The sequence below is a fragment of the Phodopus roborovskii genome, unplaced genomic scaffold, assembly GCF_943737965.1.
Source record: "Phodopus roborovskii unplaced genomic scaffold, PHOROB, whole genome shotgun sequence".
NCBI lineage: Eukaryota > Metazoa > Chordata > Mammalia > Rodentia > Cricetidae > Phodopus > Phodopus roborovskii.
The window spans coordinates 26,336,243-26,408,331 of NW_026126480.1; the positions used below are offsets into that span (position 1 = coordinate 26,336,243).

The window sequence follows — 72,089 nt, forward strand, 5'->3', positions numbered from 1 at the left end:
TTTCATAAACTCTACTTTGTCTACCATTTTGTCTTTTCATGCTCCTGTATTAGGGATGTAGCCAGGAAAGGTCATTTAGTGGGTTGTCATGAAGCTTTTGCTGTATGCATTCCTTCAAACAAAAGTCATAGAGACTTCCTGAGTACATACACTTCCTTTACTCCTTTACTTTATGCAATGATACTTCTCACATACCCTCAGTATGTGACCATGATGGTGAAGCTTTATTGTCAGCCTCACTTCATTTGCAGTCAACTAAAGCTGGGCACTCTTATGAGACATTTTCCTGAAGAGATGATTTGAAAGGGGAGACAAACCCTACATGTGAGTAGCAACTGTTGATGGCAACTCCATTAAAGGATGTAGAAGAGGGAATCTCAGCCTTCTGTCTGCTTGCCTTTATTCTTGCTGGTGACTTTGTCTATCCTGTGACTGTTGTTTCCCTTTGACAACATTAGAACCAGCTTCCTTGGGCTTCCAACATAGACCGAAGAAGCAGTTCTATGGGAATCTGTGGGCTTTGAGTGTCAGATTAGAACTACTGAGGCCTTTGTCCTTGTGGCCTGAGCATCTACTGGATTCTTTGTCTCTCCAGTATGTGACAGCCATTGTTGAACTATACCATGTATGCTATAATAAATTTCCTTTTAACACACACACACACACATACACACACACACACACACACACACACACGCAAACACACACACGCATGTGCACACGCACACACATTGAATTCTGTTCTTTAGGGAACCCTGGCAATAATCTAAGCCAGAAAATTAACTTTAAAATAATATATGATCCAGAATTATCCCCAGGGCTCCTGTCTAATGCCCTTGTTCTCTTCTGTTCTGATCAGTTCTCCCTCTTTAAGATGCCTGAAGATCAAGTATGAGCTAGGGTTTTAATCAGCATAGTCAGCTGACAGGCAGAAAAAAGGAAAGGAAAAAATCATGAGAGGCAAGACTCTCGTTCCAATAAGCTCCCACCAAAGAATAAGCCCTGAATCCTATCACTACACTTATGTCTTGATCAGGGTTAGTCAACATAAACACATCTCACTACAAAAGCCTGAATGTGGCCTACATCTGTGTTCATTGCATCTGTGAATTCAGTGAGGGCTCTATGGCCACAGTAGATGGAGAGGATAGAGACTTGGGAGGCAGTGTACACACTGCCAAGGCTTTAGGAATTTCTGTTTTGGAACAAGGCACACTCCTGAAAAGACCAGTTGCAACCAGGACCCTTGGAAGTTGTGTGTTCCATAGAGCACCATTGACCATTCCCTGTGAATACTATAGGGGGGAAGGGCCACCCAAAGAAACACTCTCTGTGAAGAGTCAAAGAAACACATTTTGTCCCTACAACCAGAACCAAAGAAATGCACCCTGACCCTGAAACGTGTGCCAAAGAAACACACTTTGTCCTTGTAATCAGAGCTGGTGAAAGAAATACAGCCTGGCCCTAAAATTAGAGTCAAAAGGCTAAAAAGGACCAGTTAAAGAAACACACTTTGGCCCTGAAACCAGAGCCAAATCTGATCCTAAAGCTGTACAGAAAACCTACTAATCCCTGAGCAGGAGATCTAGCCAGTCTGACCTCTGGTTCTGAAATCTGACCAATCCCCACCTTGGAAATCTCCCTGTAAAATCTACGAACCCTAAGAATCCCTATATAAACCCTGTACCTGTTCAGTTTGTGGCTGTAAGGCTGCCTCCTTCCACCCCGGCAGAGGCAGCCACTCTCCTGGATTTTTCCCTCCGGATAAATCTCTTGAATGAGGTTTGGGTGAAGACCTTTTTTCACTGGAGCAGAGATGATCCTGGGTGGATCAGAGCAGGAGCAGAGCAGTGCTGTAACATTTTCACCAGGGGAAACTTTCCTCTAGCAAAGCAGAGTTGTTAACACTCCACACTTGGGGAACCAGAGCTGAACTATAACAACTTCGCTGGGCAAACAATCTCCTGCTGGAGCAGAGCTGATATACTGGGAAAGCTATAATAGGGCTATAAGGCTGCTATGCTTAGTGTGACCTGTGGCATTCTGTGGTTCCTGTCCACCTGAATACCTTTTCATCTGAGCGGTAACACTTACTATTCTTTGGCTCCCGAATGCCAGAATCCCTGTCTATTCTGTCATGACACCCACAAATACTTCAAATTCTCTCTCTCTCTCTCTCTCTCTCTCTCTCTCTCTCTCTCTGCTAGATTTTGAAGCTGAAATGACTCAAATTCAGTATTTTCCACACGCCTTGGTTGAATACCTGCAACAGGGCATTGCAAAAACACTTGTGAGCTGAATATGTGCCCATAAAAGTGTTCACTTTGGGCTTGGAACATGGATACTTTCTGGAGGAAGTATAGGCATCTATTTCTAAGGACAGGACTGAGCTGAGACTTCGGGTTCTTTTGACAAGTCAGGAGCAAGGGTGAGACAAGTATTCAGAGAGAAGGAACTAAAACACTAGAGAAGGTATATGTTTGAGGAAATGAAAAGCTCATCAAATCTTCAAAGTAGGGTCTGGAGACGGCATCTGTACCATGCAGAACCTTGTTTCATAAGTGAGAAGTCTTTAGCTGCTTTCACAGCACAGAACCAGTGTCTTAGGGTTGCTATTGCGATGAAACACCATGACCAAGGCAACTTGAAGAGGAAAGGGTTTATTAGCTTATACATTAGAATTCATCGTCAAAGGAATTCAGGACACAATCTCAAGTAGGTCAGGGTCCTAGAGTCTGAAGCTGATACAGAGGCCATGCAGGGGTGCTGCTTACTGGCTTGCTCCTCATTCTTTTCTGTCTGCCTTCTTATAGAATCCAGGACCACCAGCTCAGGGATGGCATCACTGATAATGGGTTGAACCCTCCCCCATCAATCACTGAATAAGAAAATGCCCTACAGGCTTGCTTACAGTAGGCTCTTATGGAGGTATTTTCTCAATTGATACTCCCTCCTCTCTGATATCTTGAGCTTCTGACAAGTTGACATAAAACTTGCCAGTACAGGCAAGGAGTTGTTTTTCATGAATACCACTCCACACTAGGCCAAAGCAACAGCATTAATGGCTGTAGTTTGGATAGCTCTCCTATCTTTTGGAATGGATGCAGCTTATGCAGATGTGTGTATATGAATCACAGAAAGGTAATAAATGGCTGTTCTACCATGAGCTTTGATATTAAATGTACACTGTCAATGTGACATATCTTATTATTTATTTGATGTCCTTTTATAGTAAGAGGAAATATTTCATAGTTCCTTATTTAAAGATTTCATATATATTTTGTTTAAATTAATGCTAAATTATGAAATTATTTTGATGCTGAGTAAAAATTTTTATTTCATTTTAATATTGTCAATATATAAAACTGCTAATGATGCTTTTGGTCACAGTTGTGCCTCTTGAAATCATGCTAACCCATTTTACTGGTTTTAGCAATGGCTTAGAGCTTGCTTGGTATTATCCATATAATCATTTCATACAGCAAATAGAAGCACTATTACTTCTAACATTGAATTTTCTGCTTTTTATTTTATTTCCCTTCCTTGACTTACTAAAATGCCTAGATCTTCTAGCATAATGCCAAAGACAAGCTCTGGGAAGAGTTCCCCAACTCCTTTACTGGAAATGTGCTCTTTCTTTTACAATTACATGTGACCTTTAGCTGTAACCATTCCAGAGCCATCTTATATCATGCTTATTATACTTTTCATAATCCCAAGTCAGTGTGGGTTTTTATCATGAGTGCATGTTGACTTTTATCAGTAGTTTCCTTTGTATCTATTAAAATAGTTGTAAGGTTTTTGTTCTATTAATATAGTCAATTACATTGGTTGATTTTCCCCTTGATGTTACTAATAAACTTCTTGGTAATAATATATTTTAATTTTTGATTGAGTGTACTAAGATATCATTAAATAGTTTTGTTCAATTATACATTCCAAGAGGATAAAATGCTGTAATTTTAAAAACATCTCTATCAAGTGTTGCTATGAAGTTTTCTCTCTTCACAAAACTTTAAAGTTGAAAGTATTCTACCAGAAATTTTCTCACAAATTGCTATGAGATGTTTGCTATTCTCCTCATAAATTTTTAATAGCATTCTTGGTGTCATCCGTGCAAGAGTACTGGCCTAGCCTACGATGTACAAGGCCTTTTGTTACACCCTAGCACCAAAAGGAGGAGAAGAAGAAGAAAAGAAGAAGAGAAGCAAGGAAGGAAAGAAGGGGGTGGGGAGAGAGAGAATTTATAGGAGTCAGAAATGACTGGGAGATTTTTGTTTTGTTTTTATTGGCTTTTGTTTGTTTTAAGATCTTTTAGAAAAACAAATCAGAGATGGACACTGGTGGCACACACTTTTAAACCCAGCACTTAAAAGTTCAAAATCAACCTGAACTTCAAAAGGAGTGTTAGGGCTTCATAGTGAGACCTTGCAAGTAAAATAAAAAAAAAAAAAAAAAAAAAAAGGAAAAGACAGAAAGAAAGATACCCAGCTCTACTTTTTGTCCACTATCAAACTAAAAGGAATTCTTGCTTCATCGTATGTCAATTTTGGTGCTTCTCCAGCTCACCTGAGTGGTTGATTTTGTTGGGTGTGGCCATTGTTCTAAAGTTCTCTGATATTTGCAGGTTCTCATTTGGCTTCATTTGTATAGTTAGATGTTCCATTTGCTTTTTTTTTAAAGAGTCAATTCCTATGTGTAGTATCACTTCTCTCATGTTCGATTTACCTTGCATATTGATTTTTGTAGTTATGGAATTACTAAGTACTTTAAAAACTTCTGCCAGCTTTATATTTCCTCAGCTTGGTGTCTTCATTCATCACATGATCCAGACCCATGTCATCACTAAAAGTTGCTCCTGTTGTATATCAGCTATCACTTTTCTCACACACAGGCATATGGACTCATTCCTTCTCCTTTGAGGCTACTTAGGAGGTCTTACATCTAGTCATGTTGATAGCAAGGAGATTTGCAGGAGGGCAGCTACTGACCAAGCCATAGTTTTACTTCCCATCTAATACTTTCCCTGGCTTTAACTACCAACTTGAAATTCCAGTCCCCCAAAACTTTACATAGTTCTAGATTTCTGTTCAGAAAATGAAGCTGTCTAAACATCGCTTGTTATAAAATGAACAATGGTTGGACATACTAGGTCATCATGTACAATGTAATCCTTCCCATGCAAGCTCTTCAGCTTAAAATCAAAGGATATTTGACATACCTCATGTGTTGTAACAAACCTAATGGCTCTGGGCCAAGTAGATATGGACAATGTCTTATTCTGAGCATTCCTGCTTCCAGTGGCATTCATCCTCCAGAAATGTTACACCACCAAACCCTTCCCAAACAATGCCACCAGTTGGGGACCAAGTATTCAAATACCCCAAATAATGAGAGCTGTCTCAGTCAAAACACCCCATCATGCAATAATCAGAAGTCATGCCCTCATTTGTAACTTGCAAGTATTCCTAGAGTCTGGCATCTGCCTATCTCAATATATATTCATGATCCCTTGTGATTTCCACAGCAGACCACAATAATCTTCCAAGATGCAAACCTGGCCATGTTACATTCAAAACGTTCCAGCAAATTCTAACTGCCCTTACAATAAGGTCTATACCTGGGTGCAGAGCAGGGGGGTCTTCCTTCACTTGACAGCTGTTGTTACAGTCTCCCCTCATTGAGCATAGGAGAACCCATGCTGCAGTACTGTGGATCAAGCTTGGGACTCCATGCATGCCAAGTAAGTAAACTACCACTGAGCTACACTGTACCCCACTCCCATGCTGCTTCATCCCCACCCCTAACCCCTTTTTCTTGTAATGATCTTTAATCCTTTCTTGTCATTTGGTTATCTGCTGTCCAAGTTATAAAATATTTCTCTGATCCATTTTCCAATAATATAGCATACAATGGTGTTATCTCCAGGCCTACATTCTTTCTTCCTAGGCTTCTTATCTGACCATATTTCCCAAACTCTTTTGCCATTAGATATTGTCATAGAACTCACTCATGAAATATGGTCAGTACAAATAGTAGCATTGAGTGCCACTTTGAAGTGTGGCCTACTACACTTCTCTCCCTTTCCCAAGAAAATCAATGCCCCACCTTTCTCTATAAAGCAGAAGCAAAAACTAGTAAGGCTTTAGGGATGATAGAGTCACAAGATGCAAGGAGCTTGGTTTATTGAATGACAGATTGAATCAGATACTTTCTATCATCATTAACAATGCCTTCATGAAAAAGAAGACAAATAAAGCACACACATGCACACAGGTATACATACACACACTTCTGCTCCTTGATAACCACATTGTTGGGGAGACTTTACTTGTTATAGCAATGTCTGAGTTTGCTGACTATTGCTGTGATGAAATATTCACAAAACAACCTGGGAGAAGAAAGGGGTTTATTCCAATTTAAAGGTTATAGCTCATTGTTAATAAAAGTCAGGCCAGGAACTCCTGCAGAAACCATGGAAGATTTCTGGTCACTGGATTGTTCTCGGCGTTTCTTTCAGCTATCTTTCTTATACAGCCCAGGCCCACCTGCCCAGAGATGGTACTGCCTATGGTAGACTGGGCTCCCCTGTATCAATTAAAGATCAAGAGAATGAATCCCGAGATATGCCACAGGCCAATCAGCTGGCGATAATTTTTTGGCTGAGGTTCTATCGCGGTAAATAAGGATCAGGATAAACAAATAGGCTGAATAGATGTTTATTCAGGGAGAAATAACTTACAACCTAGACAGATGAACACCAGGAAATTCAACCCGATCCTCTCCTGTCCGAGTCACGCCAGAAAGAGAGCGCCTTTCCTCGCCCCCTCCGACCTCCTTCCACAGGTCACTTCCGCCCATGGCTCCACCCCCCAATGGGTGTGGTCAGTGCCACAGAAGGACTATCTCACTACAATTTCCCTTTTAGTGTAAAGAAAAGATTTAGGCTTAATACAAAACTATATACAAAACAGTGAATAACAAGTGTGCTCTAAGAAAAGGAAAATCGAGAACAAAATGACCTACATATCTAGTCCTAGGGTGAGGGCCTAATGGAGTTTACAATAGAGTTGTCCTAAGCTGGAAAACGTAAGTCTAGTACCTAATATATCTAACTAGGAAGAGAGAATAATAGTTGTGATAGTTTAATCTTCAACCTCATTAAGATCTGAGAAGGAAATTAACAATACTAGAGTAGACAGGAAATGCGGATGGACAACTTCCAAAAGGTGCAGCAAGGACAGAAACAGCAAGCCACCTGAACAGTCACCCTAGGTCTCACAGCAACGTTGGTACACCCAGATTTGGCTAAGGCCAAGAGAACTTGACAGACCACAACAACAGCAGGGAGGTAGAATGGCTGTCTTACCCTGACTTGGCAAGGTCAAGTAGTCTTTTATATTTGTCTCCTGCAAGCACATAGGACTGCATGTCCAAATCAGTGGTCAAGGTGGGGGCAATTCTATGCCCAACAGGCCATTAGCTGAGGCAAGATTGAACTCCAGCAGGAGCAACAACAGTGTCCAACATATTTTTGGGAAAGTGCACGGTGCTGTCAGGAGCAACAGTGTCTCATGTCAATGGAGTACTAATATTAAAACACTTAAATGCCATGTTCTGTATGTCTATGAAGTGATTGAAGATTAAGCATCTGTATCTGACTAATCTCATAGGTACAGGAAATGTGAGTGAAGATAATCTGTAATACTCGGGAACTTAGCTAAAAAGACTGATTAAAACTTTCCTGAGTAAAGTAGGAACAAATACTTAAACAATATAACTATTTACATATACATACATGTAAATCCCTAAAATAGAGGTAGAGTATAAGTGTCAAGACAAGAGGTAGAATTATAAAGGGCAGCAAGATAAATATCCCAAATTGTATCAATATACAAAATGTCTTGAATACAAGAAAAGTATACATACATAGAATATGGTAAAAAAAATAATGTGTATAAAACATTGTAAGTGGAAATATTTAACACAATATAACAAAATATAAACTTAATTTTACATAGCTTACCACATAAGAATACACAACAATGTAAGCTGTAAAATACTATCTCATTCTTACTCAAATTCTCAAGAAAATAGGCTAATCTACCTATATCCCATCTAAACCATACCTTTCCCAACCATTCCCTATTCCTGTCTAAAAGATAAACCCGAGTGTAAGCATCACCCAATCCCAAATAACTAAAACCGACCCAAAGACGATGACTATTATCCCAAAATTCCAAGGGTAGGGAAAGGGGGCGTCGTTATCTTAAGATTACTTCCTATTGAAATGGGACGATGATTGTTCCAATGGATCCTGTAGGAAGAAAATTTTTAGCAACCAAATTTCTCAACAGAACTGGCTGTGACATACGTAGCTAGTCACTGTGTGGCAGAAAATTCTTGACTGTAGTTCTATTTGAAACTCTGGCCAGGGTGTAATAAAAAGGTGCACCATTACAGCTAGCTAGTCATGAGTTGTCTCGAGCAAAACAGTCTCAAACCGGTTTTAGGGTGATGTTTGTAGTTCAGATGCATCAGGTTGAGTCAAGTGGAAACGATGAAGGTGGGGGAGGGGGGGCGGCTTCTGCCGCCTGGGGGCGAAACCCAGGTAAATCCGCTTCTGACACCAGATATCGGGGTAAATAAGGATCAGGATAAACAAATAGGCCGAATAGATGTTTATTCAGGGAGAAATAACTTACAACCTAGACAGATGAACACCAGGAAATTCAACCTGATCCTCTCCTGTCCGAGTCACGCCAGAAAGAGAGCGCCTTTCCTCGCCCCCTCCGACCTCCTTCCACAGGTCACTTCCGCCCATGGCTCCACCCCCCAATGGGTGTGGTCAGTGCCACAGAAGGACTATCTCACTACAAGTTTCCCTCTTATATGTGTCAAGTTGACAACTAAAATTAACCTTCACAAACTGGCAACAGCCACTGGTTAGTATGCCACACTAGGCCTGATTGATTTTAAATTGTTTCAACTTAAAACTGATTATTGAGTATCTGTATGTTAGGCACTGGGCTAGGCAGAGCAGTGACTACAGAACCCCATGATGCTTTCTGTCCTGGAGGAGCTTCGGTTCCCAGGCCCTGATGCCTCACTCTTGGAGCCTTTGGCCATTCCATTCCATTTTGCATAACATAACTCTTACCTTGCATATTATTTAGTGTTTGCTTGTGACTATTATGAGAATGGGGGTTACTTAAGAGAGGGTTCTGTGTGTTTGTTGTATTTCTAGCACCATGAGCCTCAGACATAGGAGAAGCTGGTAAATATCTAATAAATGAATGAACTCCTGTTGAGCCTATCAGCTGAGGCCAGAGGAGAAGAACCCTTGCTTCGTGGATTCTCTCTGTGTGGGAGCGGGGATACAAGTGTGTGTAGAGACCAAGAAGTCAGCCTCAAATGTCTTCCTCTATTGATTTCCAGCTTATTTTTTGTGACAGGGTCTGTCACTGAACACAGAGTCACTGATTTGGCTAGACTGACTGAACAGTAAAGTCTCCCAGAGTATACATGTCTCTGCCCTGTGGTTACAGATATACATTACCACACACAACTTTCATGTGAGTTCCAGGGATCTGAACTCAGGCTCTCATGCTTACACATGGGCATTCTAATCTCTGAACCTCTCCTACCACCTCCCATTCCTTTCTAGTCAGTAGCTTATTGGCATATTGACTCTTTCCTGCACCATACTATGTTCTTCGTGCAAGTCAACCAGGCTCACCCGCCCTCAGGCAAATTGTGTGTTGGATTCAGTGACTCCTTCCCAGTGAGGAAATGAGATATTTGACCACTTTCTTCATCATCATCCTACTTTGCCCTGAATGTGGCTATAGTCTGCAGTCTTTCCTCTGCTCAGAAGTGATGGACAGCCTTTAAACTAACATAATGTTATTTGCAAATGAATTTACTGAAGAACCAAATTGTACAGGACCAAAGTGGGCCCTGGCAACAGCTTGGAAAACACACACACACACACACACGCACACACACACACACACACACACACACCATCCATTTTCAAGGTACCAAGCACAAGGAATTTATCCAATTTAATTTTCAGGTAGGTCTATAAAATTAATAAGTATTCTGACTGAAAAGCATAATTAAACCAGCAGTGAATGTAAATGAGGAAAGGAAGTGGCATGCTAGGACTGGAATATCGTTTTGCAACCAAATGGCCCATGCCACAAAAACAAATTATTAATGCAGTCTTATTTCTTTAGAATATTCTGAGAAACAAGAGTGCCTTGGCTGCTCTGCATAATCACCGGGAGTGTGTGAGCTATGAGTGAGCAGCGCAGGCACAGCTGGAGGAAGCAGTGGTTTCCACAGCCCAGGAGCCAAGAGAGGACTGCCACTTTCCACACACGGAGGAGGCTGTCTGAATAAAACCCAAATCCACCCTTGGCAGACATTATTAGTTGTCTTCTAAGCCAGCTCTCCTGTCTAACTGAATCTTGATTTTTGTTTAGGGGATAGTAGATACTGGAAGGTGTACACAGTCTTGCTTCTTTAAATTATGCATATGTATGCTTCAGCAGAGGGCTGTTTGTCCAGCTATCTTCCACAGATGATGTCTTATCTTTTTTGTATCTGTAGCACCTAGTGTAGGATCATGTGCTTCAGAAAAACTGCATAAATATTTATGAGATCAGTTCAAGCTTCTAAGCATGGGAGATACAGTGATGAATGAGACAGAAGAGTATCTGCCCTTGTGGTCCCTACATTCCAGCTGGGGAAACTTGGTAAACAAAATTCATAGATACGAGCTTAGAAAGTTGAGAAATGCTAGAAAAGATGGGCATAACACATGGGTCTAATTTAGATTACAGATGAGCTAGTTGGCAAGGTTCCTGTGAGGGAGACTCTGGTTTTAGTGTGTGTGTGTGTGTGTGTGTGTGTGTGTGAGAGAGAGAGAGAGAGAGAGAGAGAGAGAGAGAGAGAGAGAACAACTTAGGAGGCAGTTCTTTCCTTCTGTCTTGCTGAATATGAGGCAAGGACTCTCGCTCTCGTTATTTCTTCAGGTTATACGTTCCAGGCTGACTCACAAAGCTTCCGGGTGATTCTCCCATCACCCCATAGGAGTTCTGGGGTTATAGGTGAGCACCACCCCATCCATCTGAAGTTTTCAAGATTGCATAGCAAGCATGTTTACTTGCAGGACAGATGTGGTAGTGCGCATCTATAATCTTGCCAGCCCTGAAGACATTTTTGCTGAGATCTTTAAGAGAACAACATGGATGGAAGTATGTATTTCTTAAAAGCTTGAAGAAAATCACTGTGATGTAGCATAGTGGTGAGGAGGAAGATGGACAAAGGAAGGGAATGGCAGGGGCCAAAACAGAAGACCCTGAAAAGAACACTTTAAAATACACAGGGGTGTTTGCTAGTATTGCAATTGTTCAGGTGTTCCCCAATCTTCCAATACAATGTACCTCACATTATGATCTCATCACAGGAAGCTCTATTAATTCAGATGAAATGCTAGAATAAAGCAAGAGTGAGGGAGGGGGTCAGGTAGGAATCTACCACTCTGTTCAATGACAAGATGGTAGATGGGTGGGGCAATGCCCATGGTGCTGAGAGAAACAAGCAATGAGAACGAGAACGAGGCTGAGGAGTCGCCATGGGAAAGATTTGATGACCCCTAGAAACCAGATGGTGTGAGCAGGTTACTGGCTGTCTTTCAGGCAGGGCAGTCTCTCTACTTTCACCCTCTCACCTGGCTATCTTCTGTCTCCCAAGGGAGTCAAGGATCCTCTGCAAACAGCTGCCAGCCTCTTTGGCCTCAGGAAACCTGCCTATGGGAACAAGGTCAAAGGGCAGTCTTTCCTTCTAGAAAAATCAATAGAGCTCATAAACCCAAAGAAAGAATATTAACCCTGTATACCTTCCAAAATGTGCCTGTCCCTGCAAAGAGGTACATATGGCCTCTCCCAGTAATTAAATCCCATGCTGTGAGGAAATGGACCTTGGCTCACTCTCACTCAGCCTTTAATCTGGAAGGTGCCTTCAGAACCCAGCAGCATGTGGACTATGCAAACACACTCCACCTCTTGCTAAAGCTTGGAGCTCAGCTGCTGAGGTTTCCTTCACTCCAGAACCACCCCAGAACCAGTCAAGACTTCCTGTAAGGAAGACCCAAGCTTGGCACTCGAACATGTCTTGTTAAATAGCTGCTTCACATCCTTTGGGATTGAGGGGCATGGCTGCTCTTATTCTGTATGCTAAATGAATACACAATCAAAGACTCACAAGGACACCTAACCTTCCATGGTGTCACTCTTTAGTGTGTGTGAAGTGCCAACCAGCCCTAGCCAATATCTTACCTATGTGCAGTCTCAGCTCTAATTCGAGCTACTGACTCTGCTTACCTTCCTTCCCATTTCACTATTTCCTCTTTCTAGAACAAAGAATGAAACCTGTCACCATAAAACTGTCTTTGCTGGGTGACCTTGGGCAGGCCACTTGACCTCTCTGAGTCACCTCCCACCTTCACTGCTTCTCTAATTTGCAAACTATCTTTGTCTCTTCTGGTTGTTGGGCAAGTTGAACAATGCATTTTACAAACAACTCCAAACTTGGCATTTGATTAGCTTCTCAATAACTGTTGAGTGTTGTCATGATCATTGCTGGCTGACCATCTCACAGAACTGTTTCCAGGGGAGTACTGCAGTGTGTCAAGTAAGTGTTTGAATGACAACACCATCAACAGGGACAGTTTGCTACACTTGCTAGAGGTTCCATTCAGCTGAGTCTGTCTCTGTTGCTCCCTGACTCCTTCCATCCTCACAGTAACCTTGGACATTACCATAAATAATGTCCCCACTTTAATACGAGGAAGCTAGAACAACTCAATAAACTTATGATAGTAATTCCATCCATCCACAGTTGAGCACTTAACTAGCTTCGAGTATATGCTCATAGTATGAGGAAAGCGTGTTCAAATATTCAGTCAATAAGTAGATTTCCCTGTAGTAAAAAGAAGCAGATTAAACTTGTGTGAATATGACCTCAGACAAGTAAAAGGCAAATGGCATCACTGGCCACTAGGAACCTCCTTAGACACCTGCACAGGTAAAGAGGACTGGTAGGCTGTGACAGGAAGTGTGTCAGCTGGAGTATTACCATTGTCCCCTCAGAAGCTTCAGTAAAGGGTCTGCATATTGGTTCCTGCATGAGTGACTGTGAGGTGACCAAATGACTTCAGAGTGAGACCCTCAAGTTCTTCTCGAATGAGTCCTTTTGGTTCTCTTTCTCTACAGAACCCTGACTAACATAGTCATGAACTCAGAAGGGAATAGGGAAGGACCCTTCTGTCATCTGTTCTCACCAGCTTCTGCCTGAAATCTGATCTGTCTCTCATTAGGAATGAAGGAACAAGTCACAACAGTGACAGTTCCGCAATGACTGTGTTTCTGGTGGAAGTCACAGATAATTATCATGTTATAAGTGTAGATGTTTCAAAACATCACTTACCCATATCACCATTCAAAATTACGAAATCCTTAGAGTCACCGCTAGGTCTTTTATTTAACATGTTGATAATGGAACCATCTATTACCTTCTACATACATAGTTATAAATATTTTGATAGATATTTTCCAAATGCAATTAATTTCTTTGAAATGCAATGCATTTTTCCTTTAAAATCGCTAGATTCAGAAGCTATTTATAAGCTCTGTGTACCTGCCAAACAGGTCCTGGACATGCAGACACAGAGACAGACACACAGACAGCCACCAGGTTCACACCAATGATTTTAGAACTCCTTCTAAAGCTTGAAGGTTGAAGGAACAATAAGGAAGAAGATGCATAGATTAGCTGGGTCCCAGAGGGATTCCACAGATTTACCCTGCCCCCACCTTCCATCCCCAGAAGCCCAGCCCATCTCCTGGCTATAGGTTCCCCAAAATAGTTTCTATAGTGAAAGAACCAGAGCCTCTTCCCTCTAGACACCTGCAGGACAGGAAAGAAACAAATGTCCCCAAAGACGTTGTGTCCATCACAGATTCCATCTGAACTCTCCAAAGGGTCAATCAGTCAATACAGCTCCTGGTGTGGGTCCTAATCCCTCATCCTGTAACTGGGAGGTAAGTGGGCTTGGACAAAACACAAAATGTCATGAGGAGAAAGGAACCTACAACATATATTACAGGAAATAATCCAAACAAGTGAAGTGTATTTTCTTTCTTTGGTGTGGGGAGGGTGTTTTTGGTTTTGTCTGTTTGGTTTGGTTTGGTTTTTTGAGACAGGGTTTCTCTGTGAAACAGTCCTGGCTGCTAGACCAGGATGGCCTCAAACTCAGAGAGATCTGCCTGCCTCTGCCTCTGAGTGCTGGGATTAAAGGTGTGTGCCAGACAACCCCGCATGTGTTTCCTTTCACATGCAACATCTACACTGAAATTATTACAGAGGGCCAGGTATGGTTGCACATGTCTTTTGTCTCAGCACTTGGGAGGCAGAGGCAGGTGAATCTGTATGAGTTTGAGACCATTCTGTTTTATGTAGTGAGTTCCAGGCCAGCCAGACTATATAGTGAGACCCCCATCTCAAAAAACAAAACAACAAAAATCATGATGTATGCATAAATAAATATACATATACATAAACACACATACAAATATTCATGTACACACATGCAGATATGAACATGTATGCATATGTATATGTGTATGCATATAGTACATGAATGCACTCTGTAGCACACATGTGCATATATAAATACATATAAATAACCAGGCATTGGTGGCACACATCTTTAATCCCAGCAATGAGGAGGCAGGGGCAGTTGGATCTCTGTGAGTTTGAGGCCAGCTTGGTCTACAGAACAAGTTCCAGGCCAGGCTCCAAAGCAATATAAAGAAACCCTATCTCAAAAAACAAAAACAAAAACAAAAAACAAACAAACAAAAAAACCCACCACATATAGATACATGCATGCATATTCATACATACATGTCCAAGCATGTATGTATGTGTGTGTGTGTGTGCCTGATCCCTTTAGAACATGCTCTACCTGCATTAATTACAGCAAGGAAGGAGCAGGTCTCTCAAAGAGCACACAACACCTTTCAAGGCCACTCCCAGACATCACATTCTTCTCTTTTATTGAAAGCAGCTTTTAAGCAGCTTTTTCCACACACATTTAAGTCCCTCTCAGGGTTGGGGACTAGTTAGGGAAGAGAGGAGGAGTCACAGCAAGAGCTGTTTTGATTAGTTCTTCACAGGGCTTCCCTGAATCCCCATAGATACCATTATTCCATGGCACCCCTTGAAATAGAAATACAGAATCCCTAGCTCTGCATTAGGGTCCTTTAGCTGGAGATGTCTATCATCTCATCCCCACACAGGGATATAGTGAATAATAAATTTTCTTGGTCATGCCTCCTGTCCTCAGGCAATGATCAGGGTAAATGGAGAGTTCCAGAGCATCAGCCACAACTCAAAAAGAAAGCAAAAATCAGGAAGCATCATCCTGGATGGGATGTGACTCAGTTGGTAGTGTGCTCACCTTGCATATGCTTGCTGAGATAACCATGGATGCTTTGAGTTCATAAAGGTGACATCTGTCATTTCCAAAGGACAGCATTTCACACTACTCTTTGTCATCCCCCAGTTCTTACTAATGCATTCTTTCCACCACCACCCCCCTTCTGTGATATACCCAGAGCCTGGGTGGAGTGAGTGATACAGATGGCCCTAAACACAGGGCTCATCACTCAGCAGTCACTTATCCTTAGAATTTAGATCATAGGAACCTCTCCATTAACCACTGTCTGCTAGTAAAAAATCTTTCAGTGAAAGCAAATGGTATAGATGTAACTATTCAGAAGGTAGTTAGACAGTATATCCATTTACCAAACAACACAGATGGCTTCCTCCTAGAGCCTATGGCCTCCCCAGCCACAGGCTTTTGACCAGGTCCACAGCAGGTGTGTATTTCGTTCTGTGGAGTGGATTTCAAATGCCACCTGCATGCTGTTGGTGCCTCCATTATAGTCATGCTGCCCCTATTGCACCAGTGGGTACATCTTGCCCAGCAAGTTAGTGTTGTAGCGTACAGAGTCCCGTCTGGGTAACAGCACTGATAATTTTCTTCCCACACCACACCTTCTGGCACTATGAAAGGCAGCATCAGGGAGAAAGTGTTCTAAATATTTGACATGCTGTTTATAGAGTTCAAAGCGAGTGTAGAAGACAAGAAGCTCAGCAGCTCTGGAGTCTTAACAACTTCATTCCACTGCCTTGTCCACAAGTGGACAGGATTAGGTGAGAAATAAAGGTGCCCTTTAACAATAATGGCAACTGCGTTGTCATCATCCAGTAGTGAGGAAAGGAGTTTCCAGTGACTCATTCATTCAAGAAAGACTTTTTAATTTTAAATGCCAGGCAGGGGAATTCCCAGGAACCCCCACCATGTTTGCCTTCCAGATGGCTGCTCACAAATACAGATGGGAACTGGGGCATCTAGAGACACTTTTGCAAAAACAAAGCTTTAAGAACACTCTTTTATGCTAGTGTGGTAGCATAAAATTGTAATCCCCGCACTTGGAAGGCAGAGGCAGGAGGATTATGAGTTCAAAGCCAGACTGAGCTACATAGTCAGCCCATGTCTCAAAAAAAAAAAAAAAAAAAAAAAGCAAAACCATTTTTTCTTTCTTTCTGTGGTGACTAGATACCCGAGGAAAGGAAAAATTAAGGAAGGAAGAGTTGCTTTGTTGCTTTGGCTCACATTGTGAGGGTACTGTCTGATATGTTAGGGAGCAAGGCAGCATGAACCTAAGGAAGCTGGTCACATTGAATCTGCAGTCAAGAAGCAGGAAAAAAATGTATGTGGTGCCCAACTCACTTTCTTCTTTATATCCAATCAAGTTACCCTACCCAAGGGCATGGTGCGATGCTCATTTAGGGTAGGTCATTTCACTTCATTTAACTCGACCTAGAAACTCACAGACATAAGAGACTTGTCTCCTAAGTGATTCTAGACCCTGTCAAAATGACCATCAACATTAACCATCACTGTCACTCTTCTAGCTCAATGCTGAAAACAAAGCCCCACTCTCAACAAAGAATTGCCCAGCCCCAGATGTTGCCAGTTTCCAGTCTGAGAAACATGTTGTGCCAAGATTTATTTCTAGGCTCTTCTGTCTTTATTCTCATACATGCAAGCTCTAAGTAAATATTTGTTGAGGCCAAACTATAAGTCAAACAATCTTCACTTATAGTTAGAAAGACATATTTGAAGTCATTATGCAAATAATTACTTAATGATTCAAACTTGGGTTGGCAAACAACACCCAGAAAAGCACATAGTAGCAGGGATACCTTGCTGTAGAGTTGGAGCAAACTAGTCTATGAGGTTGTATCTAGGCTGACACTGGATGAATCAAAGGTCTTGTTATCATAATAATTCTAAGTTGGAAAAACAGATTCTGGGCCCTGGTATTGCTGCTTATGAAATCAGAGAGACATGCATTTTTTGAGAGCATGAATTCTGGATCTAAGTTGCCTTGGTTTCTAATTGCTCTGGGTGGATCTTCTACCTTGGGTTTCTCATCTGCAAAATGGGGGTGAAAATTGCCTCTGCCTGAGTGGCACCTGATAGGGACTTAATTAAACAATGTAATCAAGGAACAAAAATACTCCAGGGGTCCCTGTGACATGGAGCTCAGCATCATCAGAGCTATGGAGGAGGAAGCTGATCTTCCCAACCATAATCGGTATTGGAAACAAGGTGTTGAGAATGAACTGCCAAAAGTGGCTCTTCCACGGATTTTTGCCTTTGTGATGTGAATTTGGCTATCTTTGTTTTTAGAAAAAGACAGTAGTCAAGGTTGGAAACTGCAGTAATCATCTTCCTGCAGAACTCAACAATCAGAGTGGGCTAACATAAAGCAAAGAGAACGGTGAGGAAGCCATTGCTCTTCATGCACTGGTATTTTTGGCCTCATCTCCGTAGGCTTGGTTTTTGGAGCCTGGCTGACTCTGCCCTGATCTTCTCCCCAGTGAACTTCATTCCACAAAGAAGGAGGGAGAGGTATTATTTTTATAACTGGCATGAAAACTGCTCTTTAGAGCACTGTCTTTTTTTAGAAAAAAAAATATTTGGGTAATGAGCTTTAAGGGTAGAAGTGCAATGGGAGAGGTAGATAACCAGGGATGGGATGTAGGAAGCAAGAGAGAAAGAGAGAGGGAGAGAGGGAGAGGGAGAGAGAGAGAGAGAGAGCATGTGAGAGAGGGGAAGGTATATAGAGGGACACACAGAAACAGAAAGGACTAGGACTGGCTATTAAGATCGCCTATGTCTAAAATTTGTGTGTGAGTGGTGTGTGGTATGTATGTGCATGTGTTGGGGGTATGCATGGCTATGTGTTTGTATATATGCACACATGAGTGGGTGTACTCATATGGAGGCCAGACTATGAACCAAGTATGTTCATCAACTGATCTCCACTTTATTTTTTTTGAGATAAGATCTCTCCCTGAGCCCCAAATCCACCTATTTGGTTATATTGGCTGGCCATTGAGTTTTAGGGATTCTCTTGTCTGTTTCTCAAGTGCTACGATCATAGACACAGACTACCATGGCTGTGCAGGGATCCAAACTCAAGTATTCATGCTTTCTTGGCAAGGTTTTTACCTATTGAGTCATCTCCCTAGCTCCCTAAAACTCAATTTCTAAGTCGTGTATTAGATAGAAGTCATCTGTCACCAAAGCTTTCCAGAATGACAGCTGTTGCTCATGCGTGTGTTTGTGGGTGTTGGACTCAGAATCCAGAACTTTCTGAAATCCACTGGATCTGTACTGGATCCCCAGAGTAAGGAATGAATGACATTACTAAGAGAGCAAACCTAGAATGAACTATAGGTGTAGAAAACTCTGGAATCTTCAGAAGCACAGCGGAATGCTTGAGAAGATGTGGGATGTCCACAAAGTCCTGGGAAACACATGGGTGGGAGCAGAGTCTGAATCCTTACACTCATCACAAAAAAAAAAAAAAAAAAAAAAAAAAAGACACCAGACTGCAGATGAGATAAATTAGGTTGAAAAAAACAATGAAAAGACCCATTAACTTCTTAGAACAAACAATAACATCAAAACCTCAAATTCCAAAACAAAATAAAAAAAATGGCCAAACTATGGGCACTGTACTGATTTATGATTCATTTTCTCTTCTAAATTAAAAATAACTGCTTGAAATTTTGCTTGCTTCTCTCAGGATGCTGGGTTGAACATTCATTCCATGGGGGTGTATTCTGAACTGATCACTGTTGAGTTTACCTCTTTCTGGAAAGGGGAAGGAAAAGAAAAGATCTATTTTAGTTAAAAGCCTTCTGAATGCTCTGTAGGACTCAGTTCAGGTCCCCAAATGACTAAGCTCTGCAGAATGTGGCTAGTTGTGACAAGTGGAGTTTGCCTAGGTCATTGTAAGAGTAGCCAGTGGCTTAGCCTCCCATAGCTCTGGCATACTCACCTCTGTATTTGTTGCTTGTCTTATTTTGACAAAAATGTTTGACAAAAGCAATGTAAGGAAGGAAGGGAGGGTTTATTTTGTCTCATATAATGAGGGTACAGTTCATACTGTGGGGAAGGCATGACAGCAGGAGTGTGAGGTGGCTGGTCACATGACAACCGCTCTAGAAAACAGAGAGCAATGAATGAATGCTGCCTTTCTGTTTTATTCTTTGTTGCCATTCAGATTCACGGTGGGTCTTCCTGCCTCAACTAACCAGTCCAGAAACAACCTCACAGGCATGCCCAGAGATTTTCTCTTAGGTGATTCTACACCCTGTCAAGTTGGTAATACTAACTATCACAATTTGATTAGTAGGCACAAACATTGCCAGAAACATGAAATGAAAACAAAACCAGCTGTATATGTCTGTGTGTCTGTTTATCACCATTATTTGTGGCCACTGAGTTCAGTAGCACCTCCATTAAACACTGGAGTAGTATTAAATAATGAAGCACCGTTTTTAGAGGGACTGTAGGATAGGTTTCTATGACACTTCTATCATGATATTTCGTGAACTGGTCTGACAGAACCTAGTGGAACCATTCGTGAGCACTGATAGGAAGGTGCAGTGGGACAGTCACCATGTCATAGCTTATGGAGGCTCCGGAAGAATTAACAAAGACCACTAGCTGGGATGCTCCAGAAACCCAGCTAGTGGTCACACATGATCTGAAATCAAATCAGTTGCTCACAAGGAACTCTGCACTCCTGTGTCCGTTGTAGCACTATTCACAAAAATGAGGTAGGGAAACAAGTGGTGGTGGGGAGTGCTGTAATTCTGCCATGGAAAGAAGGATTTCTGCCATTTGAAACAACACTGATGAAACTTGAAAACCTTAAGCTGTTGAGAAACATCAGGGAAGATAAATCCTATATACTTATATATAGAATTAAAGAAAGCAAACCTGGGGATGGAAAGATAATTAAGAACACTTTCTGCTCTTGCCGAGGACCCAGGTTTGGCTGTGATCACCCACATAGAGGCTCATCACCATCTATAACTCCAGGTCCATCTGATGTCTCTTCTGAACTCTGGAGCCCCCTGCATGCTTGTGTGTTGTTCACAGACGTATGTTCAGGCACACATACACATACAAATCACGGAATCCAAAACTATAATGAGATAAGAGTTTGAGGGTTTGGTGTAGGAATATGTTGGTCATCCTTTCGGTTGTGAAGTAAAAAGTTCTGGGGACCTGATGACCAGGGTGGTGACAGTCATTAGTGGCACTGTATTATGTGCTGGGAAAGGACACCTTATGCTTAAGTTAGATGATAGATAGATTGGTAGATAGATAGATTAATAATTGTGAACTTGGTGGCTGTAATCATCTATATGTGTGTGTATGAATATATGTATATACTCCTCAAACTAAATTATATTCTTATTTTGTTAATCATACCTCAATAGAGCTGATAAATTAATAAATTGAATGTTTATTTTCTGTTATTATATTGTGGATTGAATTTAGGAACTCATGCATGCTAGAGAAATATACTACCATTGAATTGCATCCCTGGCCCTTTCTGAATTTTGATGCAGAGTCTCATTACATTGTTTAAGTGCAATGTACATTAAATTAGTAAATTGTCATGTGCTGTTTGAGTTCACCGAGAAGCCAGCTCTGGAAATACAGTTGTCCCTTTCTCCACTTTAGACACAAGCTAGTGTCTGTAAGTGTCCTCCACGACCTCCCGTTTCTGTTATAGAGAAGGAAAGGAACATCAAACAGCCCAAGAGTGAGAGCATCCTGTCCTCAAGAGTGGCTAGGAGGTCAGCCATTCCCAGCAGAGGTTATTGTTGTTTATCCCATGGCATAAAAGAACAGGCAGTGAGAAAAAGAAGCAAGTTCATCCTTGGGAGCTCGGGCAGGTAAGAAAGCTCAATCAGGGCTCCAGCTAATGTCACCATGTCCCCAGTTGGCGACTGCTGGATGCTGAATGCACCTGATTTGATGGTGTCATCTCTGTATGTTGCTACTTCTTCTTTTACTCAGAAGCCTCACCAGAGGGGACACTCCTCTTCACCCAGGATTGTCAATCATGAACCCTAGGTGGCTGCCTCAAAAGAGCTTTCCCAGATAATTTCTTCAGGATGTAAGCCCCCGTTTTACTCTCTCTCTCTCTCTCTCTCTCTCTCTCTCTCTCTCTCTCTCTCTGTGTGTGTGTGTGTGTGTGTGTCTATTTATCTTTTTACTTTGGTTTGATATCTATTTAATGAATCCAGTCATTCATAGCCAAAAGCACCACTACCCTAAATCATTCTCTGGACTGCACAGAACACAGGCTGGCCTTGAACTCACTCTAACCCAGACTGGGCTTTCCATTCCCCTACCTCAGCCTCTCAAGCAACTGGGATTTCAGGCCTGCACCAAGAAGTTTTAAGAACAGCTGTGTACACAATGGACTCTGGGTGATCAGCCATTAACATACAGACTTCACTGTCCTTCCCTGCAAGATGCTACTTGTATTCCTCATAGACCCACAAGTCACTGTGCAGAAAGCACTGCACACATGACTAAACACTGTGGTCCTCACAGGAAGGTGGAAGTGATCACTGTAGTGAGTGGTGAAGTGTTGCTTTCTTGCTGGCTCTGGAAACAGCAAGAAGGATAGACATTGAGGCATCAGTAAGAACTGTTCCCTAAGATCCTGTCATGTCCCAGCATCTCATGAGCTCTTGCCAACAATTTTCCCACACCTTGACTCAGTCCTCTGGAAATTATAAATCCAAATCTGACTTTGCCCTGGAGACTCATCTTGGATCCTGCAAAATGGCCAGCAAGATGCAGGTCTTTGCTTTCCAGGCAGCAACAGCATCCTTTATCTCCCACCCCCCATTCCCCATCACAGTGGCATCAAAAGATCCCCAGCTGTTGCCAAGTGTAAGCCCGGGGTAGGAGAACCTCACATTTTTTTTTTTAAGTAAAAATGAGGTTTAGGGAATACAGCAACCTGCTAGCTGCTGGGAGCTGGATTTATGACCAAGCCAGTGCTCTCCCTCAGGGATGCTGCTGATGAACCACTGGAGTCTGTGCCTCCACACTGAGCCTTTGGAACTATTCCTTATTAGAGGACTTCAGTGAAGGCCACAGTTTCTGTGAGGTTGCACTTCCCTGTTCCCAGACTCCTCTGGAATGGAGACAGCTCTGCTCTGTGGTTCCTCTCCTCTCCCTCTCTTCCTCCTGCTCTTTCATTCCCCTCCTCTCCCTCCTTTTCCCTTTCTTTTCCTTCTGTCCTTCTTTTCCTCTTTCCTTTACTCTTCTCCCAACAGCTTGCCTGCCATAGTTTCTCAGCTTCAACCCACAAGACTCTTGTTCATTTCCCAGTCTGTAGTATCTCCATCCTGGGAGACCATCCAGTGATGAGGGAGTTAACTTTATCACATATGACAGTTTTCTTCCTTTTCATCCAAAGGCTCCCCAGCTGGTTGGCAGAATCTATCCATTCCTTTACAGTGATGAGGACAGTTCTTTTGGGACTCCAGGCCAAAGACTGTCATTTTACCTGTGCCAGTGGCTCTTTTGTGATCAACAATTGATAACATTTTTCCTTCCTGTCTCAAAGTGAAAACCACAGATAATAGAAACTGCCTAAGCTCACAACCATTTTAAAAAGACAATGCAACATTAAAAGAAAACTTTTCAGCATATATTTCAACATGTCAGTTTCAAGCATGTCCATAAATAGCAGTCTTAATAAAAATCATGATATCATGAGCCTGTGTATAGAATCAGTGATGGTAACAATGATGAACACAGGCAAAAGGATGTTTTGTAGAGTAATTCAAACAATACGACTGACGTTGCCTTTGGCCTGTAATTTCCAAAGGTATAAATGACTCATTAGTTATGAACCATAAAATATTGGTTTTCATAGTATTAGAACTTCTGGAAAACCCATTATATATTAAATCTGTGAAAATGAGTTGTATTTGTTTGTGTGTGGGGGTGCATTCGTCTGTATATTGCATGTGAAGTTCATAGGTTGACAGCAAGCCTTTCTATTGCTTTGTGCTTTGGTGTTTTGTTTCATTTTGCTTTTGAGACGGTGTCCTACTGATTTGGAACTTGTTGTTTTGGCTAGACCAGCTGGATAATATTCCCAATATCTGCCTATCTTCACCCCTAGTCATGGGCATGTACCACCATACCTGGCTTTTCCATGGGTTCTAGGAACACAGCTCAGGTTCCCATGACTAGCAGCAAAGTAAATTTGAGACTGAGCTGTCACATCAGGAATGGACCTGCTGGTTCTCACATGTGCATCCAGTCTCCTACCTGCACCTCCTCCTGACTGCACCTCCTGCCCCTGGCATCATTGGTCATGCCTGGTCATCATGACACCACCCTGCTTTACACTGTGCTTGGCAATTTGGTCCCTTAGGTATGTCCTTTATGTCATGTAACCTCAGCTTGGAACATCAGAAGAAGCTGTAGCTTGTTAGTTACATTGTGTGCTAGAAAGGCATTGTGTCCTAGAAAGATCTTAGTCATGAACCCATCTTGTCCTAGAACCAGCCAGGCCTGGGTATGCTCTCCATATTTTTGGTAGCCTTCTCCTTTCATGATGGAGAAATAGGAGTCATGTGGGTCAACTAAAATGTCCTGTAACCTTGAACCTCAGCAACAAAGGAGTCAATATCTCATTGCCTTTCTCTCCCATCAAAATCTCCTCATGTAGGCTAACTATGTGGCTGTTACACATTGCTACAAAGTCAGTGGCTTCAAACACATTTACAAACATAACCATGAGGTTACAGTAAAAAATGAGCATCATAAAGGGTCAGTGGAGCTGGTTCCTTATGAAGGCTCTTAGACAGAGCATTTTGCCCGACCTACATCTTGAGATTGCCCACCCATGGTCATGGCTATGAATCACATCACTTTTCTGCTATTCCATCACCAATTTTGCCCCTTATATCAATTATCTCTCTCTTGTCTATATGATGGGATACCTAGCAAAAGCAACTTGATGAGGAAGTATTTGCTCTGGCTCATAGTGTCAGGGAACCAGTACACCACGGTAGGAAGGCAGGGAAGCTGAGGAGCCATCATCCACGCCTTCAGGAGTGTGAGGCAGATGAGGAGGCTCTTTCCACACCTTCAGGAGTATGAGGCAGCTAGAAATGTTCCATCCACATCTGTGGGCAGCTTCTTACATCTTGGCAGATGAGGAAGCAGATTACACTGGAATTCAGAGCACATGTCACCTTCAGAAACCACCTTCTGTCACAGGATAAATAAAAGACCCAGACACTGATATTTGGGTTCAGACTCCCAGCTGAAAATCAGAAAAGCAAAGCAGGGTGCTACTAACTCTTACCTCTTCCTCAGCTCAGAGCAAAGAGAAGATCCTCAGACTGCTCCCAAATTGACTGTTCCTCAAATTCACTCAAGACTGCTATGCTCTCCTCAGTGTGGCTAGAGACTAATTGTCAGACTGACTACTCAAGACCCTGCTTCTATCTTTTATACCTCCCCAGTGCTAGGATTAAAGGTATGTGATCCCAGGTGCTAGGATCACCTTTGTGTGAGTTGTTTCTTTTAGGGCTATCAATTTTGTGTCGTTGGTGTGGCCTTGAACTAACAGAGATCCATCTACCTCTTAATCCTGAGTCCTGGAATTAAAAGGTGTGTACCACTATCTCCTAGCTCTTTGGCTATTGGAATTAAAAGTTTGTATCGCCACTGCCTGACCTCTATAGCTTGTATCTGACTTTGCTTTCTGAATCCTCAAACCATAACAACATTGTTCCAAGTTATTTCAACTTTTGTGCCTCATAAGAGACCCATGAGGACTATGTCTGGGGACCACCTTGATAGCAAGAGCCATTGAATTTGGTCTCCGGTAGGTATTCCTATTTTGGAATATTCTAGAATTTCAGGAGGTGGAGCCTTGTTATAGGAAGCAGGTCATTGGGAGCACATCCTTAGAATACCCCCCATTCATCTCCCTTCCTCTTTCCCTCCTTCCTGGCAATAATGAGGTGAGAATATCTCTCCACATTCATGTTCTGTTTCTGCTGCCATGATGTTTAACTCAAGCAAATGTGCATTGAACCTTCTGAAAGCTAGATCCAAAATACATCTTTCTTACTTGCACTGCTTTTCTTGAGTATTCATCACAGCAATACAAAACCCTCCCTGGTATCAGAGGACTGTTCTAAAAGCAGTAGCTTACCTACATCCTTAGAATCCCTTTCCCCAGATAAGGTCCCAGACCCTTCAGACTTCAGGCTTCAGACTTGGATGACTTTGGAGCTGGGAGGTTTCCCATCAGCTCACCACACCTTCTGCAATTGGTAAAGGTGAAGCTGGTGTTGAGGTTAACAGGCTGAGGAGGAGAAAGACTACATCTTGAGTTACCCTTCCTGTTTTCAGAGGACATAGTGCCTGACTGAACCACATTCATGACACTGAAGCAGTCCTCACTGATGCAAAAAGTTCTCATGACAGAGAGTGGGCTGACTGTTCTGATGGAAATGCTTGCCTTGTATCAGTAATCACTATAATTAATGATGTGCCTTAGTTTATCCTTAGTTCCACTAATAAGAAAAGACTTCAAACGTAGAAAAGAAACCGTGAAACACTCCGGGGTTGAATTATTTGTTTTATACAGTTGGATCATCCTCAGAGATTACTGATGGAAAGTGAGACATGGTGGTAAAATGCCTTTAATGCCAGCATTTGGAAGGCAGAAGCAGGTTGGTCTCTATGAATTTGAGGCCAGCTTGGTCTACACAGAAGCCAGTCCCAAGCCAGCTAGGGAAAAAGATATATTGGTAGAAATGACCCCTATCCCTACTTTGTAAATAGTATCTGTGATGCACAAAGAGCTAACAGAGCCTCAAACTCACCAGTTGGCAAAGGTTAAATCCAAGATTTTGAGCCAGACATTCTGATTCCATGGCCTGTGCTTCCAGTCAATGCAGATCACACCTGCAGTCCCATTCTCCCAGTAAGTTGCTGTGTGACCTTGAGTGAGCCACTGTCCCTCTCTGCAGAGTAATCAAACCAGAATCACTGACCAAGGTCAAGTTTCTCAATCTTAGCATTACAGATTATGGGGGGGGGGACTGGATCTCTTCCCGCTGGGGGGGTTTCTTGTAAACTGCAATAACATCCCTGGACTCTCTCTACCTAGTGCCAGCAGTAACCCTCTTCACATAGCCTGGTTGAGATAAATAAGACATCTCCAGACATGGTTGAAAGAGCACAGTCTCCCCATCTTAGAAACATGGAGCTAAGCTAACTTGGGACTTGACAAACGTAACTGTTCTGGAATGTTTTTGCAATCATTCTTTAGTTTCAAGATAGGAGATTGATTTGCATGTGAGATGTTCTCAAGGCAGATGAGAGTTCAGATGCAGAGTGCGAGCTCACCATCAGCACAAACATATGTCAGTGGTAATTAATGAAATACCTCCATAGCATCACTAATAACACAGGCTGAGATGACATTACCATGCACAGAGCAGCACCACACTTTTCTCAGCTTTGCTTTGCATGAGGGAGGAGAGTAAACAGTTTGTTTAGAGGGTTAAACAAAAGCTGTTGCTTGTATCACTTGGAAGGAAAGAAGAAACCTACCAAAATAGAAACGGGAAACTCTTATACTTCACTCCACCACTTTCCCCCCCAGTATCCGTCAGGGCACTGGCCTACACACAGAGGACCCGTCCTCCATGTTGGCTCTTTAGATTTCCTCTGGGTGGTCTCCAGATGGTGTGTCTCCCTCTTAATTTTTATTTTCCATCACACTGTCACCTAGGAGTTCCAGGGGCCAACACCTCTGTGTGAAATATAGGTGCTATCCCCATCTCTTTTTGCTGGTTTATTTTTCCAAGAAGAGGTCTTAGGCATCCCAGGCTAGGCTAATTTACTATATAACAAAGGCTGACTTGCACTTCTGTTCCTCCTGCCTCCACTTCTCAAGTGCTGGGGTTAAGGACAAGGCGTACCGGCACTGCTTTATTCCATTCCATGCCAGGGATCAATCGAGGGCTCCCTGTGTGCTAGACCAACCAATTGACATGTTTCTCCTGTCTGTATCTTCTACTTAAATCGCGTTTGTGGTTCCAAATAGGTCAGAAAAATACAGGCAGTGTAGTCAAGGGCAGGGAGCTTGGTGTCTGTAAGCCTTGTTTCTCTCAGTCGTGAAATGGCAAGTAGATTGGCCTGATAAGTAAATGAAGCTCTGCATATTCGGATCCAGAGACTCACATGAAGCTTCAGGATTCTCCAAGTGTCTTGATGTCACTATTGGAAAACAAGGTTCACTCACATCCATGAGATGTCCTAAAACTACATAAGACAAGAAGCAGGCAGAAGGAGGAACCTCTAAACAGTAAAATTCCTACTGTGTATAATTGAATTGTGAAGCCAGCTTCTTCTAGGCTAAATTTAATCTGACTCCTAAATCAAGGGGCTGAGCCTGTAGCTCAGTGGTAGAGCGCATTCATTGCATACATAAGGCCTTGAGTGTGATCTCTGCTACCTCAAACACCAACACATAGCCAACAAACAAAGCCCTCCTTAATCAGCAGAAAGAGCAGGGACAATATTCTATAGGCTTAATCTTGAAGAGTTTAACATTCAAGTAAACCTCTGGCTATAACACAAATCTCTCTTCTAATCATGTTTAATGATCAGCTCATTACTCAGTGACGCCCCTCACTCTCTGTATTAGTTAGTTTCCAAGAACTTATGCTATTTAACAAAACATCCCCAAAACTTCAGTAGCTTCCAATGACTTAGGTTTAGCTTTTGACCTCATGATGTCGATGGTCATCTCTCAGCAGCAGTCTTGCCCCCCTGTGCATCTTCCTCTCACTTCAAGATCAGGGTAGAAGAAGCAGCACTGATCAATGATATGCCATTCATGAGCCAGAAGGGAAGAGAAAAGGAGACAATGGCAGAAATGCAAGCTCTAAACTTTCTGCTTGAATGTGGGTTACATTGTATCTTTTTCTGGACCACTGGCTAAAACAAGTCAAGTGGCATGAATGAGATAGAGAAGTATACTCCCCGAACCCCAAGAAGCCCCATAAGTTCAGCTTCAGTTTGGAAGAGCCCATCATCCTCTCATGAGAAATACCAGTGAGTTTGGGGAAGCCTTCCTCCAGTGGGATGGATTATGCCATATGGACTTCTAAACTTCTTTTTTGAACTAATATAAACTTTTCAAAGACAGATCAAGGTCAAGGCTTCTTATTCATGCATTGGAATCCAAAGCTCAGGGTTCCTCTTAAAGGTCTCAGTGTTTGTGCACTCCAGCTAAGGCTTGTCTAATAGACCTCCAGTAGATAATGCTCCAAATGCATTTCATCAGAGAAAGGATCCATGCTGGAGATCAGCAGCCCTTGGTGAGTAGGCCCTTGCAGGGGGCCTCTGTGACTTTTAGACAAGTTTTCCCACTTAGGGATGCCCTATCTGTAATAAAGTGCCTTCCATGGATGCTAAAGAGATTCAGAAAAGGAGCAGTGAGCATCTTGTAGGGTGGGCCCTTCAGGGCAATGAGCACCTTGAAGGCTGGCCCTTAAGGACAGTGAGCATCTTGCAAGGTGGGTTCTTCAGATATACAGAAACTGTCAGCTGGTGATGGAAAGTATGGGACAGCTAATATAAGGGTTAGAGAAGGGCAGCTTTCCCTTTGGACTGAGTTTAAGCTCACTTTTCTAATAGGTTTAAGCCTAAAACCTGTGTTATATAAGCTTTAAACCAACCAATCCTGATCTTTGTACTACCCATCTTCCCCTTGGCCACTTGGAAGGAAGTTCCTGACTCATCTTATTATCTCTTCTTTCACTGAGTTCCTACATGGTCACCAGAATGCCCCTCCTTGTTCTTCTGTTATCCCACTTTATCACAGTGGCTTGAAAGCCTTGCTACTCTGGTGTCTCCTCTTGGACATCCACATGAATCCCACGACACTTTTCAACAGTAGCAGGAATGGCCATATATACCCAGTGCTCACACTATATTTGCACACTGAAAGAAGACACCATAGCCTTCTTCTCCAATAAAACTCCATATTGAGCTTTGTCATTTTGATTTACCATAGCTAGTCCTGAGTTCAGAAGAATGTACAGTGGGGTGGAATGGTGACTCAAAAGGTAAAAATACTAACGGTGCAAGCATGAGGGCATGCATTCAGATTCAAGAACCAATATTGTAAAAAGTTGGGCATAATCATGCGCATGCCTGTAAACCAAGCCTGGTGGGGCCATAGACAGAAGGATCACTGGAACTTGTTGACCATCATCCAGTTCCAATTCAATTAGAGACATGCATCAAAGAATTAAGATGGGAAATGTAAAGCAGTATACTTGGTTTCCTGCTCTGGCCTCTGCAAAGATGTGTACAAACTACTCTCTCTCTCTCTCTCTCTCTCTCTCTCTCTCACACACACACACACACACACACAAGGCAGAAGCAAACTGTGGACAGAATTGGCACTGGACTGAGTCTTGCCTGATCCCAGTGCTCAGGTCTTCTTGCTTTATACTGTGTGTGCCTCTCTGTCTCCCACCGGTGAAGCCACACAGAGGAAAGGCAGGCACAAAGCTGCTGGCTCCCAACACCTTACTCTTCTGCACTGTGTTGATTCACTCAACAGACTGAAGAATGGAACAGGAGACACTTATTTCTCCCCAGACAATAAATCATAGGCTTTCTATCTGTCAGTGGCTCGATTTTCCAAAGATTTGTTTTCGTCGGTTTAATGAATTATTGGATCACCTGGAAATTGCTCAGAATTAACCTGTGGCTGACATTAATGGATACGCAACACAAGTGTCGGGATCTCTCTCACCAGCCCAATCCATCCTTCTGTGAGGCGGCCAGCTGCCTGACACCAGGTGCCTCATTTTTTGTGATATCCCATCCGCCTGCTTCTGAGGCAGTGGATACAGGATCAGCCTGTCAGTAACGACCTCGTGCCTCCTCAACTAGGCATATAGGCACTGAAAACAGCTTGTGCCTTACCAATAGTTTTTGTCTTTCTGATTCTCCCTCGTTCCACGCCTAACGTGTGTACAATGTCTGGGCCACAGTTCACCCACCACACTGAGTGAGCTTGTACTTGGTATAGCTGTTGGCTTAGCTGGTCTTTTTCAGTGACCTCACAGGAGTGTGAGGGATGCTGGTCACTTGTGTTTGCACATCAGCATCCTACCTTTTGGAAGCTACACTGCCCTTTGTGATCACTTTCCACCCACTTAATTCTACAGTTTTCAATGTCTGAAGTATTTGTCAGTTGACTCTCTAGATGGGGTATTGGCATGCCATTTCTTCCTTTTTCTTACTTTTTAATCTTTAAAGTAAAATAAAATAATTTTCCCTCTTTGTTTTCTTCTCTCCAATCCCTCCTATACTTCCCCTACTCCCTCTCAATTTCATGGCCCCTTTTTCTTTGATTATTGTTGTTGCATATCTATATGCATAAATATATAAAAGCAAACTGCTGAGTCTGTTCCGTGTTATTTGCATGTATATGGTTTCAGGGCTGACCACTTTGTATTAGAGAAACAATTAGGGGCCTCATCCCTCGGAAAATTCTCTCTCACTCTCAATCATCACCTATTGCCTATAGGACTTTATTTAGGGATGATGCCTGTGAAATTCCCCCCTTCTGTGTCTGTTAGTGTTGTCATTGTTTGGATTTAGGTAGCCATATTGTTTGGTATCATAGTCAATATATCCATGCTGTGGAGATTTTAGACTTTGAGGAGCCTCCATTTCTGTCATAACTACTTAACTTTGTCACAGAAGTGTGCAAGTAGCCATGGACTTTACCTGAAAAGTAGGCCTATTGTGTGGCAATAAAACTTTATTTATATGCAGCTCATTGGATATGGTCCACAGTGGTTACCTGTTAACTATGTGTTAGTCTGTCAATCTCATAAGAAGCCTTCATGCATATTTCATCAACACTCACAAAAACAAAACCTGCAGAAAGTCCAATGTGGTAGACATGACAATTATTACATACTCTGGGAACCAAGAATGCCACAGATTTCGTTTCTGGGCTCATTTTCTGCATCACGAATACTGGAATCAACCAATACCATCATCACATTCACTACTGACAAGCTTTGTGACTTTGGACAGACCTCTCCACACTGCAGCCTTCTCTTCGGGAAAGCAGGATGACAGGAAAGAGAAATTCTGGGAGTCATTTCAAAGAGCAAAGGAAATAACACAAGTGACACGAGATGAAGTCTCTCTCTCACACACACATTTGCATACACACACATATACATGCACACAAATCAAACATACTACAGAGTCATTTGCTTCTGTTCAATTCATTTGACACCCCTTCCTCCAAGTAGTGTTTATAATCCAGAGAGACTGTTGACTTATCAATGACAGTAGGCATCATTGATCTGTGGGGTATGATAGAGAGGACTTGAAGCAATTGGCAAGGAGGGAGGAGCATTTAAATAAGTTTTTGAGGTGAGTCGCCATTAAAATATCCACTCTTTTCAGCCTATTAGACAATTAGTTCTATATATTTTCTTCACGGACATAATTTGCTGATGAATTGATCCCCATTTTACATTAACTGTGAGTTGCGAATGAGGACCCTATTGCCAGGCACTTGCAAGGTGTTTGAAGTTGAATGGTTCCATTCTCCTTCTGACTTAATAATTTTATCTTTTCAAAAAATAGTGATGATTCAGAATCAGGTCCAAATCAGAACATCTCAAGGACTGGATGTTTGTTGAAAGAAAAGAGCAATTCAAATGAGGTTTGCCTGGTAGAGATTCCTCAAGGATATACAAGAATGGCTGCAATTAGCATACTCATTCTTAATATATAAATGGATCCTCCTGAAGTGCTAGAGTGTGCTTAAAAGCAATTTGATTACGTGTCTTCATCATTTCAGGATTCTCTTTGCAGCCCTCTCCCTACCCTGTTCACACTATCCAGGAGGAAGTTTTCCCCAGAGCAGAGACTAGCCTTGGTCTGAATGATCACAAATTACAGATGAATAACTCTCCTAGCACTCCCTGAGAGAAGGAACTCAAAGCCCCAGGCCCTTTCTCATGTGATAGGGTGTATTATGAATAAATTCCCTCATCTTTCTGTGTTCCAGCATCCCAAACAAATGAGAATCATGCTTGTGGATGGGAGGACTTTATGCTGTTAAAACATTTCAGCAATACACTGAAAGCCATCCTCAGCTCTTCCCAGTTATTTAACAATGAAGTTGTATTCAAAATGCTGGGTGATGGGGGCTCTAAAAAACTGTGACTCTTGTTCTCTGTTCTTTAATACAGAACACTCATGAGGGCATATGAACACACACACACACTTACCTTTTTTATTTTATTTGTTTTGCTAGATGCTTTGGGTATGATATCTAAGAGTCAAATGCAAGTTCATGACTATTTACCCTTAGGTTCCTTCCAAGAGCCATATTAATGTATATGTGTGTGCCTGTGTGTGCCCGTTGTGTGTGTGTGTGTGTGTGTGTGTGTGTGTGTGTGGATCAAATATAAATACATGCCACAGCATGTGTGTGGAGGTGAGAGGACACCTCCTACCTTGTTCTGAGACACAATCTCTTGTTCACCTCTACATGCATCAGACCTGGTGGCCCACCAACTTCTGCAGATTGTCCTGCCTCTGCCTCCCACTTCGTGGTAGGAGTGCTGGGGTTACAGATACACACTACCACACCAGGCTTCATGTGGGTTCTGGGGATCTGAACACATAACTTCATACAAATGCTTTATTTATATCACCACCTCCCAGGCCCCTGACTTTTACTCACTGGTATATTTGAGTTTATTTTATACAATAAAAGATAAGTGTCTGACTAGAGTTATTTGTGTGTGTGATTTTAACTGTTCTAGCTGAGTCTCCTTTTCTTCCAGTGAGTGGATCTGACTCCCCTGCTCAAGGTCAATTGGCCTTAGATGCATTTCTAGACTGTCATTTTATCCCATAGATTCACATATCTGTTTTCATGTCCATGCCATATTATAGGTTACCATAGATTGTTGAAAGCTTTGAGACAAAAATGTGTGAGTTCTCTTAATTTGTTCTCTTTTTACAAGACCATTTTAGGTATCCAGGATACCTATGGTTCCATGTGAATTGAGGATTGATATTTGTTTGTTTGCTTGCTTGTTTCAAAAAGTAAAAGGGAGACTGAAATTTCAATAATGACTTCATTTAATCTAAACTTGGCTGTTTGTAAATTAACACCAGTATTGTATTTTCTAAGCTGTGGGACACAGGATATCTTTCCGTTCACTTAAGTTGGCTGCTCTAATAATGCAGTTGGTTAATGTATGGTACTGATAGACAGTGCAAGTGGAATTTGTTGTTGTTGTTGTTGTTTTGCTTTGTTTTTGTTTTTTTTAGATTGAAACACTCTTGAGTTCCTGGGATAAAGCCCTTTATCATGATAAATTTCCCTTTTAATATCTCAAGGGACTATTACCTGTAAAATAAAGGATAACTATGCTACAAGTCACAGACCCAGAGAGACTAGAGTTTATTGGAGGACACCCAAATGTCCCTGAGAAAGGGAAATAGAAGAGACTTCACGAGTGGACTGGGAGGAGGTAGGGGTGGGAACATGAATGATCAGATTGTGGGGGTCACAGAAGGGTAGAGTGCTAAGGGGGACTTCTGGGGGGCATTTTAGGTCTCTGGAAGTCTGCCACGGGGTAATCTCCTAGGAGTTTATGGAGAGAACTCCAGCTTAGACTTTTACCAATAAGTTCATGAGTAGCCTCAACTGGTCTGTCTCCTGTACCCAGATTGGTGCCTGGCCCAATTGTCATCAGAGAGGCATCATTCAGTAACTGATGGAGGCGGATGCAGAGACCTGCAGCAAAGGAGGCGGAGGAAAGGAGAATGAAGAGAAAGGAGTGTAGGGGCCAGAGGGTTCAAGGACACCACTGGAAGGCTCACACCATCAACTAGCCTGAGCTCATAGGAGCTCACAGAGACTGAATCAACAACTAGGGAGCCTGCATGGGACTGACCTAGGCATTTTGCGTATATGTTACAGTTGTGTAGCTTGGTCCTCTTAGGGGACTTCTAACAGGGGGAACAGAGGCTGTCTCCAACACCTTTACTGGATTTTAGAGTCCTACTTCTACTGGATTGCCTTGTTTAGCCTTAATACATGGAGAGGTGCTTAGTCTTACTGCAATTTGATGTGCCATGTTTTATTGATACTCAGAGACCTACCCTTTCCTGGATGGAGATGGAAGAGGAGGAGATTGGAGGGTAGGAATAGGGAATGGAGGAGACAAACTTGGAGGGTAGGATGAGCAGGGAGGCTGTGGTAGGGATGTAAAATAAATTGATGGATTAAAAAAACAAATAAATAAATAATAAATAAAATACCTTATTGTCCTTTAAAAGGTGATTTCAAAAGATTCAATTTGTCAGTGTTTATTGATGTAAAACCATGAAGTTGGCCCTTTCAAGAGTCCAATCTTTTAATATTGCAATGTATAGCAGGAGGCTACTGCCACTCTCCTGCCTACACATAGCACTGGATTTTAACTCTGATGATTTATTTTCCTATAAAAGTTTCTTAGCAGCTAGAGAGATGGCTCAGTGGTTCAGAACATATGCTACTTTGTCAGATTGGTTCCCAGCACCCACATTAGGTGTCTCACAACAACCTGTGTGTAACTCCAGTTACAGGGGTATCTGATGTCTTTGATCTCTATGAAAGCATACAAAGACACATACACAGAATTTAAAAAAACTTGTTTTACATTTTTCTCTAGATGAATAAATGATATTTATGTCTTTAAACCTGTGTGTATGTATATATGTGTGTGCATGAGTGCATACACACCTGTGTTTATATACATATGTGGTGGGTTGTTTGAACACAGAGTGTTGCCCATAGGCATCAACATTTAACCACTAGGTCTCCTTCTAGACACTTTTTGAAAGGTTCTGGAACCTTTGGGAGGTAGAGCCTTGCCAAGGAAATAGGCAACTGGAGTGTGGACGGTCAGATTATACAGCCTGGCCCCATTTTGTCTTACTTATCTGAATATGCAATGTGAACAGCTGCCCTGTACTCTCTGCCATTCCCCTGCCACGGTTATAGACTACAGCCCTGCTTATGCTGTGACCGCATATCAGACCCTCCTTCACGAAGCTGTTTGTTGTCAGGTATGTAGTGATGGCAATGAGAAAAGTGTCTGCACAGCCGAGGCAGCACTGCACAGTGGCTCAGGCTGCCCTTTACTGCCCTCCGCCTTCACTTCCCTCACACACCACCTGTGTGAATACAGACAATAGTTCAGCTTCCTAGAGCTCTAGTTTGATCACATGGATAATTTACTCTTTCTCATAGCTGTGAGAAAAGAACAGATGAAACGCTCCATCGATAAGTCTTAGCATGACACCTGGCATGAAATAGAAAGCCTTAACTAAGGAAAGGAAAGCACCATTGGCATCATTTAGGTTTGGTAAATTACAAACATGCTTAATCCATGCATTTTCCTAGGTAGTTAGGTTTTTGTTTTGTTTTGTTTTTCTGGAAAAATAGTAATATTCAGTTAGCATGAGCCTACAGTGGTGGCTGTGGTAACAACCATACAGCCATATGTATGGTGGAAACAGTTTCATCCAGATATGTGAATAATGAAAGCACTGATATTTCAGACAGATGTGGCACAGTACTTCAGGGTTCCCAATTGCCTGTGTCTCCCTAATTTATCCCTGATGGTTTTACCCCTCATCCAACTCTAGAGGTCTCACATCTGAGCTGAGCATGACATTCCTCCTGCAATTACTAGGTGGCATGGGACCATGATCTGGAGGAGAGCTTGCCTGAATAGTTGCCCTTAATTAACCACAGGCTATAGGAATTTAAATGAAGGTCAAGTGCCTGAGTCACAGCCTAAAGTTATGGCTGGATCACAGCCAGAAAGAATGTCCAATGCACTGCTTCCTTATTTCTCTGTTTTACTCAAGAAATGGAGGTACATGAAGTAGATGCTGTGGTGCATTCCAGAGACTGAAGCTGGAAGATCCCAAGTTCAAGGCTAGCCTAGGATATGATGCGAGACAAGGAAAGAAGGGAAGAAGGAATGGGGGTTGGGAGAAAAAAGAAGTGAGGACAAAGGAAAGAATGATGAGAGAGAGGTGGGGGGTGGGGGGAAGTTGGAGGTACCTCAGAAGTTAAAAATGCTTCCTACTCTTACAGAGGATCAGAGTACAATTCCCAGCATCCACATCAGATGGCTCACAAGCATCCAGGGATCCAAAACCCTCTTTTGTTCTCTACAGGTAACCAAATGTGTGTGTGTGTGTGTGTGTGTGTGTGTGTGTGTGTGTGTGTGTGTGTGTGTGTGTGTACATGCAGAAATACACATGTATATAAGAAAATAAAATTTACAAAAAAAAAAAAAAAAAAAAAAACAGGATGCTATGTTTAGGGTCAATTTACCATTCAGGATCTACTTCGTATTAAAGAAAAAGTCATATCTAATTCCTGAAAGGTTGCAGCAGCCATGGAAACTAAGGTTTGGTTAAAGAATCACTGGGTCAAATTACATAGTAGAGAGCAGAATTGCGCGCTTGTTAAGAAAACAGTTCCTAAATTTGGTCAGCTCCACCTGGAACTTTTTACCAATGACTTTCAGCTATGAGGTCTTGGATCTCATTCTTCTCCTCTCTGTGACTCCATTTCTTCATCTGCAACAGGATGTAGCAATCTATCCTAACCCCAGGAGGAAGAGAATGAGAGAGTGGCTAGCATATGGCAAGCATCACAGACAATGGTGTCATTGGTGTTGCTAAAGTGTATTTGAATTCAGTACAAGTGTGTTCTTCAAAGAACAGCTTGAGTAGCACAGTTCAAGGGTTTGGAATAGTGCTTGGGACAGAGAAAATACCCCATATAGGTTGGCTGTAAGAATATTGAGTTTACAGTGCCCAGGTATGATTTGTTTGTCTGAGGGTGTCAGTCAGTAGGAGGTTGCTTCTATCACAACACAGTCCTGGACTTGATCATCAAACACAACTGAAAATACTGAGAAAATAACTTAAAAATGGATAAATCATCTGTGGAGAACTGAGGGAATGGCTAGGGACCTCTTCTTTCTTCATGGCAAGTCACAGATAACCTTAAACACACATGGCGACAACAGAGTTCAGCTGTGCAGTAGAATGAGCACTCTGCTAGGTGACAAGAGGCCTCAGGACAGTTTCCAACAGGTGCAAGGCCATGTGCCCAACCTGCTCAAACACTGTGACCTTCATTTACAGACAGAACACAGGGATTTGGCCTTTATTGTACTTCAGACCTTTCTGAAGGTGGGAATCCTGCACTACACTGCTGGAGGCTGGCAGAAGCAGTGCCTATCCTGTCATTTAGTCATTTAACACATGGCACACACAGGCATAACCACACACTGACATCACAGAGACATATGCACACAGATATGCAAAGTCCAGGGTGTGTGTGTGTGTGTGTGTGTGTGTGTGTGTGTGTGTGTGTGTGTACACGCACATGTACTTGGGAAAGTATGGGTGGGTAGAGTCCAGAGGTTGATGCTGGATTTCCTTCTCAGTAACTCTCTGAACGTGATGTGCACCTACTGGCTAGACTGGCTGGCCTGTGAACCTCGAGCATCATCCAGTCTCCAGTTTTCGCCTCCCCAGTGCTGCACCCAGCTCTTTACTGGTATTAAACTCGGGTCCTCACATTTGCTTCGCAGGTACTTTCCTGGCCAAGCCATCTTCCCAGCTCCACCATGAACCCTTCTTAAAGTGATGTTTTTAAGCACATGAAATGAACTACATCTAATTACAAAAACCTCTGAGACTCCAAGTAGGTTATCTGTAAGAACTCTAGTGGAAAATCACAGCAACCCTATTGTGAGCTTTGCTTCTTTCCCCCAATCAATTGTTGAAGTTAAGCTGAAAATGATGAATGTATCTTTCCAATCCTCATCGCAGAGCCTTGAGTGGCATCATTGGACCTTTCTTGAGTCAATGGGCCCCACCCATGTTATTCTCACTCCCTTGGGAGAATAGAGGAATCTTCCAGATTATGTTGCTTATTTCAGGAGAGCAGATGTTCCATTCTGCTTGAAATCACAGCAAGTTGATTCAGAATGCTCAGCTTTTCACCTATTTATATTATGGGATTGAGAAAAATCTCCAAACACACTACACCTTATGTTGAAGGGAGACCCATCTACCAGGCGAGAGTAGTACCAACACCTAATGCATTTTCTTTACTCAGAAATTCAAATCAAGTACATTTGTTTACATGACTAATGGGAAGGAACATGGTTTGGGGCTTAATGAGAACCACTTCTCCCATTTCCAGAGAGTCTCACTTCATCCCTGGATTCATGTTTTACAAACAAATTTGGAAGGCATAACATGCTGCTTGACAGTACAAAGAGGGGGGCATCTTTCCTAAACAGTTTCAAGCTCAAGCGTGTGCACAGTTATGTAGGCATGTGCATTTTGTTGAAATTACAACACTGAGATAAATCACCCCATGTCTAATAGTCAAGGCCTATTTGAAAGCGTTTCCAGCAAGAAGGCAGCAAAAGAGGCACAGAAAGAGAAAGATGGCTAAAAGCAGTATCTCCCCAGTCAGCTGGAAACAACTGGCTTCCAATTTTTTCTTCCTTTGTCAGATCAATGTTGATGACTTTGCACACTCAGAAAGCTGCCCTCCAAATGCTAAGCCCAGCCTCAGCCACCAAAGACAGAAAACGACTGTAGGATGCCCCTCATCTTAATTCTTCCTCATCTATGGTTACCTGTTATTTCTCAAAGTGGAGTCTGCTGCGTCAATGTGAATAATTTTCCTTAAAACAATCCCTAAAATAAATAATCCCTTTTATTCATGCTTCACTATTTTGCAATGTACCTGAAAATAGTGAGTTTATTATAGCATTTGATACATGTATAAAATGAACTATGCTCATAATCCCCTCCCACCTTTCTTTGTCCCCTCCCTCACTCTAAATGGCCTCTTTGTTCTTCCCCTACAGTCTTCCTCCTACTGTCATGTACAGATATGCTTTCCTGTTTGAAATTGTAAGTATATTAAATTCATATTCTGTGTATGAGAGAAAACATACAAATTTTTGCTTTCCCGAGCCTACCTTATTTCCCTTAGTACAAGTTTTACCCAATTCTATACATTTTTGGTCAATAGGATGACTACAGCTATATCATGGTGTCTATGTATACACATACAAAGTGCTCCTTCTATGGAAGGAAGAAGTATCTGCAGGGCTCCACTTTGAGGAATAATAGCTGTACTGTGTAGTTTTATGTCAACTTGATACAAGCTAGAGTCATCAGAGAAAAGGGAGCCTCAACTGAGAAAATACTTCTTATCTTACCTTATTCGTCTAGCTGAAAGGCACTTTCATAATAAGTGATCAATGGGGGAGGGCCCAGCCCATTGTGGGAGGGACCATCCCTGGTCTGATAGTTCTGAGTTCTATAAGAGAGCAGGCAGGCTGAACAAGCCATGAGAAACAAACCAATGGGCAGCATCATGGCCTCTGCACCAGCTCCTGCCTCCAGCTTCCTGCCCTGCTTGAGTTCCTCTCCTGACTTCCTTTGATGAACTGTGATGTATAAGTATGAGCTGAACAAACCCTTTCCTCCCCAGCTTGCTTTCATCATGGTGTTTCATCACAGCCATAGAAACCCTTAGATAGCATGTAAAGAAAACTCAAGGGAACATTCTATAGTCATCTTCACTTTTTGATCGTCAAAGCTGGAGTTAGTGTTTGAGGGGCAGCTTTCCTGAGAATGCAAAAGTGTGTGTGTGTGTGTGTGTGTGTGTGTGTGTGTGTGTGTGTGTGTGTGTGTATCTTTATGGACACTTAGGCTGATTCTACCATGGACCACTGTGGACATAGTGACAATAAACACAATTTGCAGGCATCTGTAGTGTGTAACATTGATTCCTAGGATCCGGGAGTGGCATGACTGGATCTTGCTCTATTTTCAGCTAAAATTAATAATTCTTAGCTATCCATATGGCTCAATAAGGACAAAGAAGTCAGTCTAAAGCAAAGCTACAGATCTTTCAGAACAAAGTCAAGCCAAACTTTGATATGGTCAAGACAACAAACTCCAGGGAAAGAGAAAATCTACCTACTGGGTATAAAGTCTTTCCTTTCCCCAGTGCCTTTCCATGTTGAGAACACTGGAAACATTGGCTGGATTTACACCAAAAAATCTGGCCCCTGTGTATGCATGAGCTTCATATGTCTACACAACTCTTGTTTGTATATTTATGTTTTGCATTATGAGTGCTTAACTGCATGACTGTGTATTAACATCTCTGTCAGTGTGCTTATACAGTGGATATGAAAGTGTGTGCTGTGGGTTAAATGACAGGGTAGATACTCCTTCTGCCAGCCTCTAGCATTACACTCTAGGATGTAATCTGCTCCACAGATTCCACTAAAGAAAACTCGGTCATTCTCAGTAGACTCTGGGGTCTATAATGTTAAGCAACATCCATAGCGGGAAAATAGAATCCCTGTATCCTGTTTTCTACAGATGTGATAAAACACTGCCCAAAAACAACCTGGGGAGCAAAGGTTCGTTTGCCTTACAGATTATAGTCCATCATTGAAAGAAGCCATGATAGGAAGTCAAGGTAGAAGTTTGAAGCAGAACCCACAGAGAAATGCTGCTTAGTGACTTGCCAAACAGAATTCCAGACCAACCTGGTGCCATACCCTCCCATCCACTTCCCACTGTCTACCTACACTCCAGTCACCTCAGCTGAGAAGGCCTACCATGAGCAACTGTCAGTAGCAGAGATCACCCATGCTTGCTTCGAGCCAACCAATCAGAAGGTCAAGTGTGACCCTAGCCATGGCAAATACATGGCCTTCTGCATGTTGTACAGAGGGGATGTGGTCCAAAAGATGTTAATGCAGCTATTGCTACAATCAAGACCAAGCACACTATCCAATTTTCAGATTGGTGCCCAACTGTATTTAAGGTGGGTCTTAACTACCAGCACCCCCTCCTGGGGGAGACCTGGCCAAGGTGCAGGGGGCCGTGTTCATGCTGAGCAACACCACAGCCATCAGAGAGGCTTGGGCCTGCCTGGACCACAAGTTTGACCTCATGTACACCAAGCAGGCCTTTGTGCACTGGTATGTGGAAGAAGGCATAGAGGAAGGTTCTCAGAGGCCCAGGAGAACCTGGCTGCTCTGGAGAAGGATTATGAAGAGGTGGATGTGGATTCTGTGGAAGCAGAGGCAGAGGAAGGGGAGGGATACTGAGGATATGGGTCTGGTTTAGCCATCCATTTATATCTTTCCCACCATTGAAACTAAAAGATTTATTTACTCATTAAATTTTCTGTGTTGAGGCAAAAAAATATACACTTTTTAAAAATTAAAAACACTGTATTTTCTCAACAGTATGGAGAGACTAGAACTACAATCTCTTTGTTTCAAAGTCTCTGCCATCCTCTCCCTCAATTTAGGTCAAAGTTCATAGCAGCAATGCACAAGACTTCTACCAGGCCAGTTTTCTGTACGCCTGGGCCAGAGTTCACAGGTCAGGATCAGTCAGTCCAAAGAATCATGGGAGGACATTCACTGTCTTTGTCCAGGCACAGGGTACTGGCTTCATCCTCCCACGGCACCCAGATCATCTGTGTAGACATCTAAGTTGGTGTCATGTCCTTTACCAAGTCTTGTTGGAGAGGAGGGCTCATAGGCACCAGCAGTCACGAGAAGCAATCTACAATTTCACTGGTCATCTCCGTACTGTCATCAAGCATGTGCTGATGCATCAGGGCACTTACCACCTTCCTGTGGGTCCAGGTTGTACATGTATAAATAGCCATATGATGCTCCTACCAGTAACCGAGGGATCTTCTGAATTGTGGTTAACAAGCAGATGTTTTTATGGCCACAGAACTGTAAGTGGAAAGTAGCAAAGACCCTGCCCTGGTTGAACATTTCTGTCACTTGTGAAGGCAGGTAGTTGGTAGATGCCATGAGCATCTTCCCAAAGTAGCCAGTTCAGGTGGTGGGCTCTTCTGGAGGTTTTTCCCTCACAGCCTCAGGTTTGAAGTTGTGCACAGTTTCTGTCTTCCTTTTACAGTCCAGACCCACCAAGTTAGAAGTAACATAGTAGGTTGGGCCCTGTTTTTATCAGTTAGGAACTAATAAAATGTCTCACAAAAAAATGGCCACAGCTCAGTCTGATCTATTCAGTCTCTCAATTGAGGTTCTCCTTTTCCAGATGTGTCAAGTTGACTACCAAGATCATTGCACCCTGAGTCGATGCTGCCACTTGATACCCGATTCAGAAAAGCAAAAGTGGGGAAGTTGAACTGCAAGACTGAGCTGTGAAAACAAATATATTCCTATAAATAGTCTGTCCAGAAAGATCATGTAATAGTTGGATACATACCTGGGGTGTATTTAACTAGAGTCATTTTATTTGCTGAATGGATATCCATTGGGGAATTACTGGAGACATAGATGTAAAGGCTGATTGGTACCAGGCTCTGGCAATGAATGTTAAAATGAGCTCTAGGGGACCCATCTGTGGCTTTGAGGAAGCTATAACTTATTAGAGTGCAGTTGTGACACCCTCAAGTATACCCCTGTCAAGAGGTTCTGGCATCTGACATATGTCTCTCACTTCTCATGTACCAATGTGACCATGTTCTATTGAACTAGGAAATGAAACTGAATCAGCATTAACCCAGCTCACCACCACTATCCACCTCAGACACAATACAACCTCAGCATTTTAAATGCTCTGTGTGCTTGTTATGACATTTGGCAGGGATAAAAATCTTCCCCTGAAAGCTTCTTTGTTATAAGGCTTGGTAGCCTGACATGATTTGCAGAAGTGATTGAATCCTAGGGGAATCTGTTCCAATCAAAGGCTTAAGATTTAATGAAGCCTGAATATGATGGCAGAATTGAAAGGTGATGGAGAGAAGAAGGTAGAGGCTAGTGGGAGGAAGTAGGTCTCTGGGAATATACCATGTCCCAAGCCTCCATCTGTCTCTGTTTCCTGTCTCCCATAACTTTCCCATGCCCTGCTACCACAATGCTTTATGGCCCAGAGACAGAGACCAACTGACTATGGATGAAATTATGAGCCAAAATAAATATCCGCTCCTTTGTAGCATTTCTTGGACATCTGCCATGGTGGGGAAAGACTGGTAGCACAATGCCCATTCTTGGTGACTTCTTGATTGGTTAATTTACCAAGGGCTTATTGAGTAACTAATGCATTTCAAGTTCTGTCATGGGGCTCTGAGTATCAGGTGGTGACAGGCAGGTCACATTTCTACTTTCATAGAGTGCATAATTTGGCAGTGCACCAGATGATAAGGCATAAGCCAAAATCAGTAAGCATGATTACTGTGTTTATTTAGTTACCTTTAAATTGTTTGATTTTTATTAATTTAACTTTAATTTATACTTTTAAGGAGAAATAGGTGCTTAGGAGAAGGTTGCTATGAAAGGAGACAAGGGGAGTAATGTATTGACTGTTGAAGGCAAGATCTGGCAATATATGAAGCAAGTTTTGTATATATGGAGGAGGCAAATTTTAAACAGAGATCAAGTTCAAAGTGGGAAATTGTTCTCTAGTGTGGTTGGAGTAGAGGAATCCTGGGAGGAGAGATCATAGCAATGAGGGTTGGGATGGGTAGGTCCATAAGAGTTTTGTAGGGTCCTATCAAGACTGAATTCTAGAAAGAATGATGGGCTGTGGGAAGTGAGAAACAAACCCTGTATCCTCCAGGCCTGCACCTCACACAAAAAGTGAAAGCAGAGTGCTCTCAAAAAGTGGTAGCATAGATTAACAGTGAGCTGGGTTCTGTATTCAACATCCAAGAAACCTGGCTTTAAGACACCCAGGAAGTCAAATGCCAGTTGGCTACAAAGTCTGTCCCATTGGAACCTCTGGGTTCCATGTTCCAGTATCTGCAAACCCTTCTTGTTGTAACCAGAGAATGGACTTGACATTTGCTGTCAGTTGAATCTACCAAGGCTGAGAACCCACGGGGAATGACCACAAATACCCGAATCCCTGTCCTACGGGAACAATGAGGTCCATGATCCTGTTCACTGGATTTGTGCTATCTTCTTTACTAAGACATCTGGATTTCAAAGGAAACTGAAGCTGAGTGTAGCTGATGAGTCACTATGTGGAGCCCCATGGGATGATCTTGCACAAGCATAGGGTGTTTCAGTCCTTCTGCTCCAGCACTGCTTCCTCTCCTTGTTTCTTCTTCACGTTCTTCCAAGCATGCCTGCTTATATGGAGAGAGAAAAAGAGAGCTGGGAAGAGAGAGAGACCTATGCCTTTTTGTCTTGTTTTGTTTTGTTTATCTACTCTGGCATTTTGCCCCCAGTAAACTCTTTCTTGAACTCACCCTTCTCGTTGACATATCTCCTGATTAATCTCTCTGTGGCTTCTTCATGGTGGGTTCCCTCCTCTACCACGAGGCATATATTGGATGCCATCTTCTGCCCTTCAAGTCCCACATCTGCTGGAGTACCTGTAAATGCAAGAAGCAAAGTCACCATGTATGCTCCCAGTGGGGAACAGAAACTTGATACAGGGGGTTTGTCTTTCCAGTCTGCCAATTGCCTCCAAAGGAATGCTGCTTAAAGAGAGGCATCTTGTTAGCAATGCCTCACAGTATGGAACAGGATAATTAATTCTAGCTGTGACTTGCCTGCTACCATATTGCTATTTCCTGAGTTTGAGGTGCTTTTGACATGACAAATGTCAAATGTGTAGATGCTCTATATCCATCCAATTATTGTTACTTGGGAGAAATTTGGCTTGCTAGCACCCAGAATAATTGTGGGTTTGATCTAGTCCAGCTTCAGAATTAGATTTGAGGGACCACAAAATCATAGCCCATTCTTCCTCACCCTCAACACATCCATTCCCTTCACCCAATCTCAGGGTGCAAATCTGTGCATATGTGTGCTTTCAGTTAAAGTCTATGGCACCCTATAAGGACCATCCTCAGCAGTCTTAAAGCTTGGAAAGTTGATGCAACCTAGAAGAGGTCAGAGATCTCTAGCCATAATGAGTACATAAACACATCAATCCTGTCATTCTTTTGCTACAAATTGGTTCCATGTAGTTCAGAGACACACATTTTAGAGACATAAACTTAACAGAAGCTGTGGGTCTTTGGGGGAAAATAACCACACTTCCTCAGGGTTGGAGTACTTGGTTATGTAAGGTTACAACTTTTTAACATTCTTGTAGTCTGTCATTATCCTGCTTCATCTTCCCCATCTTGTCCAATGTATTTTCTGGTCTTTTATCTAATCTATGGGGTTTCCCATGGTGTTTTCATGGTGTCAGCTCCTGCTCTGGCCTTCCTGAAGTCACACAGGCTGTGGGTTATAATAACTGAGAATCTATAAACTGGACTCACTTGTAGACACCACCTGCTTCCCTGTACTCCAAAAATTTCCACTGTAAAATGTAGAGATAGTGAATCCTGCCATGAACTATTGCTGTGACCTTGAAATCACAGGAGATGCTCAGAGGTCTAGAGACACGGCTGTTACAACCTAATCACTTTATATGTAGCAGCTGCTCTTGAAACAGGTTCTGGCTTCATGTTCCTATGGGCTCTGGGCTTCTTCTTTGAAAGTATTCAGAAGGGAAGTATAATAGTTAATACTGTTGTCAACTTAATAAGGTCTAGAATTATCTAGGAGACAAACCACTGGGCATGTCTGTGAGAGTTTCTAGATTGTGTTTATTAATGTAGAAAGTGGGTGAGTGTTGCTGTTCCATGGGCTACAGTCCTACACAATTCACTGAAATGGAGAAGTTGAGCTAGTGCCCATATAGTGCTTTCACCCCTATATTCTAGTGTCTTCGATACAGGAAGGAATTCTGCAATTAAAAAAAAAAGTAAATAGAAAATGGGCTGAACACCAACAGCCACTGTCAGATCCTAAACTAACCTGTAAGCCCCACCTGCCCAAAGATGAGGTAACTTCCTGGGATTCAGGGAGTTATAGTTCTTAGAAAATAACAACAAAACCTCATGGGAAAGTATTGTGGCCTGTGGGTTTTGTCCACATAAGCTCTGCCAACACATGTCTCAAGGATACTAAGCTAGAAAGTTTTCAGGTGGTAGTCCTGACCAAATTTCATCTTGGTCGATGTTTAAAATTTTAATAAAATCCTGCTTAAATTCAGTCAAAGTAATGGAACTGGTTTTTCTGGTGAGTTTCAGGATTCACACCATCTCTCTCTGCTTCCTGACTACAGAGTCCATGTGACCAGTTGCCTCAAGCTTCTACCACCAAGACTTCCCCATCATGTTGGACTGTCCTCTCGCACTGTGAGCCACAGAAAATCCTTCCTTCCTTGAGTGGCTTCTGTTGTGTATTCCAGTCACAGCACTGAGAAAGGGTACAGAAGTGACTGGTTCATGTAGCTCTGAAGGGCAGCCAAGCTAGTGGCTGTAAGAAGACAATGTGAACATAGAAAAGAAAGCAGTACCTTTGTGTCAGGGAGCTGGAAGAGAGGTGAATCTGCCTTGGCTTACCCAGAGACACTTTTGAACATGCCCAGGTAGGGGGAAACACCAGAACATGGGGAAGAGGAGAGAATGAGACAGCTTGAGACCATTGCAGTTTAGGTTTTCTGGGCAGCAGAGGGGTTTGTAGAGAGACAGAAGCAGAGAAACGAGGGCAGGTGTCCAAGGGCAAGATCAGGAAAGCCCTTCCTTACAGAGCTGTAACTTCATTCTGCCAGTTATTTACACAAGGGGCTAAGAACACCCCAGGACTCCTCATGTCTTATCAGAGGTGCACAGGTACACAGTGAGGACTTTTCTTTAAGATATATTGAGTGGATGACTTCACGATGCATGACTGTCACCCCTCTGAGCCTCAGCTTTACTATCTGTAATATGACAATAGTACCTATTTTATAGAGCAACAAAGGGTAAGCAAATTGTTAAATGCTAAGTAATTAGAAGAGTGCCTGACATGTAGGAGTCACTTGGCATGTTCCCATCATCACTGTTACATTTTTATCTTTATGATGATTCTTTTTTTTTCTTTTTTTACAAACTTACAGAAATCAGAACACCATTTATTTTCTTCTTTTCCTGATATGTAACACTCCAGTATTAGTTGAGAAACTTACCGAGGAAATTGCCACAATATTTGTAATGCCTCACAGGGAAAAGAAGTGTTTTATTCATAGTCATTCAAAGTGTTAAAGCCATAAAGGACAAAGATGCCTAACCTATCTTTTTTTTTTTTATTTTATATAACCAAGTCCATTTAAATGAAAACAAATATTTATAGACAATATTTGGGAATTTGGGTATTGTTCTTTCCAAACTACTTCCTGCTGGTTAGGGGATTCTTAATTAATATATGTATATTTGGTTTACCCACTTGGTGCCTCAGTGCCTCAGTGGAATTTTGACATTTGTGTTAGCATTCATATTCCTGATCCCACAAATTCCAGTCAGTATGCCTTTCATTATCCTGGCTTTCTGAAAGAAAAATAGAAATGACATCTAGGCATGGTTTTGAAACAAAGGTATCAGACTTTGGCAAAGAGAAGAAAATAATTGAAGAACCACACAGTAACCTGGAACCAGGGAAGAAAGAAGTATCTACATAGTAGGTGCCATGTGTCAGTCAATCTAGAGGCCAGCAACATGGCTCAGTGAGTGAAAGTGCTTCCTGTCAAGCCTGTGAAACTGCATTCAGTCCCTAACACACGTATCAAGGAGAGAATCAACTCTTGCAAGTTGTCCCTGACTTCGTTCCCCACCCATCTCTGTCTCCGTCTGTCTGTCTGTCTCTCTCTCTTTCTCTCTCTCTCTCTGCCTCTCTGTCTCTCTCTCTTTCACACACACACACACACACACACACAAATATACACAATAAATTAATCAACATAAAAAAGAAAACTTAAAGAGAAAAAAAAAAATCAACTGACTATAGCCAGGGCCATTCTGCAAAGGGCTCTCTAATTCATGAGTTTGGCTTTGCCGTTATCTGAAGAGACACTAATTTAGCACTCCCTTTGATGGCTTCCTTATTATCTGAGAGCCATTAGCTTAAGACTCACCTTTGCCAGGCTTCCTTTGTATCAGTGCACATTTGAGCAGTGTGCTGTTCTCACCAATTTTAGTCAGTCCTTAGAGCTGCAGCATTTGAGTACACTCTAGACTAGAGGACAGGAAGAGAAGTGACAGATGGGAAGATGTATACAAGGTGAGGGAATGGACCATTGTCTCCACTGGGTGTGCATTGGTGAGGAACTCTCAGCCTTGTAATAGTAACAATATGTTTTTCTTTTGCAGATCTCTGCATTGGAAATAGTACACCCAGGAGTTCTGTGGACACAGACTAAGGCTGGCTTTCTGCACATGGGACTTGTGGGTGACATAGCTCAGCAGGGTATCTCATTTAGTCTAATTAAAATTCTTAATCATTTTGAAACAGAGAGACCATACTTTCTATCTGAATTTAACCTGAAAACTATGAAGCCTGTCACTTCTGGACTGGGGGTTTCCCAAGACATAGGATGTTCAGTGTTGAAGCTGGGATGGTGCCAGGAAATAGGAACAGTTGGTCATCCTAACTGCATCTTCAGGTATCTTGTAGCTCTGCTGCCAACTCTGTGCTCATTCTGAGGGAAGTTATCTTTGATAACATGCCAAGGCTAGGCTCATATATCTACTTAGGTTCTAGAATCCCAGGCTAGGCCATTCTTGAGACAGCTGCTGTGCAGGGACAGTGAGTCAATGACTGGTTGGGACCCAAGAGGCAGCTATGTCTCATTTTATCTATGAGGAGTAAATTAGATGAGGAAGGAGATGGTAACACATCTCTCTGTAATTATTGTGACATGTCAAAGCAAATAATGTTGGAACACATCTCCTCACATGCCTTTTCAAACATGTGAAAAATTCTTCACACACATTGAGAAGTAAGTGACCATGTCTTTGTAGGAAATCTCCAATGAGTGAAGAGTTGGGTCTACATAGTGAGCTCTAAAGTCCAGCCCAGATCTGAAGCTTGCTGCTTTGACCCAGAAATGGAGGAGACAAAGAGAATGCAGAAAAATGATTCATCTTGTACCCACCTTCTTTGTAGCTGGAGAAGACTCATAGGTGCCCAGAATATGGAGACACCAAGACTGTGGGAAGGCACAAAAGTAAAAGCCTTGGGTCAAATGCCTCTGTCACCACAATCAGATGGTCACAGTCATTCCATATAAACTTGCAAGAGTCATCTCTCCCTGAAAGTCAACTAAGCAAGGTCTCCACCCAGCAGATGGGGATGGCCTTCTGAGGTTAGCCTTCAATGTAGTAATCGGCAATTCATTCTCCAGAACCAATTTAAAAACACTTTTGAGATGGTTTCTCAACATGGCGCTAAGCATCTGTGCTCAAGCCATCCTCCTGCCCCAGCTTCATGGGTAGGAAGAACTAGAGGACCACCACCAAGTTTGATTCATCATTACATTTCTATGCCATACTTTTCAACACCTCTCTTTTGACTGTGCATTTTCTTTTGGAAAGTATGTATTATGATATATCATTTATATATATAACCATTCTAGCACCAATATTGGTACACATAAATACTTTTAAAGAAGATGTCAGGGAGTGTGTCCTATGTCAGGGCCTAAGTCAACTCAGAATTTTCCAATACAGCACTTCCTCTCTTCCTATTTTGCCCAGTCAAGCCAATGACCTGCTTTAGAGGTAGCCTAATGTTGGTAAAGATTGCTGGGTCAGGAATCAAAGGATTACTGTGGACCTGATCTGCAGTCTCTTTGATGCATGAAGTATTTCTACTAGAATTGAGAGCAGGTGACCCATGTTGACCTCACATAAGAAAAACATAGAGGTACTTCCCAGGTACCTCTACAGTAGTTCATTTTGACAAGGTCTAGAGCACACGGAAAGGGGTTATTCATGAGGGGTTGTCCCTATTAGATTGGCCTGTGAGAGATTCTCTTAACTGGGTTAGTTAAGGTAAGAAGACACATCCTAAAAGTAAGTGGCAGCACATAGTGGGCTGGGCTCTAGGCTGTATGAAATGAAAAAGGAGCTGAGCACCAGCATGCATTAATTAATTCACTGTTCTCCGATCTTGGGTGTGATGTGATGAGCCTATGACTTCCCGATAATGATGGACCACAGCCTTGGACCCTGAGCCAAAGAAACTCCAAAAATTTTATCACAGCACCAGGAAACAAACCTAAGACATCCTCCCCACGTTGTTATCCTTGCATCGTCACCTACCATTTTAAATTGGATGCTTGGAACGAATCCTCAGACATGAGCACTTTTCGATGTAGTCATGTCCTTAAGCAATATACAGTTGTCATATCACATTTGAAAACTCAACACAAATGTGTGCATTTGTAAACTAATTACAAGTGGTGTACTGGTAAGTTCTCTAGAAAATATGTTTTCATGCACACTGGTTGTCACTGAAAATGATGTGTCACCTCCAGTTCATTCACACAGCCACATACTACTTTACATGGTCCAGCTTGCTTATCCATTCCCTGATAAAAATGAGAAGTTGCTACAGTTTGATATACTTTGATTTTGTTATTATAACTTGGTGTCATTACTAGACTACAAGCTGAGCTGCAATAGCTCCAAACATCACATCCCCAGGTGATTATGAAGGAATTGGAAAGAAAGAGAGTCCCTAGGGGTTTTGGATGTGTGAAGTGGAGAGTGATGATGGTTATGTTATTGTAAGAGTCTATCAGGTACCTGGTGGAGCCCAGGCACAGGGTAAGTTCTCAGTCACTATCCTATTTCCTCTCCCTCCCTCCCTCTCTCTCTCTCTCTCTCTCTCTCTCTCTCTCTCTCTCTCTCTTCCATCCCTTTTCTCATTTTATTTATAAAATATTAATAATGATTATATTTTTATGCTGTCAACTTCCTAGGACCAAATATGTAGCAGGAAGTAGTCTGGAGGTGGGGGGGGGGGAGGATTCACCTTTGGCCACAGTTACACAGTGGGGAAGGCATGGTAGCTGGGGTTCTATCTAAGGTGGCTGGAGTTTGCAGCATAGCTTGATATATCTCAGGAGAAAAGGAAACAGAGACAGTGGGAGAACACTCCCTTCCCATTCTACCTCTGCCCCTGTCTTCCTATAATGCCATCCTAGTTCCCATGTCTGGAAGGCTCCACAACCTCCCAAAAATCCCGACACATAAACCTATTGAATATGTAAATGTCATATTCAAACCCTCACACATGCCAAAGGCTGTCTCCCTCCTACCAGAGCTCCTCCTGCTGCTAGGTGGAGAGAACCTCATCTTCCAGGCACCCTGCCATTCAAAAGCATTTCTGATAAATCCCAAGAACAGCCAGGAGTGAGAACAGCTCCAGTATGAGTCAGAACCCCAAGAGCTTGTTGAAACAGATACAGAAGCACCACACCCAGATGCCCATTCACCGGGTCTAGGGAGCAGCTTGAAGACAATGCTTCCTAACACCTCCTCCAGGCAATGCTGGCCTGACTATCCCTGCCACATAGGTAGCCCAGCTCCCCAGAATCAAGCTAGGCTTTCCAGTCACACTTAAGAAGCAGGAGAAATCAACTCCTTCACTTAGCTTGTGATGTGTTGGACTGTTCAGACCAGAATTTCAGTTAGTCCACACAGCAGACATAAAAGGTCAAATAAAGTGCAGCAATGTGCCCCTTAGGAACAGGATTCCATTCTAAGAAGTGTGGCACTGGGACATTTCAGCACTGTGCAAACATTACAAAGTGTGATTAGACGCTGTGATGGTTTGAATGAGAATGGCCCCATTGGCTCATTTAAGTGCATACTTAGTCCCCAGTTGGTGAACTCTTTGGGAAGAATTAGGAGGTGTGGCCTTTTTGGAGAAGACATGTCATTGGGGGTAGGAGGTTCAAAAGATTCAAAAGTCATGCTAGGCCTATTCTCTCTCTCTCTCTCTCTCTCTCTCTCTCTCTCTCTCTCTCTGATGATGATGCCTGTGGGTCTGGATTCAAAGCTCTCAACTACTGCTCCAGCTTTATGCCTATGTTTTTCCTCTTTGATCATTGGACTAACCCTGTAAAACTTCAAGCAAGCCCACAATCAAATGCTTTCTTTTATAAGAGTTGCCTTGGTCATGTGTCTCGTCATAGCAGTAGAATAGCAGCTAAGACAGACACTGCTACAGGACAGCCACCTGCACACCCAGGCTATATAGGTAGTGTGCATGAAAGTGGCATTATCTGCTGTGTCTAGGACCATGAGGAAATGACAGTAAATGAAGCCTGAGATCAAAACAGAGAAGGGTTCCAGGTCAAACACCATGATGTATGCACTTGTGGACAACACGGCAGAAGAAATGGCTTCATGCTCAGCCTCCCTACAGAAAAAAGTAATGCACTCTTTGTATCTCCTTTTAGTTTTGTTTTATTTATTGTTTATTTGTTTAGTGTCTCTGTGTGTGTTTTCTCATGATCATGATCGTATATAAGCACAGAGGCTGGGAGAAGGCACAAGATCCCTTGGAGCTGAGTTATGGTGTCTGCAGAACACCTGGATTGTTCCCAGGATGTTGGCATCTAGACTGCTCTACTCATGTTTATGCAGCAAGCAATACTAATCATGGATCTATCCCTCTAGCTCAGAAATGTCTTAAATGTCAAAATGTATGAACAAGTTACCCAGTGTCCACTGTCATCAAGTGTCACATATGGACATATGGTACACTGTGTGTATCCTTTACTTGACAACAAGGCTGCACAGCTGCTCTGTTGACACCAATGTCACCTCAAAGATGTGAACCATGGACTGTACTTTGACACTGCCACAGCTCTATTACTATGAATAGGTACATTTCAACTTTGTGAAGGTTTTCAGGGTCTCTATTGTCAGTGCAGTTCTTTGTTGAAATGTTGTTCTATGATGCAGGCCAATACATCTTACTGTTTTAGATGTCAGGAGTTCCCAGAGCAAGGCAAATGTGTGTTCCTGTTCTCTGCAAGCAGCTAGTCTAGTCAGTGTTTCCAGTTTGAAGAGATCTCATACCCATGAGGCATGTCTAAGGACATGTTTTAACAATCTCAATTGAGGGGGTGAGAGGGATGGACTCTAGAGGCCTCCACTGAGTAGTAGCTGAGTGTGTGATGCAACACCCCCACAATGCACCTGTCAGTCCTCCACAAGTGGGAAGGATCTGTCCCAGGCATCAGTGGTGCTGAAGCTGAGAAATCCTGGGGTTCCTCTTAAGACAGACAAGCAACTAAAACACAGAGGACCCAAAGAAAGGAGGGGCCTATCTCAAGATATACTATCTGGCAATATACTAAGAAATTGTGAGATGTAAGCTAAAAATAAAAGATAAGGGAATAAGAGATAGCAGAAAGAATGATCCCAGAAAAGGAAATGGTATGTTCAGAGAGAACATGCCCTAGAGCAGAGTGATGCTAAAAGCCAGTGCTGGGCACTCACTGATGCCACCCAACCCTGCACTGTGCAGACACTAATGGACACATAATCACAACCCAGTCACAGGGCAAATACTCTCATTGTCTTGGATGTGGCAAAGGTAGCCCAAAGAGGTTAAACAGCTTTCCAGAAGTCACATAGCAGATACATGAAGGAGTCACAATTAAGATGGGGCATTTTTGTGCCACAGTCCACACCTTTGACCTTGCATATACATAAGACACAGAGCTGGAGTATAAAGGACAGTGGACTGTGAGTTCATGGGAGGACACCATGCAAGCCACCCAGGTGAGTTCAGTGTGGTATGATGGTAGTGGAGTGTGCCTGGAGGATGTAGGAGGGAAAGGGATATGTTTAGGAGTCTGAGACTAGCAGAGATCAGGCAGAGCCCAGAAGAAAAATGAATTGAGGTGGGGAGGCATTCTATGTTCTGACCTTATATGAAACTGTGCATTGCTCCTCTGTGTTAAATGGAAGTTATGGTATGCAGGGGGTTAAAGAGGAAAGATGATTCTGAGTTTTTTAATCTCTACCAATCCCCCAGCCCCTCCCTCCAGAGGTGATCAGGCCCTTTATCAGCAGGGATAAAATTAGAAGAAAGTGGAAAAAATAGACTTCATTGTGACATTTTCTAGGCCCTCCTCTGGGGCGGACCCCCAAGTATCTCCTAGCTGGCTTTTGTGGTCAGCTTTAAAATAACAGAATTGCTTAGTACTAGAAAAATACAGTTATTAGCTATGATTATAGGGTGATCCGATTGAGCTGTGAATGTGATCTGCCTGTCTTGTCCTAACTGGCAATTTCAAATTGCCTCCTTTTCCCAAAAAATTTGGGCAGAGGAGGAACCAAACTTGTAAGCAGATCCACGTTGTTTATTTGTTATTTTTAAACAAATCAAATGGAAATTGATCTGCTTCCCCGGGAACACCATGGCTGCCAAATGGCCTGGCTCTCCTGTAGGTTTTTGTGGGAATACCATCCGTTAGCCATCATGGCTTCAATTTGAATAATCAGCACGCTAATTACAAGCCTCTCTTGGCATCACCCACACCAGCAGGCAGCATCATTCACCACTATGTGGGGTGAGAAGCAAGGTGATGCTGGACCCATTTTCTTGAGAGCAAGCTGGGAGATTGGTAAACTTCAATTTGGAGGCAATCCCCACCCACTGAGCCATTCATTCCTTCGCCACAAATGCTTAGTTCAGGACCTAAGGAGTTCCAATGATTATCGGTAGCATTCACGTTCTAATGGGTGAGCCAGACTTGGGCATCTAAGGCATACTGTGTTTTCATGGTCACTAGGAAATAAAATTAAAAAAAACAAAAAAACAGCAGGTCATTTCTTGCTGCTGAGACAAAATGCCTGACAAAAGCAACTTAAGGGAAGAGGGGCTTATTTTGGTTCACAGTGTGAGGACATAGTCCATCATGGCAGAAAGCTCAAGCATGAGGCAACTGGTCACATTTCACCCACAGTTAGGAATCCACTCACTTTCTCCTCTTTATGCAGCCTCAAAGTCACCAGTCCAAGGTTTGATGCCACCCGCATTGATAGTGATCTTACCATTTCAAATGATCAGGTTGAGATAATACCTCAATGCTGATTTCCAAAATATAAAAAGAACTCAAGTAACTAGATACCAACAAACCAAACAATCCAATTAAAACTGGGGTACATATCTAAACAGAATTCTCAATAGAAGAACCTCAAGTGACAGAGAAATATTTAAGGAGATTTTCAATGTCCTTAGCCATCAGGCAAATGAAAATCAAAATGACTCTGAGGTTCGTTCTTAAACTTGTCAGAATGGCCAAGATCAAGAACACAAGCAATAGCTCATGCTGAAGAGGATGTAGAGCAAGAGGAACACTCCTCCACTTACAGCAGAAGTACAAACTTGAAGAGCTACTTTGGAAGTCAGTGTGGCAGCTTCTCAGAAAACTAGGAATCAATCTACCACAAGACCAAGCTATACCACTCTTGAGCATATACCCAAAGGATGCTTAATCATATCACAAGTACACTTGCTCAGCTATGTTCATAGCAGCTTTATTTGTAATAGCCAGAACCTGGAAACAACCTAGATGTCCTTCAACTGAGGAATCGATAAAAAAAAATATGATACATTTACACAATGGAATATTACTTCACTGTTAAAAACAAGGAAACCAGGAAATTTGAAGGCAAATGGATGGAACTAGAAAAATATTGTGAGTGAGGTAAGCCATACCAAGAAAGGCAAACATGGTATATACTTACTCATAAGTGGATATCAGCTGTAAAATAAATGATAACTATGTTATAGTCCTCAGGGCAAGAGAAACTAGGTAACAAGGAAAGGTTATGGGGGATGCCAGAATTACCCTAGGAAGGGAAATAAAAGAGATTTCTTGAGCAGACTGAGGATGGGTGGGAGTAGGAAAATTATCAATGTGTTTGGGAAGAGTGGAGGAGGAGAGTACTGAAAGATACTATTGGAAAACAGATACTATTGGAAAACAGGTGCATTTTGGGGTCAGGTTAAAAACCTGGTACAAGTGAATGTCCTAGGAATTTACAAGGATGACCCCAGCTAAAACTCATAGCAATAGCACATGTGTAGCCTGAATTGGTCATCCCCTGTAAATAGATTGGTGCCTAGCCCAGTTGTCATGAGAGAGCAACTGGTGGAAACAGATGTAGAGATCAACAAGCAAACATTAGGCAGAGTACAGGAAATTCTATAGAAGAGATGGAGAAAGGATTGTAGGAGCCAGAAAGGTCAAGGACACCACAAGAAACTCACAGAATCAACTAACCTGGCCTCATAGGGGTTCACAGAGACTGAACCAGGGAGCCCACATGGGACTGACCTAACCCTTCTGCATACATGTGACAGTTGTGTAGCTTAGTCTACTTGTGGGACAACTGACAGTGAGAACAAGCGCTGTCTCTGACTCTTTTGCTGGTCTTTGGGACCCTGTTCCTCATATCGGGTTGTCTTGCCCGGCCTTAATACAAGGGGAGGTGCTTGGTTTTACCACAACTTAATATGCCATGTTTTGTTGATCTCCAAGGGAGGTTTGCCCTTTTCTGAGTAGAAATGGAAGAGGATTTGATTTGGGGGGGTTCAGAGATGGAGTCAGTTGAGGGGAAGAACTGGGAGGAGAAAAAGGGAGGGGGAGATGCAGCCAGTATGTAAAATTAATAAACTAATTATTTTTTAAAAGATAGCCCCTCACATGTATACCTAGAAGCTAGCCTAGTCTAGATAGTCCCTCACGAGTGTGCTTTGAGGCTTGCTTCTGGGTGATTCCTCTCAAGTTGACAGTATTAGTTGCCACACCAAGGTGTGCAAAATGGAGAGGATTCTTGGATGAGAATGGTGCAGACCAGCAAAGATGTAGGGGACAGAAATTCCAGCAAAGACAAAGGGCCAAAATTGGGAAGACAGATGTCAGTGCAGTCACTGGAGAGAAGAGAGGAGTTTAGTTTAGAGATCAAGGTCCCAGTTTGCAGCCACAGCCATGAGCTTTCATACTTCAGGGGGGCAGTCACCTAACAATACTTCAAGAAAGGAAAGCAAGAGCAGACCCATCTTCATTTGTGTGCAGCTGTACAAAACAAGGGACCAGGCTCATGGTAGGAGGACCAGCAAGCTCACCTGGCTGCAGGCAGATTTGGAAGAAGCATTTGCCAAGAGGAGGGGAGACCAAGGTGTGCTCTGTCACTGCTTGGCATGTTTCCATGATGAGCACCAGTGTCTGCATAGCTCCATAGTTTCCTCTTATGCTTCACCCGTGTTTTCTAAGCACCCACTCCCTGAGCACATGCAGAGGTCTCTAAACTCCTTATTCACTGGTATGCTGATAGCAAGAAGCTCAATACAACCTATCACAGTTTCCAGAAAGGCTGTCATACAGATACCAACTGTTAAGAACTGGGGAGGTATTTTAGTTGTGTGGTAGTTTGAATGTAATTGGCCCCTATTAGCTCACAGGGAGTGGCACCACGAGGAGGTGTGGCTTTGTGCAATAGGTATAGCCTTGTGTCATTGTGGGGGTACATTCTGAGGTCTCATATATACCCAAGTCACACTCAGTATCTCAGACCACTTCCTGTGGCCCACGAGTCAAGCTGTAGAACTCTCAGCTCCTTCTCCAGCACCATGTCTGCCTGCATGTCACCATGTCACACCATGATGATAATGGACTAAAGCTCTGAAAATGTAAGCTGCCCCAATTAAACATTTTCCTTTACAAGAGTTAATGTGGTCATGGTGTCTTTTCCCAGAAACAGTAACCCTAACTAAGACAACTTGTATAAGACCATGTATTAAAAAAACAGCCACTCTAGCTCTAGGGGGAAAGAGACAGGCAGACTCTTGGGCTTCACTGGCCAGCAAGCTTAGCCAAATTGGAAAGCCTCTAGCCAGTGATAAGACCTGTCTCAAAGCACAAGGTGGACAGATTCTGAGAAACTATACCACAGTTTGTTCCCTGATATATATGCCCCCACACACACAAAGGGAATGGCTTGGGCTTATGTCTGGGTTCCAAAGACATTACACATTCTCCTGGGGAATACTGTGACTGACCCCCTGTAAGTTTACTTGCTCACACTGCTGTACTTTTCTGTGTTCTGTAGACTCCTGTGCCCTCCTTACAGAGATTTTCCATCTATTCTTTGACCAGGAAATTCTTGCTATCCCTCTTCTTGGCATAAGTACCTGCTCATAAGCAGTAGCACATTCTAAGAGAGTGCACACACCAGCCTTTTGTGGCCCCATCCCATTTTATGTGCATGTACTTGTGAGCCCACTTGTGTTTGGGTGAGCATACAAGTGGGTGTGCATGAAAATGGAACACTAAAAGAGATGTCAGCACTCATCCACACTCACTTCCATTTTACTCACTGAGGCAGGTCTGTAGAGTGATTTACTGTTATGTATAGTCTCGCTAGCCAGCTTGTTCTGGGGAATCATCTGACTCCACCTTCTGAGGCCAGAGTTACAGGCCAGCCACCATGCCCACCTGTCCTAGGTCTTCACATTGGCAGGAAAAGCATTTTCCTCCCCAGCCCCTTGTTTTGTTTTATTGAGACAGAGTCTCACCATATACCTAGAGTTGCCTCCAACTCTTGATCCTCTTGTCTCAGCCTCCCAAGCCCTGAGTAACAGGTGTGATGCCCAGATTTTCCTGCTTACTTTTTGTGTGAAGACAGACTGCCATTGTTGAGCAAAATGAGGTCATGAAATAGACCCAGGAACCAGGAAGGATTTTAACACAACACCAGTAGCTTTTGTTTCAAATGTGGATGGGGTTCTGGAAGCTTGCACTCCAGCCCAGGTCATCTCTCATTACATAAGACTGGAGCAGGAGCATGTTTCCTAAGGGCTAGTTGGAGAGGACAATCATGTCCTCTTAGGCTTCAGAGAGTAATTAAGAAAGGCTAGGTGTACTACTTCAGAGACAGACTCCCAGCTTTAGTGGACAGGCTATGAGCTGATTGAGTCTAGATAAGCCAGGAGCCCCAGGGGCCTCATGTAGTAGGCTCTGTTCTTCTTGAGTACCTAGTGAAGGTATGTGTAGGAAACCCCTCTGTCTCAACTGTAAGTCTAAATAAACTTCTAACGCAGCTCAAAAAAGGAGGTTACGAAATCTCAAACTTTGAGCCAATCACTGGCTTAGGGAAACTGAACTTGGGCAGCTTTTGCCTGAGCTCATGAAGAGGTTTGAAGAGAAGCTCCATTGCCTTCGGCTGAGTAATTGATGGATTGTATTCCAAAGAGTGGTCAGACCTGGATGAACAGGAACAACAACACAAGGCAAGAAGCTGCTCCTGTGACTCCTGGCCTCATGTTTTAAAGGACTGAACTTGGGTCCTCTGAATTCTTCATCAATAGCTGCTAACTAGGAGTGGGACACTCTGGGGACCTTAGGTCATACCCAGTATCCAGAATAATAGTTGGATCCCAGGACATTTGTTCACCCATAGAATGAAATACTCTGTATCAGCAATTTAAAAAAATATTATAAAATAGATAAAAAAATAAAGCTGTACTGACTCAAATTGTCTTTATAAACGTGTGTGTGAGAGAGAGAGGGGAGGGGGGAATCCCCAGGACCCGAGGTAGATTCTTGTTTATACACAAGGTAGTTGAAGGTTGCAAGCCCTTGTGAGATGATGTCTCCAAAGAGTACTTTGTAAGAAGAACAGATCCCCTAAAAAGAGATATGGCATGGTGGTCATGTGACAATGACAGAGACTGTAACTATGCAACCACAAGCCAAGGAATAGGACCATCAATAACTAAAGAGAAGGGCCCAACTAGGGGCCTCTCATTGTCATGGTGTACAATCATGGAAGGGTTCTAGTCTGGGGTAGCCTAATCATGTTTGAATTACTTTGGTTGTGGTGACAGCCTGTAGGGTACAGCAGGGAGACATACTCTCTGGATTGCAGGGTTCAACAGTATAGCTCTCAACCCCATGGCATGTATGCATCTCAGCAGACAGTATTAGTTGCTAAGGTACACCAGGCCCCAGGCACTTTGGCCTGCCAATGCCTTGATTATGGCTTCTATCCTCTGAAACTGTCTGTCATTACATCTACATGGCTTGTGGTGCCTTGTTCCAGCTGTGTCCTAGAAATGAACACCTAAGCCATTCTCCCAGGATTGTCAAGGGAATAAGTAACCAAGACAGCAAGCATGGACCATGATCCCTTTCACATAGAAACCACAACTGTGTCATTTCCAATGACAGAAATGACACACAACTGATTGGTGAAGGACTTAGCATTGAGTGACAGAATCACACCTCAAAACAGGTGATTTAGTGTTATGTGAGTCTTATGTCTGTGTTTTTCTTTCAGAGATTTAAAGAGACATGGTCTCATACTATATCCAAGGCTAACTCATGGCCATTCTCTTGACTCAGCCTCAGAAATGCTGAAATTAAAGCAGGAGTCACCATGCCTGGCTTTGATCTCCATTTCCAAAAGTGAACATCAGGTATGCTACCTGATTACACCTCTGTTTCCTTCCTCTAGAGTTAACACAAGACACAAGGCCACCAAGTGAGTTCATTGTTCAGACAAGACTGCATTTTGTGTCTGCTAGTTAGCTGGTGGACATTTAAGTTATCTGCATTTCCTAGGCTCCCATGGACAGTACTGTGGTCACTTGTGGCCACTGTTGTGAACACTTACTTTCAACACTTTGGGTCATGTGATTCTATAGCTTATTAATGAGATGCCATTCCATTCTTTATGTTTATGAATATTTTTTAACATTTTGTCTCCTAGAATATTAACTGTTTCCTGACTCAATCTCAGCATCCAGAAGATTGGTTAGTACACAGTTGGTCTTCAATGGCTACTTCTTTGAGTGTACATGTGCATACAAGCATGTGTGTGTGCGTGTGTGCGTGTGTGTGTGTGTGCGTGCACGCGAGTGTGTGTGTGTGTGTGTGTGTGTGTGATGCGATGCCTGTGGAGGCCAGATGTCAGTATTGGGTGTCTTTTTAAATCTTTAAGGTTTATACATTGATTTGTGTATATTTGTGCTCCACATGTGTGTCTGTTGCCTGTGGAGGTTAGAAGAAGGCATTAGAGCCACTGAAACTAGAGTTATGAATGACTGTGAGCCACCATGTGAGTCAGGAGAGTCAAACTCAGATCCTCTGCAAGAACAAGTGCTCTTAACTACTGAGCCCTTCATTTTACTTTTTTTGAGATAGGATCCCTCACTGAAGCCAAAGCTCTCTGCTGGTTTATCTAAGCTGATAAGCAACAATCTTCCAGGAATTTCCTGTTTCTGTGTCCCCCACTACTGGGATTAGAAGCAAATTTTTCTCCTTTGGCTGGGGTTCCTCATTAAGTCCTCCTGTTTGGACTCAAGCAGTTCACTGCCCAAGCTGTCTTCATAGGTTCCTGCAATCAGTACTTCTGACATAAACATAGCAACTGGAGTCTTCAGGCATTATCTGGGTGTGAATTTCAGCCTGTGTTTTGGAGCAATGGCATCTTTCCTAAGACACCACCAACCGTGTGTCCTTCCAGTGTTAGCCCAGGCAGGTGAAGCTCACACCCAGCTTATTCAAACAGTGCTCTGTCACTGTAGGTGAGTCTCAGAGGACTCAGGAGAAAAACTTTCCAGTCTATGGATATCACTCCACCAAAGAATGGCCACCTATGAGATAGCTTTATCCCAGGAAGCCTGCACTCCATTTAGCCTTCTCTTGTCTCCCTGAGCAAGGACAGCATCTTTGTGTCCAGGACAAGAGCTAAGGCAGCCAAGGATGTCACAGATAATACTCACCCTGGGGAAGCTAATCTCCTGGTGTCTGAGGACAGACTTCCTGGCTCCAGGACCAGAATTAGAGCTGGGTTAATAAGGGCCCAAGACCAAGACTCTGGTGAGGAAACACATCCCTCGCTCTAATTCTGCTCTAATACAGAGTAAATGACATCAATGGAAGGAATGGAGCAAAATCAAAGGGACAGAAACTCTTCAGTCAGAGTTTGCTGTCACCCTTTCACTTGGTGCTGCCTCCTTCCTTCTACCTGTGCATGTCTATGCACACACACAAATGCACACACATGTACACATACATACATGCACACTTGCAAGTTTAAATCTAAAGGCCACATATAAAACATGTGCTGTTTACTTTCCCAAGTTTGGCTTGTTTCACTTGACATAATCATTTCCAATTCCATGCTGTAGAGCTACTGATCTTCTGAATTTAGGCTGGGGTGGGGCAGGCTGCCAGTTTGTAACTTGGTAGCAGTATCTTTCCCAAGATCCCTCACCTATATCAATGTCCTTCATGTCCTTCATAATTATTTTTACTGTTGCATACAGCCCCAGTGTACACATGCACTGAGATAGTTTGAAAGAAAATGGTCCCCAAAGGGAGTTGCAATATTGGGAGTTGTGGCTTTGTTGTAGTAAGTATGGCCTAATTGAAGGAAGTGTGTCACTGTAGAGGCAAGCTTTGAGGTCTCATATATTCTCAACCCACATTCAGTATCTCAGACCACTTCATGTTGCCTGTGAATCAAGCTGTAAGGACTCTTGGCTCCTTCTCCAGCACCATGCCTGCCTGCATGATGTCACACCATGATGATAAGGGACTAAAGCTCTGAAAATGTAAGCCACCCCAATGAAATGATCTTCCTTTATAAGAATTGCTGTGGTCATGGTGACTCTTCACAGTGGTAAAACCCTAAGACACGTACTATGCTCTCTTTGCCCCTCGGTCTGTTGATAGAAATCTAGGCTGGTTCTCCACCTTGGCTGTTGTGAACAGTGCAGCAATAAACATGGATATGCGAGCATCTCTTGGTATGTTGATGTAGGGTTCTATAGGTATATGCCCAGGTGTTGTATAGTTGGGTCAAATGGTTCTATTTTCAGTGTTTGAGGAACCTCCACACTGATTTCCTCCACATTGACCTGCACTTCACCAGCAGTAAGTCTCCTTTCTTCACATCCTTGTCAGCATTTCTATTATCTCTTTTCTTGGCAATAGACATACTGACTGCAATGAGCTGGAATCTCAATTCTAATCTGCATCTCCCTGATAGCTAAATATGTTGAACACTTTTTTCAAGTATTTACAGACCATTTGCATTTCTGTTTTCAATAACTACCTATTCGCTTCATCAGCCAATACAGAATGTAAGGTTTGGGCTCTCAGTTTTTACTTTATACATTCTTTATAGATTCTAGCTAGCTATTCATGCCAGCTTCCTCATAGCTGGCAGACTTTCTCCTGTTCTAGAGGCTGCCCCCACTCTTGTGATGGTTTCCTATAATGATACACACAACACCTTAAATGGAACTCAAGGACAGTTTATTTTTCAGAGACATCATGAAAAGATTAATAGATGTTTTTTTAAGGTCAAACAGAGCAAAATTAGTACCTCAGCTCCTCCATTAATTAGCTATGTAACTTTGTGCTGATTCTTATATGTCTCTGAACCTCAATTTCTTTACTTATACAATGGGAATCTCAATAATATATAACCCAGTCACAGGAATGACACCCATTTGTGCAGCTACCTTCCGTGGACTCAGTAAGCCTCATTAATCTTTCACTAAAGAGGACCTATATGTCAGTAGAGCAGAGAGCCAATGACTCAGCAATTGTGGACTTTCTAGAGAGTCATGGTGGCCTTTCTGTCAGAGCTGTCTCTCAAAAAAGGCCAGCTGGATGTGTTTCATGATACTTAAAAAAATCACAAAGGACAACATGTAACCCAGAAGTCTTTGAAATGCCCATTAGCACAAACCGTTAAGGAAACAGTGGAGAGAGTCCAGAATTGCTCAACAGCTCCATCCCAGGCGGACATGCTTTAATCTAGCTTCTAAATTTTTAATTATGTTAATCTAATTTTAGACATTAATGAGATTGTGGCGCATAGTATCTATTTCCATTTTGGTTGTTTTCCTTCCTTCTCAGTCACCCATTCGCCCAAACAGCATTGGGTGCTAGAAAAGGGGGCAACTTCTTTAGAAGGCTGACTGCTGCTTCCCAGCATGCATCTACCTGGCTGCTTCTAGAATGGACCATGAGCATTGTTAGCGAGGCAGAGTGGCAGACCTGGCCTTGCTGAATCAGAAGTTGTATTTAAAGAGAAGCCCAGATGGTTTTTAGCCATTTGTGTTCTTGAGGAACAGCCTTCAAGATTCTTCCAGACTCTGGGTGATGCCTCTGTGAATGTGACTGCTCCAAGGATCCTTAAGCTGTTGTGGGATGGTGCACTCTGAGCAGAGCAGCCATTGCTGTATTCATCAAAGCAGCTGTGTATGTGCAGAATATGCTCACATTGGGGCCTCTTGAATTCCTTTATAGAAGGATAAGGTGCAGAGGTTCATCTGACCCTCACCTGAGATTCCAGCCACTACCCTTGCTCCTCCCTGACAATTATCTACCATTCTGTCTGAGATGCATGTGACTTTGTGAGTGGAGCATGGAAGGTTCATTGAAGGGGAACCCCATCTGTGCAGCCATGGAAATAATCACCCATGCTCCTGTTAGTAAGCCTAATAGACTCACTAGTTCTTGAAGCTGGGCTTGGGTGGAATGTTTACATTGGTCTGTTGTTGGTGTCATGCAGTAGGGGAGTAAGACACTGGTTCACACCATCCAAGAAAAAGCCACACAGCAATATTTAAGAACTAAAAGTGTGTGGTACATTAATACCTTGAGGTGGGGTGAATAAGGTGTGTTGAACTGTGATAGGAGTCTCAGATATGAGTGGATGGACTCTAATATTCTGCAGTGGCACTGGAATCCCCTCTCCACAGGCATGAGTGACATCTTCCTAGTCTGACTCATCCACTCCAGCTTTAGACACACATCTTACTTGCTTTGCACAGGTCAAGAATACCTCTTTCTTTTTCTTTCATCATGTTAAACCAGTAATTTGTTGGCCACTCCCACAAGCTTTGAGCCGCCCTTGGAACACTCCATTCTTAATCTTCATACTCCAGGGAGGACTCCCAGTGTCCCAACTGGACTGACATATATGTCACTTTGGTTCATGGCTTCAGAGATGTCAGCCCACAGTTTCCTGGCTCCATTGCTATGAGCCTGTAGTAAGGCAGAATATCGTGGTGCCATGGGGAAGCGATGAAGTAGGATTTGTCATATAATGGTGGCCACAGAGGGGAAAGAGGAATGGCTCAAGATAGACACACAGTTCAACTGATACATCTTGAACAGAACTCCATCTAAGGCGGGTATTGTTGTGGGAAAGGGGGAAGAAAGATTATAAGAGCCATAGAATCAGGGAGTTTGCTATGAGACTGTTTCCTAGTAATGTGAGAAGTCTCACCAACATTACTACCTAAACATGAGATGAGCAGGAACAACAATAATAGACATTCCAACATAGATAAGGGAATGGCCAGAAGACCCCAGCCCTAGACAATGAACTACACATCACTATGGAATGTTGAGGGTGGGAAAAATAGTCTTTCCAAGGAAAGAGCACATCTTCTCACTATCCAGTATCAAATGGTGAGTCCTGAAACCATACATACACAGACTGAGCAAGTTGTATTTATATAGTTAGGAATAAGTGTGTGTGTGTGTGTGTGTGTGTGTGTGTGTGTGTGGTATATAAGGACAATTAACACACACACACACACACTTTATTCTTTGAGAACTTTTGAATATGTATACAACAAAATATGATTATGAATAACCTCTCACCCTTCAGTCTCTCCTAGGTCCTTCTAGAATTTTTCCCTTATCCCAATTTTATGCCCTTTTATTTTTTTAATAACCCATTAACTTTAATTAATGTGACTTGATGTGCATGTATGTAGGGCCATAGCAATACCTATACCACTAAAGCAGGGGCAACAAACCAATACCAAACTCCCTTCAAAAGAATGATTCTCCCTCCCCGAGGAGCCAGTAGCTCCTCAACTAGTGGTGGGAGCCCTACCTAAAATGCTGTGTTTGGTGTAAATATTTATCCATGAGCACATACTGATTTTAGGGATGTCATGATGGTGGGTGAAGTTCTTAGGATAAACTAGGTCATTCTGGGGACTGCCAGGTGTGAGTCCTGGAAGGAGGGATCTTGAAAATCTTCAGTTCTGAATTCTTATCTCAACTTCCTAGACAAGGTGTTCTTCTTCCTACCTTCCAGATGTTCTGTTTATTATCATGAATATGGATACATCCAGAGAACGGGGATTGTCCACAGAGTGTGAAATTCAGGATTTTGGAGTGGGAGAGAGAATAACAACAAGAATTGACAACAATGGTTATAAATAGAGATAGCAAGAAATCAAAAGCAAGTAGTTGATGCTCACTCTGTAAAATACTTGCCACATGAACATGAGTTGAGTTTGATTTTTCCAAACACCTTGTGTAAGGCTGGGTGAGCCTGCACATGCCTATAATCCTAGCTCTATAGAGATGAAGACAGGTACACATCTGGGCTTGCTGGTAAGTCAGTCTAGTTTAATTGGTGATCTCTAGATTCAGTGAGAGATATTGTGTCAAAAAATAAGGTGGAAAGTGGTTCAAGAAGACATGCAATGGTGTCTCCCCCTCCCCAAACACACACACACACACACACACACACACACACACACACACACACACACAAACACAAAGTGATTGCAGAGTCAACATGCAATAAAATTTAAGGATTTTTCCAGATTCCATATAAAATTAACAATGTCTCCATCTGTAACTGGATATGGTTGTTGTGCCAAATAACAGAATGTACTGTTAGGAACATAGTAGGCATTTTATATGGCTGTAAGAAGAAAAAAAGATGTTGGGGAATACTCAGAAATGGACAAGGGAACTTCTCTTTTCGGCCCAGAAATCATGGGAAAGCTATATCTGCCCTCAGAGGACCAGCACTGCTGAGGCTGTGCACATGACATCTGCAAAATTCACACGTCCACCCCCGTGCCATTTTTGATAAGATGTTTACAAATTCAGAGAGAGAGGAATTCAGTCATTTATACTGCAGCATTATAAAGCCTGACATGAGTGGAGCCGCTGGAGCTCATGAATCACAGGAGGAGGGAAAATTCAAATGGATATAAATGTCCATTAATAATGGGAAAGTTAAATAGACTACACTCCATCCATACTATGTGGGAATAGGAAACCATTGCAAAGGCAAGAAGTACCCCTATGGTGTGCTATGGAAAGATCACTGAGAAACATAGGATTAGAATAAGAAAAGGCAAATTGCAGAAGAATGTGTACACCCTGATTGCATTTATCTTTGATAGAAAAATATCTACGCATGCAGATGTTCAGATAAATACTCCATGCCAGATAATACCAGTGATCATCTCCTGGGAGGAACTGAGTATAGAAAGACTGAGACTTCCATATTTTCTTTATGTAGTTTTATTCTGCATTCTCTTTTGGGATTATTTTCTTGGAAAAAATATATATTATGACAATGAAAATTATCAGTTTTGGGAGAACCCGAGAGCAGGGTAATTAATTAACATGCCTTCAGTCTTATAACTCACCAGCAACACTGGTACCGAGCTCTGGCTATCCTGGCAATGTTGTGTTCTCCAGCCTGCCAGTCTTTCTAGTCTGGGATTCTTTCCTTCTCACCAATGTCTTCATTTCCCTCTATACAGTATGCATACAAATGCATTTCATGTAGAATTCACAGGTGACAGGTTACCACAATTCCATGATGACAGGTTTACTTCATAGTCTCCACTCCTGCTATCTCACTGGTCTCTACAAATATTCTCAGCCACAGTTTTATTCCTCTGAGATCTTAGAAGACTGATGGAAGATGTCCTTCTGCATGCTGTTAATATATGTTTCTCTTATTGGTTGATGAATAAAACACTGATTGGCTGATTGGCCAGGCAGGAAGTATAGGCAGGGCAAGGATATGAGGAGAATTCTGGAAAAGGTAGGCAGAGAATGGTAGCCATGTAGGCTGACAAAACAGTAACAGGTCCAGACCCTTCTCAGTTAAGATAAGACCACACAGAAATACTTAGATTAATAGAAATGGGTTAATAATTAAGATAGAGCTAGCAAATTAGAAACCAAAGCCACTAGCCAACAGTTTTATAATATAAGACTCTGTGTGCTTGTTTGGGGCTGAAGCAGCAGCAGGACCAGTGGGTCAGAAAATCCAACAACAGAAGGCTTCTTTCCCCCTTCCCTTAGTAGCGTCTAAATATTCCCTCACTCCTAAGGACCTGGTAGACACGGCAGATTTACCAAAAGGCAGCATTGGCAGGTTGAGCTACCAGAAACTTCCTATAGCTTAGCAAATAAGCTATTGTTTTGTACCTTATACAACTTATTACACTTATACGTCTTATTTAATTTAACCTTAACTATTTCTAGGAGGCAGATATTTGTATACTCTCCATTCTACAGATGATAAAACTCTAGTATTAAAAGAGGGGAACTGAGCCAGGGACACAGAGCTGATATGTGGTGGAGTCATTTTTAAACCCATCAGACGATAAATTAGTAAATCCATCCTCATTCTGGCTAAAGCTTTGACTCTGAACCACCAATATCCTTGGGCCCAGAACTGAAAAGGAAAAGTTATGTAGGACCCAGCACTAGCCTTAAAATTCAGATTAGTCTATCTTGTCCCTAGAAACTCAAAGATGAGTGTTTTAAAGTCACAAGCCAAAGGTAAAGAGAGGTCAAAACTAAGAACAATTTCCAGCAAATTTCTAGGGACAGTGAGTGCAACAATGGTCATTGGTGAGTTCAGCCATATCTGTTCCAACAGGAACTTGTTCATCACCTGCTCATAACCACTTGTATTGATGCTACTCTCACCTATGGGGGCAGTGTGGAATAAATAGAAAGTGGAAGTCAGGGTTGGGCTCATAAGAATAGGTGAAGTTTTCCACAAGGGACTTTGAAAAGCTCAGGCAGCTGGTACAGATGACCTTAGAATTGCTTCCACTATACATAAAATAAAGCCAAAAAAGCATTTGATGCCAGGTCTGGGATGGCTCTTCAAATGTCAGCCCTTTATGGCCCATTAAACACAGATTAAACCTATCAAAAGAATGAAGTTTTACCCATATTTCGGACACACCTGTCATGTATGAGGCACTATGGGAATTAGAAGAGACAAGAGGTAAAGATCCCAAATGTAACTGAGTTGCCGATGGCACTGTTTGGAGAAGAAGGAACAGCAGAGCCAAAGGAAATTAAGATGTCACATGTTCGACATGTTCGAAAGCATGAGGAGGTAAGAACAATTCCTCACATCCAATAACAAAAAAGGGAAGCAGTAAAATCCTGTAGAGATGGGAAAATGTAGCTAGGAGGTTGAGTGAAGTCCTCAAAGACATACAGGTCATTGGTGGTGGTACCAGAAAAGCCCTGGAGATCCACCTGTCTCCTCCTCCCCAGCACTGGGTTGACAAATGTGCACCACCATGCCTAGATTTTTGTTTGTTTGTTTGTTTTGTTTTTTATTTTTATTTTATTTATTTTATATAACCAAGTCCATTTAAATGAAAACAAACATTTATAGACAATATTTGGGAATTTGGGCGTTGTTCTTTCCAAACTACTTCCTGCTGGTAAGGGGTGCTGTCATGGGGGATTCTAAGAAGATTCAGAAATCCTGGCTGTAGTCTGTAAGGCTGCTTTGTCCAGCTGTTTTGAATGTAGGATCACCTGGTACTCTGTTTCAGGTGGTCTGGCTTGATCAAACCACATTAGTCTGGAAGGAATCCACATCTTTTCATTTTCTGTGGAAACAAAAATAGAAATCCTTTTCCCCAGTAACTTGTCCTTGAACTTAAATTTTGGAGTCAAAGCATTTTTTTAAATTTAATTTATTATTTTACATGTCGATCCTAGTTCCCTCTCCCTCCCTCCCTCCATCCCTCCCTCCTTTCCTCCCTTTTAACCTCTCTGCCCTCTCACATGCACTCTAACCACCCTCCCCTCCCATATGTAGGGAAATGCCATCCTGTTGGGGTCATGTAGGTCTGACAGGTCAGTGAAGTAGGGATTAGGGCTTCTCTCCTGTCTCTAGATTAATGCAGTTATCCCTCCATGGGGGATATGTTCGCAAAGTCCTTTTGTGCACCAGGAATACATCCTGGCTCCACTGTCTGAGGTCCCTTAGACTGCTCAGTCCTTCTGGCTGAGACCCATATTCAGGGGGGCCTGAGTCAGTCCCATGCTGGCTTCCCAGCTATCAGTCTGGTGGCCTGTTAGCTACTCCTTGCTCAGGTAAGCTCTCTGTATGTGTTTCTGCTGCCTGGTCTTGTCCTCTCCATCTGCATCTGAGTTCTAGTTCGACTCAGTGTTTATGTATGGGTGTTTGCTCCTGTTTCCAACAGGCATTAGTTGAGGGCTCCATGGATAAGTTAGTTGTTGATCTCACTCTCTGGGAAGGGCATTTATGGTAGCCTTTCCACGGAAGCTCAAATTGTTATTTGGCAGCAGTCTTGTAGTTCTCTAGACCTTTCTTTTTGTTCAATTTTATCTTCAAACCAATATTGGCTCCCTCTTTTAAGTTCTCTCTCTCTTTCTCTCTTTCTCTCTCTCTCTTTCTCTGTCTCTCCTGTCTTCTATTCCTAACCAGGTTCAATCTTCCTGGTCTTATGCCTAGATTTTTAAGGTGGTTTCTAGTTTCAGGTCTTCATGCTTGAAAAGAGAGCACTTTATTGGCATTTCCAGACTCCTGCCTTCTCTGGCTTTTGAGGATGCTGTGCAACCATTTCACCCATTCTCATGTTTATGCAATTACCATTTGATACAAGAATTAATGAGATGTCTTCTTTAGAAAGAATCTGATCTCTGGTAAGCCTGGAACTTACAGAGAAGATGGTGCTAAAGGTACTGCAGGGAAGGGGTGGCTAAAGGGCATCACTCTTCTCTCAGAAGCATCCTAAGGCTTGTGCTTTTTCTGAATGTTCCTGTGAGTGAGTTTCAACTGGCTTTTATTTTTTAACAAACTCATAAATAGTTGATGACCTGAGGCTGACCGCCCTGCCGGTCTTCCTCCTTGCTCTGCAGTAGGGTACTTGTAGCAACCTCTTTGGGCAAGGAGACATATTTTGACCTACAAGAAGCTGTTTCACTACACAGCTTCTGACAGGAGTGGCAATGTTCTATGTACAGCAGGGGTCAAGATGAGCAGAGGAAAGTGGGGAATCATCTGTGACTATGGAAACCAGTATCAAGGTTTGAACTCCAAGAAGGGCTGCACTGAGGATGTCTGTTTCCCTTCAGGGACAAGGAATGCAGACAGAGTGATGCCTAATGTCAGGATTTTAGTTATAAAATCTAGAAACAAATTTTGCCTGGTATCAACTGGGAAGAAATGTACAAGAAGTTGTTAGTGAGCCCACAGTATATCCTGGAGGAGGAATGGTGGGTTAAGGTACCCTCAAAGAAACCCAGACCTTAATGCCTAAAATTTGACATTTTAACTTTATTTAGAAAAACAAGTTATCATTGATACAGTGGAGTGAAGGGTGTGTGATGGAATAAGCCATCCAAGCCAGTACTAAATCAAACAAGCATTCTTATAACAGTAAGA

The 72,089-nt window shown here is 42.5% G+C and overlaps 2 pseudogenes; one reads left to right on the top strand and one right to left on the bottom strand.

Annotated features, from left to right (window-relative positions):
- Window positions 1-38,128: 38,128 nt before the first annotated feature.
- On the top strand, window positions 38,129-41,826 carry LOC127227635 (tubulin alpha chain-like; annotated as a pseudogene).
- Window positions 41,827-42,113: 287 nt separating this feature from the next.
- On the bottom strand, window positions 42,114-44,638 carry LOC127227636 (WD repeat domain phosphoinositide-interacting protein 2-like; annotated as a pseudogene).
- Window positions 44,639-72,089: the final 27,451 nt, after the last annotated feature.